Source organism: Falco peregrinus, chromosome 3 (assembly GCF_023634155.1).
Source record: "Falco peregrinus isolate bFalPer1 chromosome 3, bFalPer1.pri, whole genome shotgun sequence".
NCBI lineage: Eukaryota > Metazoa > Chordata > Aves > Falconiformes > Falconidae > Falco > Falco peregrinus.
The window spans coordinates 50,261,077-50,333,165 of record NC_073723.1 but is presented as its reverse complement, the minus strand read 5'-3'; positions in this window follow the sequence as shown (position 1 = coordinate 50,333,165).

Below are 72,089 nucleotides of genomic sequence, written 5' to 3'. Positions count from 1 at the left end.
AATGAGTCTTCTGTGCTTACCAGTTTCACAAATAGCCAACTGTTCCCATAACACATACACAACCCCATTCAAATGTATTCCTACCTTTGAGACAGATGATTTCCAGATTTTATTTGTTTCTGTGTACCATTTGAAGAGAAGTGTGTCTTAAGTACCTCTTTGTATGTAAGAGCAGCCTCGCTGTTTCCATCTGGCACTAAAAAAAGTTTGTTGCAAAGGCATCTAACACCGTGGAGAATATTCAACACTATTTAACAGTTTGCTCTGAAAATAAAACTACACAGTTCAGTGACTGCCCATAGAAATATCAGAATCAGGTTTCAAAAATTCTTAACTTCAGGAACTGATAGTACAGTTACCTGTGTACTACACCTAAATAGTAATACCTAAATACCTAAATAAAATGTAATACCTAAATATTAATTTAGGACGCAGCTAGGGCAGTTCTCTGCTAAGAAGCAAGGGTAAGCACTGCCCACTTGCTTCTAAAGTGTTGATAAGTTTTCAGAGCCCTGTATTTCTGACTTATGTATCTCTATTTGAAAGTTTTTGACCTTAAGAGAATACTGTGCCGTGTAGGCATTGTAAAATTTCAAGACAGTATTGTCTTTGAGAGCATATTGCTTCTCTGATGCAAACCATTGCAACTGAATTCAAAGTTACCAAGACTATTGACACCATGGAAGGCTTTCCACAAGCTCATAGTTATTTTCAGAAAACTTATTTTCAAACAAGGAAGGCTGTAAATGATAACATGAATGGGTTCTTATTAGAATGAGGGCAGATCAGTGAGCATGCACTGAGCCAGACAGTCAGACTGCAAACTGTTTAATAGTTGTAACTAAATGCATAACTGCAATTGAACTTTACCGACCTATCAGATGTTGTTGCCTGTTCACCAAACAAATTGCTATTGACTAATTGAATGTCTGTAGTGGTCAGACAGATGATTAAGTTTATAGAGATTTTGGCTGTTGTTTTGCTATGAGTCTCACTCAGCATGATTATGTAGGATTTCATTGTTATTTTATTAAATCTAAGGTATTTTCAGCCTTCAGAGGTCACTCAACTTATATGTTAAATTGAATGTAAGAAGTTACAAGGAAAATGTGTGCATATGAAACAAATGCTTTATGATGATTGTTTCAGGTTTTGATGCTTTAAATTTGCTGTTATTTTTGTACTAATTTTTCTAGGGTCCTGTTTCTCCATTCAGTTCATATTATCAAACATTACCTTCATATCCTCCCCTTCTGTTACGTTTTGCTGATTAACATTGTCTGTCAATGCATGGTTCTTCACAACTTTGATTTCTTAAATAGACATGTTAAAGAGAAAAATAGTACTTTGCCTTTACTAACCTAGGCTAAACTAAGTAGTATGTCTGCTATTTAATATAGAACAGAAGCCAATTTTTCTGCTAAATCAAAGGGGAAAGAAGATCAGTTTGCTGGAAATGGCTACAAAATGCTAGTTTTTCCCTAAAATAACCAATAATGACTGCTGCTGTGTTTTCCATTCACAGTGGGCAAACATGTACTTACAGGCCAGATTACTGCTATTTCAGATCCAGTGAAACAACAAAGAAAGAATAAATAAATTTGTAGGAAAATGCCTCCAAGTGTAATTGGACAGAGTGTCTTTGCTTCATTGTGTGAGTATTAACAGTGAAAATAAACCTGGTTTGTTGCCTTTTTTTTAACTGAGAAATAGCTTTGCCTTTTTTTTTTTTTTTTTTCTCAATGGTATCATTGCTCTGCTTTTTATTTGCTTGTCTTAGAGAGGGAAAAAGAGAAACAGAGGGACAGTGGGTAATTATCCTAAAAAAAAAAATCCTCTGAAGTACTTCTTCAGTCTTAGACATGAGAAGTGACTTATCTAAAAGGATGCTTCAATTTGATCCAAATTTTTAAAAGTATAAGCACAATAGTTTTGTTTTGTTGTGTGTCCTGAAATAGAATAAATATTGCATTTTAAAATTATTGCATAATTAATACCTGATGAAATAGGTCTTGGTACTTTAGTAGTACTGTTAGAAAGCATGGTCATAGCTCTGTGTTACTGGGAGACTGTGGAAGCTGAACTGAAATACTATTCTATTTATCTGAAAAGACAGTTCTCCAAAAGAACTAAACAAAGAAAAAAATCCTGCAGCATTGTCATTAAGGCAGAAGCATCATCCAGTTTCACAAATTAGTGCTTTTTGATAATTAATGTAAAAGGAAGATACCTATCTCAGTTCAAACACTAAAAATGAAGACATCACAAAATAAAATCTTCATTTTGCTTGTTTGTCTTTTCAAGTGAACATCAAGCAGATCTTTAAAACAGAGCACTCTAAGCTCATAAGCACGTATAACTCAACAGCACAGGCATTGGTATTGCTTTGGTGGGTGACGGCCTGACTGACAGCAGGGTACAAAGAAAGCACATTTGCACATGAACTATTTCCATGTAAAAAAAGATTTTATAAACCTTTTAAAACACTTTTAAAAATTTTTTTTCCTTTTTTTTCTTTTTTTTCTTTTTTTTCTTTTTTTTTTTTTTAATAAGTATCTCTCTGGTTTTGCAGCTGTGTAATAGAATAATAGTATATGAAGAAAGGTGAATTATCTAATAGTCCAGAAATTCACTACTACAAAACTGTTTGTGTAAGCATGAATTATAAGTGCCTGAGGATGATGTGGAATACATACTTCTTAATCTTTAAGTTGTTGGTTTAGATCCAGGCAGCATCAAAATGATGGGAAACTGCTAGATGTACATTGTGAGTTGTTCATGATTATCTCAAGCCATGTTTAGTTATTCAGGTATCCACTATGAATTTCTCATGAGCCTGATCACTTCAGCAATGGAAGATGAAAAAAAAAATAAATCTTTGGTGCATTAGCACTGAACAAACAACAATGTGACATAATGTTAATTTCAGTTTTTATATTAGTAACATGTAGCAAGGTCAGTAAACATTTATTTGTTAACGCTGGGGTTTTGTCTTGATAACCCACTGCTAATTAGAGGAGTTTTGTCAAAAAATCTTGATCTAGGTGTAAACTAAAACCTGGAAGCTGGTCTAGTTTTGATCTGCAGGTTCAAAAGACGAGGCTTCTGTTGCTGTAAAGCAATATATAAGTGCTGGACAAGATAATTAAGCATTCATCAGACTAAGTCACCACTCCATTCTAATAGCAACATAAATTAGCATGCTATAAGGGAAAACAGTCCTTTACCTTTAATAAAGTCAGTCTTCCATGTCAAGGAAATAAAAAAACTATACAGAAAGTAAACTATTAACTGATGGCAGGTAGTTGAAATTATTTTATTTCTTTCATTAGATTTAAATAATCATTACATGACATCTACACAAAGAATCTGGGCATCCCAACACTTAACTGAATTTCCAATGTAATGACACTCACAGTGAAATTACCAGAGATAAAAATAAGTTCTAAAAAAAAAAGTTTTTAAATGAAAGTTTAAAGGAGAGGTGCTTGACAGATAGCATATGACAGACACCTTCTCAAAAGTCAGAAGAAAACATGAATAAAGAAAAGGAAAGCAATAAGATGGGAAGGTTGTAGAGAACATTGGGACTATGACGGTCACGGAAGGAAATGAAAGCAGAGATATAAACCAGGATAAGACTATGTGAAATTTTTAAAGATGAGGATGTCCTAGAAACCAAAATGTATTACATTGAGAGAACAGCCGTCCATGATGAGATTTTTAGAATGAATAATGGAGCTACAAGAGAGGAAGAGAGGTCATGCGGGATTTTGAGTATGGAAGTTGACATACTTGGAAGTCAAAGAGAAAATTACATTAATCAAAGTATGATGTAGTTGTGTATTTTAGAAGATGTATAATTAGAGAGAAATAAATAATAAGTGAATAGTAAGAACAGAGGCATAGAAACTGTAACGGGCAGTGAAGACTAGATGCATTACTAGAGAAGGATTCCATGCATTTAGTACTTAAAATTGCAGTATTCCTCATGCAGTATATGAGAAGCCTATAGATTATATATGCAAATTTATTTTATGACACTTTAGAAAAACACCAGGTCAGCTCTATATTATGCTACAAACCCAGACTTTAAAATCTGGACCTGGATCCCAAGAAACACTGCAAACTGAGATTCCAACAAAAAGCCTCCCGAGTGGGAAGGTAACATATTAAGAAGAGATTTATTTAGATGTAAAACTCCAGTGAGCAGAAAAATTATAAGAGGAAAAATAATTAATTTGCGGAATTAATGAGGGAATAAGCTAGAAGAACCAGAGTTTATAATTTTTTTCAGTCATCTAACATTTATGTTACTTTTAAAATTCTAAATGTTTTCCAAGGAACTTTTATACATAATTACAAAAGCACATATGCATACCATACACCTACAGACAGATATTTTTTTTTCAGTAAAAGACTGTCTCAGGGCAGTGCCCTCTAAGATCTGTTTCCAGGACACCACCGAGGACTGTCCAAGTATCTGGGAATCTGTGAGGAAGGAAGAGACAGGCCAGAAGCTGATCAAATGTAGGAGTACAGTGAGCCCCAGGGCTTCCTTTCGTAGTTCATTCTTTGATTCTAGTCTTAACTCAAAGTAGGGAAAACTTTCTAGAAATGTTACTCTTATAAGTCATTCCATACAATTACGTCGAGGAGAGGAGTGACTCAGTCCTATCATGGATTTTAATCCAACCTCCAACTGGCACACAGATTTAAACCTTAAACCGCATTCAGCTGAAGTTTGTTAGAAGCAACGCGGCATAAGATATACACTAGTTCACCGTGTGGAAGAATATTCCATCAGAACTAATGAGCAAACTCTTGCCTGTTTCCCTTGGCTATTTTACTTAGAGGGTTCATCTATTTCAAAATATGCAGAACAACCCATGGGTAAAACTACACGTTACTGAACACTTGCTTTTTAATGTTCTGATTTCCTATTTTGCTCTGCACTGCACAGAATTCAAATTACTTCTGACCTCAAGTGCACCCTCAGAATTTATTAGTGTGGGAGAACTGAACTGTGGCCTTTGGAATGGGTCTTGGATCCTCAGTATAGAGCTGTGCAATGTTATATGATTCAAGATTAGCACTGTGATAGCTTTTATGATATTTCATCTGACTGTATTATGAGACTTCTCCATACAGTAATCCCCAGGGATCCTTTCATCATCTGAATTACACTGCCACAACATCTCTGAGCAGTTTTGGTTATCACGGTTGTTCTAATTATATTTTTTACCATGATTGATGCAGATTCATCAAATCATATTGCAAGTAGGTGTCACAAATTATGTTTTTGAAGGCATAGATCAGCATGATGTTAAAGATGATGTTAAGGAGTGTCCAGCTAATAGATTGCCCTATTTAAGTGTATTTGCAACAGCAAGCTTGTTTTATAAGTATCCTTGACTGAGGACATACGTGTTCTGGATTTGAAGATGCTGATGACTTCTCAGGCAGCTAAATTTACATAAGATCATAAAAATTTACATAAGATCATCAAATTTACATAAGATCATCATCATATGCAGACCATCTCCACCCATGGAGTCAAAGCTCCCATGAGACACAAAGTTTGTATGCAAGTTTGAATTCTGCTTATTACATTTTTCCTAGATTTGCTATTTAACAAAATTTGTATCACTTGTACTATACCCAGAAGAGAAGACTGATTCGGGTTCTGTTCGGGTCTCTGCAACTTCATCAGTCAAACAGATCAGAATAACTTCAGGTTCTACCCTTCCAAGCAGTTGTTAGTAAAGGAATACCCTGATGATTATCATATGATGACTGATTTCATTTCCCTGCTCACAGATGGAAACAGATAACATCTTTGAAATATTTTTCCTTGGTTCTTCAAGTAGAAAATACTGAGTTTTCTTACCAGCTTGTGCAAACCATATGCTTTAATATTTTCTATTTATTTGTTAGTTCTCAGGACTGCAGATACTCGAGGATCTTGAAAACTGATCAATTATTGGAAACAGTTTGTAATTGTCTTGCACTCACTGTACATTAAATGACCATTATACTTATTATGTTAATGACTGACCCATTTTTCCAGAACCATTGTGTGACAGTTAATAGAAGGCATTTATTTATATTGTAGCAGGAATATAATATTCTGACTACAGACCATAAACAGATTTCATTTAACAAGAAACAAATTTAAAGCTTCTTTGTTAGCTACAGCTGAAAGACGGAACTCCTCAGGTTCCATTTTTAACAACTTTGTTTCATAAAATTGTATTGCCCATTATTTGAAATAAAGATGTTTTGCTTCCTCTGAGAACAAGTTGTATTTTGTTTGCTTGGATTGTTTAGCTTTGCCCAATGCTGGACAATCTGATGACTGGGTAGTAACTATGAATTTTCTGTACAGAACAGTGACAGATCTGACAAAAATGTTAGCAAAAATAAGAAAAAAAATCTGTATCACTCAGTGGTGGTTTTGGTTTTGGTTTTGTCGTTGTTCCACCTCTCCCCCCAACCCCCCCCACCTGCCCCCACTCCCCCCACTTGGCTTGTCAAAACTGTTGTAAATAGAAAAAAAACACAACCAACCAAACACCAAAAGCACACCACATTTGGCTTGCTTTTACTGTCCTGTCTAAAATCCTAATTATAATTTCATTTTTAACTCTAATATTTAGAGGATATATTAAAGTATCTAGTTTTGCCACCCCAAGACAATGGTATCTGTTTTAAGTCACAGCAGCAAACTATGGAAATTATTTGAAACTATTTGGACCTCTCTCTAGCCATCATTTTATAGGATATCTATATAGCCTAATAACAGTAATAGGCTGTTAAGAAAATTAAATGTTCTTTTGAAAAGTGAAGACAATATAAAAGGAATTAAAATAGAATGAACAAAAAATATAAGAGCATGTTGTTTAACAGAGTAATTGCACCACTTTTGGTCTGATTTTATTTTTAATTTTTAATTACTTCTAGTTTCCAAGTGATAGAAGCAAGAGACGTAAACTTTTAGTCAAACAGAAAGCAATGCAGCTGTCATTGGCCCTGTTTCTGCAGAGTTACATACAGACTAACTTCAATAATTTGAGCAGCCCCATTGCTGATTTCAGTTGTGCCTGGGTATTTATAAATTTGAAGATATTTTTAATAGATATTTCCACTATTGATGGGAGTAAAGGGGTAAGGCAGGGGCAAGAGAACACTAGAGTTTCCCTATAGCTATATATATTTAAGAAAAATAATAAACAATCCACACATCTTAAATTTATGCCTCTGCCTTAACATTTTCTTTTTATTTTCACATCCATCCTTCAATAATTGTAATCTATCTTTAGGGGAAAGAGAAAAAAAATCATACATTGAAGTTCCTTCATTACAAATATAGTACAGCTTGAACCTAACACTGAGAATTTGCAGCAGTGTGTGTAGAAGTAACATAAAATAAGGTGATATACTTCGAACAGTATTTTATTTTTAAGAAGGCTGTATTTATTACCAAAGTTTCTCTAAATTGTATGAAATAACCTCCTGCCATGCATCTTAATTTTAAAGAGAAAATCTAGTCCTGAGGCACAATCTTGAGCAAGAAGGGATGTATGACATACTTTATCTGAAGCGTAGCTCCAGGAGGCTGTGACTAGTGGGCACATTTTTGAAACATAATCCCTTCCTTGCATCTTTTTTCTCACCAAGAGAGGGAACTCTTAGGGTTCTGTAAAATCATGCCACCTATCCAAATATCAGCAATACAATGGACAAATGGAAACAAACTAAGCAGTGAATGACTATTTATTCTTTTGTGCCTGATATCATACACTGGTCAGTCTGTGCAGAGGTCTCAGGGTTCTTCTATCTGTCCTCATCCTGATGAATAACCCAACTATCACTCCAGGAGAGCAGCTTGTACAGAACCTATTTTATAAATTTTGCCTGTATTTCATACTTCCGCATCTATGCAAATTATTTCTAGTTTAGGACTGTTTCTTATCCAAAAGAAAACTGCAATGATTCAGTATATGTAAGGGCTAATGAGAAAACAACTATGCATTCATTTGCAGAAAGACTGTATTACTTTCAGATATGGCAGTTTTAATTCAATTTAATGCCTTAGTGATTTTTTTTTCAACTGTGAAAGTAACATTCCTTCTAATTTAGCTTATATTCTTTCCACATTTCAAATTCCATACCATCAGCTATCTTTTAAAGACACACAGCATTTGATCCTGTGCAGTGGTAAGATTTCTAAACTGCTGTTCAAGTTGCTGAGAGTTAAAAATATTCTACAATTTACAAGATTGAGTCTGTAACATTTCTATATCTTTACCTTAATTCTACTCTTTTGAGTTAGGATGATTTCACCACTGGTAAGTGAAATGGATATTCTCATGGAACTATAAAGTTGAGTTGACTTGGCTGAGTTCATGATAAGAGAATCAGTATCACAAGGATATTAATTGTTTGAAAATCTTGACAATTACATGGCGAGCTGAAGCATTTAGAGCAGCGTCCACTTAAAAGTCAGTTTCTACATTCTTAAAATAATTCATGTTTCATCATTTACTTCCCTAAAGAGCAATTACTTGGATAGTCTTTGCCATTTCTGTGTTATTGTTGTTGCACTTGCTTGCTAGTTTTTGTTGCTTTTTATGCTGTGATTGTAAAACAAACAAACAAATGGCAAATCAACACTTAATATTATTGCAGTTAGAAAGAACAAGCTGGTAAGAAGGATCTTTCTAACAGGCAAGCTGATATAGTTGTAAAAGTGGACTATTTTCAGGCACACTAACTTTCAACAGGTCTGGCACAGACAGATCAAATAAGCAGCTATGTATAACTTGAGGACAATAACCTTTACTTTGGGAAAGGAAAGCCTCTGCACAACAGAGACAGGGGTTGGCATCTTCTTGACAACCAAGAGTGAGATGTCAGAGATGAAGACGTATTTTTGAGAAAAAAATTCTTTCTTTAGTAACTGTGTGGTCTAACTTCTAGGGATTGTCTGTAAGAATTTGTTGTATTACGCTGCAATTTCACTGGTGCAATAACTGTGTGTTAATTCACCTCTCTGAAATAAAAGAATATGCTTATGTAGTATCGATGAAATTTAGTAGGGTTAGCCTGACATACACAAATTCCCCCAGCCACTGCCATAGATGAACTCAAGCAACCAACTTACAAAAGACACAAGGAGCAATCAAAGAATATTTTTCATATAACAGCTATGTTATTTGTCTCAGCCTTCAAAAGTTGAATCTCTAAGGGTGATCTGCAAAGCAGCTTCAATAGATGATATGGAGAGTAAAATTTCATTAATTGTTAAAAAACTGTAGACTTTATGTATATGATGCTGAGACTGGACATATCAAAAGACCACAACAGTTCTCCTGTTTCTCACCACTGCTAAAAGTTTTCTTTCACAAATGTAAAGTGCTTGTGCATGCCCTTGCTGAACCTGTTACCTTTTTGATTGTTTGTATCCCATTATACCATGTTATCACTAACTAATTTTCTATCTCAAAGTGCATAATGGGTTAACATAATTCACAGTTTATTATCTGCATCCTGGTCTTGGATTGGCTTGATTATTTCTCTGCCTGTCAGAACCAGTGTGTGACTCATGAAAATTTGTCTGTTTTTCCAACCATATCAATAGCTCACCTAAAGAAACAATTTCTTAATACAAACCTTACCTTTAGCTATATTCTTAGATACATCCAAGAACACATTCTGTTCGCTTAAACATTTGCAACGAAAATGTTTGTGTGGTTCTGCAGTTCAAAATACCCTCTTGTAAAATTAATCATTTAGTTAATCCCTGAAAACATAGAACAAGAAAATTTGAGGGCTTTGCTTCATCATGAAGCAAAACTTCCAAGAGACCAAAAGTTTTGGCTTCTGTTTCCTGTTAGAGACATAAGGAAAAGCCACAAACATGGAGTCTGCATTAAAACAAAGAAGGCGGAAAATTTGAAACACTGTGAGGTGATGGCTTCTGATAAATTAACTGAATTTTCCTTAGAATTTTAATGTTTGTGATTCCTTATCTCTGATGGTCATAGCTTTGTAGTCAAAACCTAGAAAAAATTCTGTCTGTGAAGGGCATGCTTTGTTACAGATTTGAATGCAAGGATAGCAGTGTAAAACAATGGCTAAAATTAAATAAGATTAATTCCCCTATGTGGCAAACAATCATTTTAAGGGGAATTTTATATTTCTGCCCTACTGATGGTTATTGCATTTGCTAATACAGTTGCATCATGCTTTACTTCAATTTTAAGAACCATTTCCTTCATGCTGTAGTTAAAACTTAAGTTGCATTAACAGCGTATCTTTTACAATGTTGGGTGACTTACTAGTAGTGATGAATAAAACTTGGAAAATCTGGAAGAGTAAGACATTTCTAAATGTTTCTAGAGTTTCTGTCAGACTGCCTGAGTGAAAGAGCAGTAAAAGGCAATTTTTTAAAGGAATCTACATAGGTTAGAAAAAAATCTCCGTGCATATATTATATCCATACACTGAAAATAATGAGCTATAAATAAGCTAGTGTTACTTTGAGAACATCTCACAAGTCTTGTGACTAATTTAATGAAAAAATGTAGCTTGATAATCAGCTTCAGTCAAAAGAACATGAATGGTAGGAATTATTTCGTATGTGAATAAAAGGAAAATAGCACTATTTGTTGTATACACTTAGGTTATATCCAGTCTTGAATATTTGTGTTCTGTACCTTTACCTCAAACAGTAAAAAGTTATATAGAGGGTCATAAAGGCTGATCAAGGGAGTGAGGTAGTACCTGTACTAGGAGACACTGAATAGGCAATGACACTTCATCTCAGAAGATAAATAACCATCAGAAGGCATTATGCAGGTTGTGATGGGATGAAAGCAAATAGAGAACAAGCAATTTTTTCTAAACATACAAAACCACACCAAATAAAATGATCAACCAGCATGTTGGAAACACATAAAAGATAGTTTTTCAAGCAACAAGCAGTCAAGAGCTCAAGTCCTTGCCAAGATGTTTACAATCCAAAAGCATAAATAAGTTAATAAAATATTAGATAAATACATGGAAAAAATACCCCTAGAAAGTGCTATAAACACAGATCCTCCGGCTGAGGCAGTCCCTAAGCTGCAAATTGCCAGAATTTTTCATTGCTCTGTTATTAAAAGGACATTTTCCCTAAGCAATGCTGACCCCATTCAGAGGCAGGATTCTGGGAAAGATGGATCTTTAATCTGACCTAAGGCACCTATACATATGTACTTACCCTGTCCTGAAAAACTCTAGCTCAATTTGAAACCATGATTCCAGCAAGTACTTTGATGTGCTGCCAAGCTCTAAACACTTTGCTGAAGTATTACCTCCCACAGTAATATTTTACCTTTTCTGCTGCATAGTGTATTCTCTTTTTCCATCTCTATTTTTGATTTAGCCACAGTTTATTCTAAAGCAGAGGTTATAGCTCTATTAACACATCGGTCAGTTTAATATAAATGGCAAAACTGAACCATAACAGGTGAATAGGGTGTTGTTACTGGGTCCTTCTACTGAGTAGAGTATACCCTTCAGTTGAAACCTATCAGTAAGTGTCATCATATCAAATAAGAAAGCATGACATCTAGCAGCCATCCTCATTAAATGCAAAAAAAGACATCAACAATAAGTGGACAGCTTCTCTACTGCAGGATTTAATAAAGTGAGTAGCACTACCGGGGAAGGGAGGGGGGGAGCTGTCAGTAAATGTCTTTTCATATTTATAAAAAAGAACACCTCATGTTTTGCAGAAGGCGCCCGAGTTATGAATTAAATGCTCTCTCTTAGGAGACAGTATTCCACAAACTTGTGGCACAAGAGGACTGAAACTGATGTCCCAAAGTTCAGCTGGATCCTTTTAGTTAATGCACGAAGAAATCTGTCCTGTCTGCTGTCTGCTCCAGTGCTGTGCTGCCTTGGGGTCATGATTACCTTTGTTCACCACTAAGAGTCCCCGAGACGTGCTGAGAGACAGCATGCAGCTTTAGTCCTTTCCACTTCTTTTTCTTTTATCCTAAATCTCTACCCTTGATTTCAACAAAACAAACTCAGCATTTTTTCCTGATTATAGCCCAAGTAGCACTTTTTGATACTCAAGATATTTTAAATGCCAGGGCAAGTGGTACAAAAGAAATTGTTCTGCACAGGGCCAAAAGCTCACTGTAGAGGCCACAGACAGAAAAGTAAGGTCTTTTTACTAAACCTGTTACACAGTGGTAGTGAATGTAGTAAGCTTTTGCTGTTGGAGTGTTCAATATACTTAACTTCCAGATGAACTGAGTCAGAATGTGCTATTGGCCAGGTATTGTCTGGTTTTGTGTGAAAAAAAAACATTTTGGTACGTCTCTTTTTCTGATCTTAGAGGCTTTCTGTTCTGACAGAGGCTTATATTGTTCACTGGGTCTTGGGACAACTGGTTGTGCTCAGATCAATCACCAGGCTGTGTCATGCAAGTAAAAATAAATAATTGAAGAGCGAAAGGAAGCTAACTGGGGAGAACTGGAATGCAAATGCCTGTGTGTCACTTCTGAAACGGCACACAGGCTCTTTGGAGGTACAGGTACTTTTCACAGTTTGTCCAATATATGAATTATTTGAGCAGTTTAGCTTAAGATTTCACTGGACACCATTACTGTGGGGATATATCGACCTGGCTTGCAGTTAGGCTTCTATAAAATGGTTTTGCAACTATTATGCAGCCCATGGACAACCAAATGTGAACAGTATGATTAAAAACAGGAAAATCGGGCTTGGGCTGTACATATTTATTACTCCAATACATTCTTACAAAGTTGCCTAAACAGTTTTGGTAGCTAAAAAATGTATGGATTAAATACATTTAGTTCTGTCTTTGTAATTGAAATAGAAAATCAATTTATACTCTGTTAGTATGATCTTCATAAGAACTTTTCTCATTATTCCAATAGGCACTTATATAGGGCTTGACTTAAGTCTGAGTAGAATTAATCTGCTACAAACTGCTGGAGGAAAAGAACGTTCTGTAAATCAGGGTATACCTGACTTATCCTGAACAGGCAAAAGTTTAAAAGAAACTACTGGGTTAATGTGAAACTTTCTTTTGAAACAGGTGAAGATTAATTTTACATTTACATTTTACATGCGCGTACTGTCCAGGCAGTTTGCTGACATAAGACAAAGATCTAATACTTTGAATGTTACTATGAAATCAGTACCAACTGCTCATTTTGTTGGAATAGTTGAGAAACAGTATTCTCCCAGTTTATCAGGATAGTCTCATCCAAAAGTGAAACAGCCTGTCACTACAGCTGCATCATTTATGAAAATCAACGTTAACAAGGTAGCCTGTAATTACCATGTTGTTCAAGTCTGAGATTTTAAAAAATCATTACTTTACAGCTTTTTTTTTCCTTTCTATTTTCTTATAAAGCTGTAAACATCAGCATGCATCTATCTACCAGCTACATTCACTAAGTACAGCAGAAGATTATTTTCTGTGTGAAGCTGGGGCAAATTAATGCACAATGCTTTCATTCCACCTTGTTATACTGTTTTGACAACTATGCAACTTTTGTTTACATGAGTACTAGCCTCAAAAGTCTTTCTAATATATTTCATGTTGACACAGAATGGCAGCCTTTACAAATTGCAGTTTCAGTTGACTGGTTGCAAAATGATTGTCAATAAAATGGATCTATAAGTACTGAAATAAGACAGCTCAAGCAGCATGCAAAATAATATACTTACCCTGTTTTTAAAGACTTAAACTTTTTTTACTTATGAACATATACAAACACGTTGTGAAAGATCAGAAGGCTTTTTTGGGTTTTTTATAAATATTATATTTTTATGCAGGAAACTTTGCCACTTTGAGTAATATTTCCACTTAAAGAGAAATTGTTGTTCAGGTACTAAACTGAGAATAATACTAATGAAGAAGTAACTATGTCAGCAGCAATTTCTGCACAGTTACACCAATGGAACCTGAGAATAAATTTAGAGAGATACCTCTGTAAATGGTAGAGCATAAATTAAACTTTTTGAGCAATTTCTTTGACTTCATTCAAAATAGATAATATCAGAGCTTAAATTTGTATTTTTAATTTACTCTGAACTTAGACCTATATTCTAAGTGAGGGTATATTCTAACATGTCATTTCCTATTGTGAAGCTTTGTCTTTGATTCTTACTTTTAGCTTTAACTTCTGTTACCCTATCCTTCCATAACATTCACTATTTTTCTCCTTTCCTTGCCTGTACCTCTTATTCTCCTGAATTCAGTGAAACTATTATAAATAGAAAATGTAAGAGCATTTCTTCAGGAAAAACTGGTTAAACAGAGTGAACTACCCTGGCAAGTAGGTTTTTTTGCATTTACTGTGGTTAAGAGTCCTAGTATGAAAGGAAATAATATAAGAGGTCAGTGACTATGTCTTTGAAACATGCAGACTGACATTTCAAATTAGAGGTTGTGATCCGGTGCACTAAGAGAGCTGATCAACCATTGTAGAGTAACTGGCTGGGACCTTTATGGGCCACTGGGACCAAATAACATTTTCTTTGACATTGCAGAAGAAAGTATTGCCTCCTTGGCTGCTTTTCTCGTACTCTTTTGTCAGCTCAGCAAATAGCTCTTGCTCTAATTCTCTTTTGAGTGATAGTTGCATTAATGTAATTTGTGTAAAGTACCACCATGATTTTCCAAGACATTGAACCTTGTGATAACTCTGCATACCTAAGTACCAAACATCACCACTTCCAGTGGCTCACCAGTGCTTGTGCAATGTGGTTTTTAGTGTTAGCTGCAGTGTAACAAATTTTCAGGGACTAGAGACACCAAACCAGTCACCATTGTCCATGTCCCGTACACTTTGGTATAGAAGGAATCAGGGTAATTATAAGAAAAGGGTTATTTAAGAGTTTGTATCATGAGTCCAGCTTTATGCTGGGAACACAGCATTAACAGATGCTTTTCTTCATGTATGCTTTATTTCTGCAGGTACTGAGGCAGCTTGCCCAGGAGGCATATAGTAAATATCAGGCAAAAGAGTTGTGTAGCTCATGAGTATAGAAGAAATTAATATTATAGCCCAACGGCTGAAAACCTGGGACGTGGCCTGGCAAGAGAGCTGTTCATAATGTGACTGGCTGTTTGCTAGTCTTGGTTCATCTGTTCTTTCTCCATCCTCTTGTGAGCCCTGCAGCTCCCGCTGTCTTCAACAGTAGTTGGTTATGGACTACTTGATGACCACGCAGTTTTAAAGAGACTGTGTATCAGCGATGCCATAATCTGAGATCCATTAAAAACACATTGCAGCAGCGATATTTCTCTATAAGAGAGGAGAAATCAGATGGCCTCTTTCTTCACAGTGGTCTTCATGACTTCCAGTTATATGCAGACACACTATATATTTTTATTTATTATATCCCCATTGAAAAACAGAAGATCTGTGAGTAATTCAGAAAGTGAGCCTCTGGTATTGAGTTCCTGATCATTTCAGATAAATCATGGCATTTTCTATTTCCAGCAATGAAGATAAAGGCTGTTAGAAAGACAGCAAAAATTTCCAGCATCTTCCTTTTTGTCATTGTTTTCATTAAATAAAGCAAAAAGTCACTGTGATGCTCAAGGACTCTATTTGCTTCTGCTCAGGACTGAAATGTGTTACAAAGTCTGTTTTCGAGATCTTATTCAAACTGAGGAATGCCAGAAAACCCCCAGAAAATAAAAAATCCTGATGCACTCAATTCATGTTTCTTGTCAAATTTCTGCAGGTAAAATTAAGTTACTGTTCTCCTGATTCTTTATAGGCTTATAGCTAGGAAATGTGAGTGAAAATAGAAAATGGAATACAAGTGCCTTTGAATGTGTCTAAATAGATTTTAAAATTTATGCCTTTTTGTCATTTTTTAAGGATAGGAAGGCTTTCTGTGCACCACTTATTTCACATACATGTATTTAAAGATAGAATTTGTTTGAGATCAGTAATTCATTATTAAAAGACATTACCTTAAAATCTTGTCTTGCTAGTAAGCTTTAGGCATTTTCTCAGTGTAATCTTCTTTTTAACCCTTCTTATAGGCCTTTATAAAGAAGTGGTAAACTGTGATGGAGTTGATTTTCAGCCTAAGCTGAAAATGAGAGAGTACTATGCACAAGGTGCTTGTGATTTGGGTCATTGCTGCAATTACTTTATCAACATAATTAAGTCTCAACCAATTGCAGTCACTAAGCACTGTAGTAAACACTGCAGTAGAAATAATAAATGCTTCTTGCTAAATTCTGCTTCCACCATCAACTTCTCTAATAAAAAGATACCTTCCTGAGAGGCCTTGCTTTGAAAACTGTTTTACTCTTCTTGGGCCTCAAATACAGTAAAATTAAACCTTATCTATGGTCAGTCAAGCTTCTAGAGAGCTTCTAAGACAGTTATTGTTTGTGTTTACACTAGAAGTCAATAAAAAGGCAAGCATACTTAGAGCACAAAAATGAAAATAATCAACTTCTCTAGCCCACATTTTTTCAAGTGTTTGTTTCAGACTTCCACTTAAACAGCTCTCTTTTCAAGACTTCTCTCATACGCCTGCATTAAGCTGATCAGAAGGTTGAAATTCAACCTTCAAGAATGTCTCACAGCAGGAAGGATTTAGCACTTGATCTTTTCCTCTGTTCCATGCTGTGAGGAAAGTGTTTCATTTTACAAAGTAAAAAGGTATTTAAATGGTCAAAGTCTGTATTTAATCTCAGAGAGAGAGAGAAAAAAAAAACCCAACCAACCCACAACCAAAGAAAACCCCAAACAACTTTGAAATTTAGCCAGAAAAGAGAAGGAATTTATTTTTAATGATCCTTTCCCCCACTCTCTGTTTTTATAAAACTATTTTCAGTAAATGAAAAATCATATCATAGCAGATTGGACAAATGGTTAGAATGTCCTTGATGTATCTTTATGGAAGCATCACTTTTTCACTTTCAAAGTTACATTTTCAAAACTTGGTATGCATACATGTATACATTTGGATATATATCTAAATAAGTGAAAGCCATTGATAAATATCATTATAACCTTCACTATTTTTGTATTTTTAATTTTCTTTTCTCCTCTTCCCATCAAACATGAAACATGAAAGTTCTGTTTTGCTTTTTAGAGCAGAACTTTTGTGTGGTGCTATTACCATTATGCTTCTATAATGTGACTCACAACCTGAAAGCAAAATTGATATCCTTGTATATTAGTTGGCCAATATTATCACATATGCCAGTACTTAAATGATTAAGTTGAATGTGGTTGCAGATGAAATGCCTGCAAAATGAATAAATGTGGCAGGACAGCAGTCTTAACACTATAGATACAGTGTTCACAACTGGCATTGAAGTGTATGTCTGGGTTAATTTCTTTTTGACCTTTGACTTTCCTCTGCAGCTGAGTTTCTTCTACATCAGAACCAAAGACGTGTTGAAGAAAGTCAAAGGTGTATTCTGTGGCTGAAAACAAAAAATGTTTTCTGTTTTAGAAGAATATTAAGCTGCTTGGTCATAACCAATAACAGATTTTTTGCCTCTTGCAAGAAACAAAAGTTTTTTTATTCAATTGCACGCTTCAGAAAGGAACATGAGAAAAAGTGTGTGTGAAAGGAGACTCTCTGTTATGAAGAGCAAGGCAGAAATTAACAGAAAATTGATCTGCTTCTCCATAGTTCTGTTTTGCTGTACTGGATTAATTAGAAGAAGCCTCCTCCTTTTCTTCTCCCAAATTGTTATGTCAAGGGAATGTGATATTAATTTCAAATTCTCCTTTCCCCTCAGGTATCCAAATGGTCATATGGCAGGATTAATTCTCCCTGTTAATTTGATTGCTAATAAAAAACTACAGTTTTTATTTATTGCTCAGTTTAATAATTAATTTCTCCCATCTGTTATTTGACAGTACTTGACTGCACTGAGATGGGAATTGCAAATATTAAAGGCTGATGAATTTGTGCCAATTTATGTCAGAGTAATATTGGTCCTGTGCACAAGCACTATCCCATTTTTTCTGGAAATACCATTACCCTACGTAAACACTAGAAACTAGGGCACATGTTCTGGGCTCAAAAAATTATTGAAAGTAACGGTGAAAATCAACCCAAATGGAGTTCAGTGCAGAAATAACTTACCCTACTAATGTTTTCAAGAACTTAAAGAACAGGTTAAACACCTGCTTTAGCAGTTCATGCTCTAAATAAGCTTTTCCTTAGTGCTGATTGTAAAGACGCTCATCTCTACTGAAAGAAGAAAATGAGGTCAGTTGAACTGAGAACAACATACCTTCTCTACGGAAAATGTGCATCTATGGCTTTATGGGTAGGTACAGGTTATACATAAAGATACAGGTTTACCTCCATAGCCATAGAGATATGCAGACAGAGAGACATACATACTTATATATGCATATGCACACATACTAAAATCATATGTGCTTATTTCCACTATAGCACAAGGTCCTTATTTTTCACTTTGTACATCTGGCACAGCATGTAAATGATGAGAAAACTTTATTTCAGTTAATAATATATGTTCCTTCTGAATTTGATGTTACTTTCAAATTCAAAATTAAATTTAAATTTGCCAAAAGGCAAATTAATTAATATAATAAGCCAGCTTTTTCACTATTCACACAGTGTAAACATATGTAAAAGGTAACATCAACATTAAAAAATATATATGAAAATTAAACCCAAACTATTATTTTTATTTATGTTTACTCATAAGTAGAGAATTCATTAATCTTGGATGAATACAGCTCATAGTAAATAACCTCTGTACAAAGAATTTTGATTTTGAATAACTAATTTAAACAGGACTTAAAATCAAAGATCCAAAGAAAAGTATTTACCATTGACTGAGGTCTAGATCATCAGAAAAAGCAGCAATAACACAGATGTAGTATTTTTTATGGTTGTCTTTTGCATTTCAGAAAACTGAGAGCTTTTATATTCAATGCTCATGCTTTTTTTTCCAAATAGCAGCTTACCTCTTTCTTCCTCTACCAAAAAAAAAAAAAAGAAAAAAAGGGAGGATGGAGGAAGGAAGAACATAGTTAAATTTCTATACAAAAGAAAATGTAAGACTAAACAGGAATTGTACTGGGTACTCTGAATATATTGTTAGTACAGTAATGTTAAAGAATAGCTTCTGTTGTGGTTTAACCCCAGATAGTAATTAAGTGCCACACAGCCACTCACTCACTCACGAGGGATGGCGAGGAAAGTCAGAAAGGAATGTAAGACTTGAGGGTTGAGATAAGAACAATTTAATAATTGATATAAAATAAAAATGAAAGACCGATAATAATAATAAGTTGCAATGAAAAAGAGGGAGAGGAATGAAATCCAAAGGGAAGGGAAGAAAAAATCAAGTGATGCACAATACAAGTGCTCACCACCCGCTGACCTATGCCCAGCCAGTCCCCGAGCAGCTATCAGCAGCCCCAGCCAATACCCCCAGTTTATATACTGAGCATGACATCCCATGGTATGGAATACCTCTTTGGCAGTAGGAAAGGTAGAAGAAGCTGACATGGTATGTCAGATGTTAATCTTTGACAATGACTTGACAAAAAGTATTAAAATGTTTTACTGGAACACATTAAGGAAAAGAAAGATTTGTTTGGACAAGCAATTGCTTTTAAGGATCTGATAACATTACTTACATGGCATGGTTTTGAATACACAAACAGTCTGTGCATCAACCAGTCTTCCTGGCACCTCAGGGAACATTTCTTCATTGCATGCTATAAAAGCATAAAATGAGACAATAAATAATTGTACACAAAAAAGATCCATCCAATGGCAGGAGTGAATTAATTGGGATGTTGGGAAATACTTCTGAACTCATCTTTATTTAACTGTGGATATGATGAGTGATTTGTGTTGGAAAGTAGTAACAAGAGTATAGAACTGTATTGATAATTCAGGCTAAAACTGACATAATTGTGCACCTCACATAGCATTCAAATTAGACAGCAAATTAAAGTAATACTCATGAAAAATCAGATTATGAGTTTTAAAAGGTAAACTATGTTTCCACATATTTTGGTGTTTCCTACACTGATATTGCCTGTAGAATATAAGAAATGCATCCATGAGAAGGCAAAAATAAAATACTACAGATGGTTGATTATATTTAGTGATAGCATTTACAGTTGGAATATTACATAGCATTTTTCTTTTGCATCCTTTCAGAAATTAAAGTGGGAAACACACAAAAACACATCAGAGTTTACTTGACACTCAAAGTTCTATACAGGCTTCCTTTAAAGCAGTTGTATAAATTATTTTGGTGGTCAAGTATTTGTCAATGGCTCCATGTTTTTCAGCTCTTCCCTGTTCTCCCCTTCAGAGGAGGGTTTGCATATCCCAAATGTATTGCTGCAAACCCCAGCCAGCCTGTGTCCTGTACTGTTCCTTTACTTTTTGTTTGTTTGTTTTTTTAAATTAAAATTTAATGTTCTCCATGAGAATTAAATAGTTTCAAAGGAAAGTATCCCCTGCCTATAATATTCTAGTTCCCACAAGTCTAGAGACCCTTCTAGTTTACCTTGATAACCGATTAATTTAAACTACAAAGCTGGAAGTTGTAACTAGTACTGTTACATATGCAATGCTCAAAGATAAACAGGAGCTTTCTGTTCAGTATTGGAAACAAATGAGTTCTAGGATAAAAAGAAACAAATATTTAAATAAGGTGAGTTATTAATTAGAAAAACATGATACAAAATCTGTACTTATATGTGTGTATGTATAGTACACAGTTACATATCATTACAGTGAAAGTGTATCAATTATTTCACATTATCTAGCTTAGGTTTTACATATTTTTTGATTAATTTTCACATTTACAAATGGACATATAAGGTGTAAGCCCAAAAGGAAGTCTGGTCTGTGTTGTTAGGTTTGGATATATTTGAAAATGAGAGAGGAGAGGGAGAGGGACAGGGAGAGCATTTCAGAAGATGCTACATTGGTCCTTGCCCATTAACAGCATCATTAGTACCTCTGACTAAATTTCTTTTAATAATTTATTATTGCAAGGCTGCTGTACAATAGGCTTTGCTGACCCCAGCCCACAATTTTTTATGTTTATTTTCTGAGTTTTCAATGGTATAATATGCCTAGAAAACCTGAGGTGAAATCCAGTAAAAACAGGCAACTGCTTGTTATGCTAAAGTACATTAATAAACAAGGTCATGAAATCACAGGAATACAACAGGATTTCTGTGAATCTACATTGGTCACCAAGATTTTATTAGGAATTTCTATAAATGTATGCATCTGTATGGACCTTTCTGCCTACAGAAGCTGTAAGCCTTCCTCTTTTTCATTAAAATATGCATTTTTAGCTGATTTCAGTGCTGCTGGGGAAGAGGTTTATATGAACCAAGCAGTCTCTCATGTGTAACCTTTTCCCTACACAGCTCTCAGGGGAGCTGCTTACATGACATTTCATAATGTGACAGGAGTCAATTGTTCTTTTTCAAAAATTATAATCAGGGTGACTTTTAATCTCCTCTCCTCACATACAGTTATCCATTTACATTATTTCCATTTGCTATTATGGTCCATTCTCCATTCTATGGCAATATGGTGATGTATCTCAGTAATGTTGCAAGAGCAGTAGTAAAGAGATTGCACTGTAGTTCAGTTTGGGCTTCCTGCTGCTTGTCTTGCATTCTTTACACATACAAAGCTCCTGCTAAAGTTGGGAGAAGTTTGAATGCCTGAAAAATGGAAATCAGACCTTTTGTCTCTGTGCAGGGAGTGGAGCTTGACCACTGAGTAACAGCTCCAGTATGCTGGATGCCATTTCCTCATTAGTAGTTTGTGACTGTAGTTTTAAGTTTACAGTGTATGGGTTGCCCTTCTCCTGATTGAATTGTATACACTGAGACACAATGGGAAGTTTAGGAATGAACAAAGAAGGCAAACAATAATTTCATATGCTCCACATTTTTTCATAATGAAGGTACAGGGGATTATATGGAGATTACTCCTAGGAAAAGTCTCCTAATACCTGAAGTAGACAGTAACACTGGGCATCAAGCTGCTCAGCCTCCTATGGAATCAGGTATTTGAAGTAAAAAAAAAGTATAAATAAAATCCAGATCTTCAATGATTTTATCATATTTATATTAATAACTAACAGTAATAAAAAAATCATGCTTTTGCACTTTCTCAGTTTGTGCATTGCAATGAAACATTTGCATATTTAAAAATTCTCTGAGGTCTGGCAATGACTTTCTTTAAATACCTAATTTTCTAATATTTTAAAAGGTAACATAATTTTCAGTATTTGTGTAAAACAAAAAATAAAAATGAGAAATGTAAAACTGTAACTGGATCATGTAATTTTAGTGCCTTTATATATATATATATATATATATAAAAACAAAAACAAAACAACAACACAGTATCAAATTACCAATTTAAACTCTTAACTACTAGGTAATACCAATCATGAAGTGAAGGGACATAGGTAGGAAAGAATAAAAAGAAAATAAAAAGTGGAAAGAGTGATTCAATTCACATAGTCAACTCCTGCAGTGGAAGGCGCTCCTCAAAACAGAGCCATAAGGGTCTGTCTTCTGGACTAGTTTTACCTCTCCATCTTGCAAAATCCTTCTTTTTCACTACATCTGTTCTCATAAGCAAGACACTGTTAAAGTTTCTGGGGATGGGTGAGAGGATTTTATGATTAGATCTACAACCTGTTTCCACACAGACAGTGCCTCCCTAGCTTTCTGCTCTTTAGAGTGGCTGCTTTTAGAAAGAATTAGTCAACAGTATTTGTGTTTGGAGCACCCCTCCTATGAGGAGAGAGTGTGACTGTTCAGAGGAGGCTCAGAGAGGGCCTCGACAATGTATATACATACCTGAAGATACCTAGGTGCAAATAAGATGAAACCAGGCTCTTCTCAGTCGTACCCGGTGACAGGATTACCAGAGGCAATGGGCATAAACTGAAAGACAGGAGTTTCCTTCTGAGCACCAGGAAACACTGCTTTACTTTCAGGATGAGCAATGGCACAGGTTGCTCAGAGAGGTTATAGGGCCTCCTTCCTTGGAGATAGTCAAAAGCTATCTAGACATGGCTCCTGTGTAACCGGCTCCAGGTGGCCCTGCTTGAACATGGGGGATTGGATCAGGTGACCTCCAGAGGTCCCTTCCAGTGTCAGCCATTCTGTGACTGATTCTGTGATTCAGCAAATTGAATCCATTTGATCTGATCATCTCAACTAGCACAGGAGTACAGCTTTCATACATTCTGGGACAAGAAGCCCCTAGAATTTACACCTTTCTTGAAGATATTCACAGGAGAAAATACTGAGTTCTTTCTAAGGTTTGGTATGACATTATTGGATCACATTATTCAACCTTGAGTCCTTTTGCCAATTTTTAATTGGTCAATAAAGATTCCAGTGCCCCACAAATCAATATAGTAACTCTAGAGAATAGCCTTGAGAACAATACATAACATTAAACCAAGTCCCATAATTGTGCTTCCAAGATAAAAAAATGCAGCAACAACTTAGAAAAGTATGGACACTGTAATGAATAATCAGGTGGAAAAAATTTAGATGTCACTTTTTTGGAACTGTAGATACAAATATTAAAGTGCAATAAGCTATCCTGATTAAAATAATTCTAAATTCTGCAGAACTGTATGTTTGTTATATTATACTTGTAAGATTTTTAACCAGTATTATAATTCGACAGATGTTAGTATTTTAAAAAGGAAGACACATTGGTCTATGAAAAATATGTTTTTAAAGAAGAATATGAAGATCTAAGTGCCTCATAACTTTCTCCAATACCTAAATCCAAAGTTCAGGTGCTCAAATCTATTTTAAACTACTGCATAAATTTTCTCTTAATTCTTATAGTGTATTATTGCAGTCATTAGGCTGTTGCATTTCCTTGGGGGCCGTTGAGGGGGTGAAGAAAACGTAGTAATACATTGTAATGTAATACAACTGCACCAAAACCAAGACTGTAAGAGCTGTACTATACTGAGGAAAAGAGACTCAAATTATTTTTGTGGTCTGTACATTTCAGAATTGAGAATACTACTGAAAATATTTTAGAGATTCAGTAAACTCTATTATCAGAATCATGAATGACAACAGCAAATACAACAATGGCTAAGGAAATGTGACCTAATGACAAGTGATGAAAGAACATCCAGATGAAATATTTGTAATGCATTTGTAAGACAAAAGAAAAGAAAACAAAATGAAAACAATGTCATCCTTCTGTTACAGGAGGGCAGACAGATTCCTGTCAGTCAAGACAAGTATCAGAATACAGCAAGAAAAGCTGTACTGTATATAAAACATACATATTAATAGAGTAGAAAGCTCTCATATGGATTATGCAAGAAGTAGTGATGGTAAAGTATTAAGAGTTCAAGTTTTAAGGAAAGTTTAGAAAGAACACAGCATACTTGCTGCCCATAAATATAGCTGGAGGGAAAGGACACGCTTTTCCTGAAGTGGGAAGAAGTACTTAAGTAAAAAACTGAAGTAGGATAAGTATAAACTGGCCACAGACAAAAAATTTCTGGAGATCAGGAATATTAACTATTTTTAAAATATTTTTTAAAAAACTAATCATATGAATTGATATTCATAATAGCAAAAGTAAGTTGGTTCACAAATTGCTCATAAAGTCATATTCCTCCACAATTTGTTGGCTAATAAAACCAGGATGCAACTGAAGAAATTAGCATGGTGCACTCAGGTTATACTTGCTTCATTTTATTAACGAAGGTATTATCATAGCAGCAATTTAGTTATGGACTTAATTGTCTCAGACATCTCCGAAATGTCACAACATATTTGAAAAGAAGTCTAAAGCACTAAAAAGGTCACTTATTAATGGAGTAGGCTGCCTGGAGAGGCTGGAAACAGGCTTCAAGAAGGGTGTTTTCAGAAGGCAACGTTGAGTTAGTCCAGGTGCAGATAACTAAGATGCTAAGTATATCTAGAGCACAACTATGCTCTTAACTAACAGGTGTCTAAATTTCGAAGGAGCATGGTGTTTCGTCTTAAAATCCAGAATGCAAAACTTGGATCCTTTACTATCTAAATAGACCCCACATTGCTATCAGTTAATTGAACTACTACACAAGCGCAGACAGTAAAAGGAATGAATGATTATTGCTCTAGTCCAAGTCAATAAGGCTTTATGTTTAAGGGAAAGTTAAACAGAGTGCAGAAATAATATGTTGTAACATTTATATGTTAAGATATAGAAAAATTCAACTGGAATAATGTTATTTTTCTTTGTCAATATGTCTGGAGATTTTGAATTTTTTTAAAGAAGCAATTTATTAGATTTACTCCCCTAAAAATAATCAAGTAGCTCCAAAAATATTGTCAAAAATTGAGCAAAACTTTAAGAAAATAGATGTCTAATTAACTGGCTAACATTATTTTTTTCTATTGGAATTTTCATAAATAATGTGTCTATGATAGCAGAAAGACTTGGACTAATGATTTCTATTGAGTAATATATTAATTATTGAACTATATGATGGCCTGACTGTTTTCAAGACTTTGTTTTGGTTTACTTATTATTACACTGGTATAAATTTTAATTCAGTGATGTTGTGTGTAGTGTGATAAGCTAAAATTACATTGTTCTTCGTGGAAAAGAGGTTTGCATATGTCACTAATTGTCCTACTTGTTAACACCCAATGAATCTGTCCACTGCCTCATTCACCAGCAACACATAGCCTCTTTTCAAATTGCATTTGAAAGTTATGGAAAAAAAATTTAAAAAGCTGTGTTTCACTCCTTAAAGCCTCCTTGATTCTCAGCTGCATATATTTAAACCATTTCTTTAATTTCAAAATTGTCTACAAAAAATAAGGTGGAAACTTGCTCATCTTTTTCAACAGCAAAAAGAATGGAAAGGACATGTCTTAACTCTTTCAGGAAATGAAGACAGTAAAAATACACCCTTACTTATGTGTGTAAATGTTATTGTCATGGTGTTATGTTCTCAGTTACACACATATTTTTCACTGTTTATGAGAAACTTTTAATATGTGATTTATAATGCAGAAATAAAATAATCTTAATACCTTAAGGATTTTAGACCCTCAGATTTGCAAATCTGTTAGACTGTAGCAGAATCTCATTAGGTAATCCATAACCATACAAAAGGTTACAAAACCTACAGAACACTGAACATAGTAACCGTTCAGAATTTGATCATATTATTCAATGTAAAAGTGACTTGAAAGTGACTGAAAAAAATCAAGAGAGAAATTAAGAAAAGATTCTTAAAGTGAATCCTACAGTAACCATTTTGATCAAGGACTGTGTGTCGACCTAGTGAACAGTGAATACTGAATACTGCTGGCCAAACAGTTGTGGGGCCTCCTGTTCTGAGACTCTTCTAGTAAAGGGAGTGATCTACAGAATTAATGATCAAGGAAGAAAATACAGACTTTGAGAAAGAATTAAATATCTTCAGAGCATATTTTAAGTCTCACATAGTAACTGTCTATTGCAATTGACTAGCAATTGCAATAATTTTTTTTTTTAAACACTAAAAGCCAATATGCTAAACTAATAGTTTCCTGAAGACATTCTGTTTTGTCGCACTGCATTACTCACTTCCCCACTCAATGTTCAGCTTCTCCTACCGAGTCACTAATTGCTCAAGGTGTAGACAGTCTTATACAGAAATAAATTGGTTTGACTTCTTTTTCCATTGGTTTTATTTCTCTTCTTTGCTGTTATAAGGTGGCAAATGAAAAGATCTTTTAAAAACCTAAAAAGTTCATCTCCAATGTGCAGTTATTAGTCATATTTCATACTTATGCTTCATAGTAAATTAAATTGTTTATTTTCAAGAGATTATATTATTGGATAGAACAGTTTGAAGATTTGTTTGTGAACAATTCGTAAGCAATAATACTACACAAACAATATTTAGAAACAATTCATAAAGTTGTGACAACTAAGCAATATTCTGTGTACTCTAACCTAACTTTCTCATCTAAAAATTAATTAAATAAACAAACTGTCAGTTATATTTTGGTAACCCAACGTTATAAGGACACCTGCCCCTAGCTGCTTATTAACACTGAACTTCCCACGGTCAAGAAGACAGTGTTATGTAAGCTTACATATAACATTAAGCATTTTAAGTATTCTCACCTGTTTCTTTGGATTTCTTTCATTCTGTGTTTAAATAGTATTTTTTCCCAGAGAGATCTGGAAAAAGAAAAGTATTTATTCAAATTCCTGTTTGCATAGACACGACGCATTGGAGGAAAGGTCACAGGATTTCAAATTCTAACATTTACAGTAAAGTTTAATTACAAAATAGGTCAATTCGAACTTTAGTTGACCAGAAAGTCTTTTTTTTTTTTCCCCCAAGTATAAAACACTACCAGCCAAGTATAAAACACTAAAGGATTCAGAAAATCCTTTAAATAAGGATAAAGAAATATTTAAGTTCCTTTAAAATCTATAGGTATTATTCCCTAATGTCTTGTGTAAGGTAGTCTCAAGAACTTAAATACTGGTTTTAAAAACAGGGATGTCTTTTAAATAATGAGTAGATTTTTCCCAGCCCATCTTTTGTTCAAACTGGTGGTATAATAAAAAAGACTAGGAAATAAAACCAAAAACCTTTGGCTGTTATAAACCAGAAATTATTCTGTACTCCTCTGAAAATGTATAAAACTAATAGACATTAGTAAAAACCCAAGATGTGATTGCAGAAAATTCCAACATACAACTGGGGGTGACTAGTACTACTTTCTGAAGTCTTTCAGTTCATAGAACTATAGAATCATAGAACAACCCAGTTGGAAGTGACCTCAAAAATTATCTGTTCCAGCCTTTCATGGTAAAAGGGACTCTAGATAAGATTATCTAGTGCCCTGCCCAGTCACGTCTTGAAAAACTGCAGTGCTGAGGAGGTTGTTTCAGTGAATGATTGTTCTTACTGTAAAAAATGTCTTTCTTATGTTGAGATGAAACGTCTCCTGGTGCAATTTGTACTGATTGCTCCTTGTCTTCTCCATGTGACTGGTTCTGAGTGAGCCTCCTTCCTCTTTATAGCTGCACTTTGAGTACTGGGGTACTGCAGTGAGATTCACTCTGAACTTCCTCTTCTCCAGGGAGGAGACCTACCTCCTCCAGTCTTTCCTCGTAGGTCTGGTTCTCCATCCCTTTGATCACTTTTGTGGCCTCCTTTGGGCCCTCTCCAGTCTGTCTGAGTCTTTCTTGAATTGTGGGGAATAGAAACGGACACAGCACTCCAGGTGCAGCTTAGCAAGCACTGAGTAGAGTGGAATGATCGCATTTCTATCTCTGCTAGTGATACCCCTGCAGATGCAGGCCAGGATCCAATTTGTCTTTGTTGCTGCAATGGCAAATTGCTGACTCACGTTCAGTTTGTTGTCCACCAGGACACTCCCAGGTCTCTGGCAGCAAGGCTGTTCTCCAGCTACACAGATCTTTGCCTGTACTGGGGTTTTTTTTTGGTTTATTCCAACCCACATGCAGGACTTGCATTTGTCTTTGTTCAATTTCATACTGTTCTTACTAGCCCACTCTTCCAGCCTGTCCTGTCTCTCTGTAAGGTGGCTCTCCCTTCTGACCTGTCTACCTCACTACCCAGTTTAGTGTCATCAGCAAACTTGGTGAGGGTTCTTTCATTCTCATCATCCAGAACAGCATGGGGCCCAGTACCAATCCCTGGGGGACCTCACTTGTGACAGGCTGCCAGTATGATTAAAAGCCATTGATCATCCTCTGAGTGCAGCCTGCTAGCCAATTTCCTTCCCATCTCACAGACTACAAGTCCAGTCTTCATCTTGCCAGTTTGTTTAGGACACATGTCTGGGAAAGTGCCAAACACTTTGCTGAAGTCCAGGCAAACAAGATCCACTGCTCTCCTCTTGTCAACAGAAATGTTATTGGGTTGCAGAACATGGTCAGATTAGTCTGTCGTGATTTACCTTTGATAAATCTGTGTTGTCTTTTTCCAGTCACCTGCTTCAACTGAATCATAAAATATCCTGAGCTGGAAGGGATCCATGAGGATTGTTGAGTCCAACTTCTGACTCCATACAGACCAGCCTAAAAGTTAAAATGATTATCTAAGAGTGTTGTCCAAACACTTCTTGAACATCAGCAGGCTTGGGGCCATGATGACTTCCCTGGGGAGATTGTTCCAGGGCTTGATCACCCTTTCAGTGAAGAGCTTTTTCCTAATTTCCAACCTGACTTTAAGCCATTCCCTTATGTTCTATCAATGGACATATTGAAGTTGGCTCTTCTGAAATCCAGAGTCTTTGTCCTACTACTGGTCTTCAGTGTGCACAGCAGATTCTTAAGCTCCACAATGTCATGATCACAGTGTCCAAGGCTACCAGTGGTAGTTACATGGTCAAGTAAGTCTTTTCAGACTGTGAGGAGTAAATCTAGCAATATGGTGTTCTTAGTCAGTGTGTTAAGTGCCTGTAGCAGAAAGCAGTCCTTAACACATTCCAGGAACCTGATGGACAACATGTACACCACTGTGTTTCATTCTCAGCAAACTTCCAGGTAACTGAAGGCACCCCTGAGGACCAGGTTCTGTTGGCCAGAGACAAAGCAAGGTTTAATCAGCCTTGTGATCCCTATTGGGGGTCAGTAACAGATACCTAACAAAAGATCACCCTTGGTGATGACCCTTCTAATCCTGACCAAAAGGCATTCAATAGAGGTTTTGTCGTCCCCCTAGTTTACCTCCATAGAGTCAAATTTCTCTTTTACATAACAACACCTCCTCCATTGTCATGTGAGTTGTCCCACCAAGTTTCCATGGTTTCTATATCATAACAGATGTTGGCACAGAGCTCTAATTCTTTCTGTTTGCTGCACAAACTACATGTGTTCGTATACATGCACCTGAGGTAGCTGGACTTCGGGTTCTTATCTCTGCAGAAAGTTGGGGAGCAATCCTCATTATTCTGGTAGGCACACACATCCACCCTGTTCCTTGTCCACAGCTTTGGACACTACCCCCGAGTTTGTTTAAAGCACAGTTCACTAAGTCAGCCAGCTCTTGAACAGGCCTGACTATGAAAGTTATCCAACGATTTTGAAAGTTATTCACATACAACATGAGAATTACTGCTGTGGTGATATATATATTGACCTCTGTAAAATTGTCACTTCAGTGCTTTAAAATCCAAAACTGTACTGTTGGTACTCCCAAACCACCGCATTCTTATTAAAATTTCTCCCTAGAATTTTGTGATCATAATTTACATGGGCAAGGCTGTAAATGAAAATGCCAAACAATTTATCAGCTATGTCCTATCTCAAATATGTAACTTCTCACCTTTTTTTTTTTTTTTTTTTTTTTTAAGTAAAGCTTCTAGAATACAGTGTTGGTAACTGTATCAATACTTATGGGCTTATGCCATACTATTATGGTTCTATTCTTTTAACCTATGTATATTACATTTAAAGTAGCAACAACTCTTTTGCTAAATCATACTAGCATCACTCATTTTACTCAGTGTTCCTTAAAGTAACATGTTCTGACTGGATGCACACACAAATAGATTATTCATGTCAAACTGAAAGACCTTCACTTTACAGTTGCCATACTAATTCAGCCTTAAAAGATAAAATAAAATAATAATAATAAAAAACCAACACACTGTTCAATATAAAACAAAAGGCCAGATTCTCACATAAATCAAAATGCTATAAATCAAGAGCAGTTTAAACAAAGTCAGGAGACTAGCATTACTGTAAAGCTGGCACAAATGAAAGCAGGTTCAAGCTTTTCAATAAATATTTCAATTTTAAATACATTTAAAAGGAAAACTCTGTGAGACAAAGTCATGAATGTAAATTGGTTTGTGGCCTTCACTTTAAAACTTTAAGATGGCATAGTTGCCTTAAATGTATCAGCACACAAAGTGACTACTATCACATACTTGGAGCATTGCAAGGAGTCTTGAGCTGCTTTTCAATACCCTAGGGACCAGCACCATTTCAGCTAACCCTCTGCTTAATGTGTTTTCATTATCTGTGCTAGCCTTTGAAAAATAATGATACACAATAAATTTACTTCTCAGGAAAGCATGACTGGGCTCAAAATACTGAGGTAAATAAGAAATCTTTTGTAAACCTCTGGGAATTCATGGATTTAAGATTTTATTCAAAGCTGTAACAGCTAAAAATTTGCTGCTTCAATAATAAAAAAATATATTTGCAATCATATGACTCCACAGCTTAAGACAAACAGAAAACCTGTGGTCTCTGATAACTACCACAGGAGTACGTGACTAATTTTTTCTTGCTGCACCGATCCTACTGCAGCAACAGACCCCAGCTGGGCAAAGAGTTACAACTGTCTTCAGGTTGTACCCCGTTAATGATGTGCTAGCAAAGCAAGGTAACCCAGGTAAGTAGAGAAGGGCAATGGTAAGAAGTGGATTGCACTTAGGTTAAATATGAAAAAAAAAAAAAAAAAAAAAAAAAAGTTTTCTCCCAAGAGACGTTTTTAGTCTCCATATTTGACATCAGTGATAGATTTAAGCCATGTTTAGAACTAACTGCCCCAGTTCTTCCACCATTTCATTGTGCACTGAACTACAGTACACTATGCAAACAGAGAAAAATGAAAAATATGTATTTGTCTCCTCTGAGATTAATTTAAAGATGTCTTTCCTAGATCTAATAGTTAAACAATAAGCATAGAACCATAACAGTTATTGAACCCCAAATTATTGTTCTAACACTGCACCAATGCAATGAAGTTAGATTTCTGGTGTGTTTCCCAGCTATAGGTGTCAGTACATACCCCAGTTGCCTGCTGATTCCATCCTGGGCTGGGAGCCAGACATGCACCATCCTTTCTCCTTTCCTGCCTTGGGGAAATGTTGAGTACTGAGGCCAAGTGGGAGACAAAGGATTCCTCTATATTAGTGATTAAGAGCACAGTAAGGGCTGTTTATAACAGTGGGTTTGGATTCATGGTGTATGCACTGAAGTACAGTACTCTTACAAGAAAACCAAGTTTGAAGTCACAAACTAGGTTCCATTGTGAGCACCCCACTTTAAAGGGGAGTCAAGGTGCTTCTTCCCAGGGGAAAATACATCTCCTCGGCAGTCCTCCAGTAGCTCAGCTCTACAGGTGCAGTGCTGTTTGTGATGGCAGGATGAAATTATATTTCATATTACCTGTGAGGTACAGACACAGGGTAGAAATCTAGGTAGGACACTTGGAACAAATTTTGTTTCCAGTAAACCAGTAATGAAGTCATATAGTGCCAGAACCATAACAGATTTCACCAAATCAAGTCATGGTCCTTCCTTCTCCTGCTGCACAGGTTGCTGTTGTAGATGCACCCATAACATACTTAAGCTGGGCCCCAGTCTTGGAGGTAGATCACAGGGCATTTCAGCAAATGCACGTGTTAAACAAGTTACCATTTAGTTTTGAGTAAGGGAGAAATTACGTGCTCATGTAAAAATTCAATCATCTAGTCTGTTCCCCTGTCTCTCAGACTAATACTTGTCGAAGAAACTTCCATCTAATTTCTCTAAACTAGCTGTCACTTAATTTCTAATTACGTGCTTTTTAGCAATACAAATGATTCTTCTTTTGTCAGTAAAATAATTACAATGAGTAAGACATTGCTAACAAACCTCTGCTACTGGTTACAATTTGAATTTAGGTCATTTTTTACTTAATAAATACGAATTTGTGACTGCCCACTTTTTCTAGAGGTACCTTGACAAATGAGTTCTCTGTAATGCCTTAGTTTACATCCAGCCGTTCATTTCATATTGACTGATAATTAGGAAAATAAAAGGCCTAAAGCTAGGGCTTTTGCCTGGTTACATTTAGTATAAATTACTAAGTGTAAATTTAGTAAGTGAAAATTTATTCTGGAAATGTATGTCTGCTCCTCATTATGCCTTAACTAACATGTTTCAACTCAACATCCTTATAGCTAGTATTAATTACTAAGTGGGTAAGCATTTGTATAACAATAAAATTACCAAAATATTAAGGTGGAGGCACATGTATGAAGGAGACACACTGAGTAGAATCCTACCAAACAATTTCCAATATAAAGATACAAAGCAGGTACAGCAGATAATATAATCAGCCTTCTGCAGGCTTCTGATATTGAATAAGAAGTCTGAAGTAATTGCAACAAATAAAAGCCCTTATACATGAAGAGATCTGCAAAATTCTTAACTCTACTGAGATTCATAAATTTATCATTTGTTTTGGCAGAAATGGTAGTACTATTGAGAGTATTCCTGGGCATATGGAGTTATATATCTTCCAACGTGAAGCAGCAAGACTGAAAGACTTTTAACTTCTCTGAACAGCAGATACTTGGAAAAATGTTGAAGTATGAAGGCTGAAATCTTATTTGCATCACCCTTTTCTATAATGTATCAGAAATGTTTTGATCTGTTTGAAAACCTAGTGAAATCTGAGTTAATCTTTGGCACTACAAAAAAAATAAAGTACAATTGGCTAAAAAGTAAAACTGCATAGTACTTCACAGATTGTGCATGTTTAAATTTAAAAAGAGTTATTTTTTTAATATTTGCCAGAGCCACACTCCACAAGCTATGGTAAGAAAAACAAGTGTCTTCTAGAACTGTACTTGAAATGCAACATATTTCTTCACACAGACACATCATTATTATCAGTTTCTTTTCAATGCCAGAAATTGTAATATAACCAGAACATTGTTTATATACTGCTTTTATTCTTTGTTAAGCAAAGCAAAAATAAGATATTTCACCAAATCCTGGTTCTTTAGTGAACTGAATCAAAATTTAGGGGGAAAAGTAAATTTTATGGGAACAATACCTCAACACCTAAATCTGATAACATCTGTAAAATGCCAAGCAAAAAGGAAAACAGTGGTTTAGCTCTTTTGGAATTCTGAGATGGCACCCAGATTAGGGGGAGCTGTTGAGATTTTTATGATCATGAGTTCTAAGCTACGCTTTTGGCTTCAGGTAATTTTACTCAGAAAATAGTATCACCCATATTCTGCACTTCATACCAAGAGCACATTTGCCATGTTCATCTCCTGTATATCCAGGAGTGAATTTACAGCGTTGCAGATTAATGGCAATGCGAACTGAAATACTGGGGCTGGTTTCTGCTCAAGCGTGTTTATCTCCATAAGGGTTTATTTTTGAAAATGTAACACTAAGTTGGCTTTTTGCACAGAGAAAGCGCTGGTCTGACAAGGCTCGCTAGAGGAGCATTAACAATCTGCTGTGTTTAAGGTGGCTTCAAGTGGAGACACATAGCAGGATATACTTTACAAATTCTACTAGTAATCTACTACAATATCTACTAGCACTATCTTAGATGGCCTAGTACTTCTTTGTCCAGAATAACAGGGCTTCACTGTATTTTGTAATAGATGCAGCGTAATTCCTGTTTTTTTTGGTCTTTACCCAGTTTGTTTCCTCTATATTGCCTGCAATATTACAGCCATCTGATCACCATCAGTACAAATTGGCATAATGTGTTGTCAGACCATATCCTAGAGAGCTGTTAATTGTTGTTATAAAAAAACCTCTGTCTGCCAGCTCTTTTCTCTGTTGTGTAATCTATACATTTTAAGACTTCTCAGTCTCCATTCTACAGAGAAGACTTCTTGGGACTTAACTGTCACTTCTAGATATTTAAGGATGCATGAAATAGTTTTGTTTGAAGAGTTCATTGTGAAAATAAAGTCTCTTTCATGATAGACACAATCAAGCTGTTCTGAAATGAAGGTTCCTCCATGTATACAGTAAGCTGTAACATGGAATCCTATTCTTTCTGTACCAAGAGTAAAACTTTACATAATGTCATAGCACAGGATGTTCCTTAGAAGGTATCCTTTGTGGTAAGTACACCTGACTCACACATGAAACATCCATTTTCTTAGGGGAAAAGAACAATATTTCATATTATCAGTCCTTTCTGTTTGAGAAGTCATTCATTTGTTACTCCTTCAGCTTCACCCCTAGTCCAAAAGCCCTAGGTCTATGCTCTGACAACATAAAATTAATAGTAAATTTAATTCTATAAAGTTCACAGACAACATATAAGACAAACAATTCTGTTAACTTTTTTATCTGAGTGTTTTAAAGGAATGAGTGAGCTGCTGCACATACCTTTTTAAGTCAGATGAGGGCTGGAACTCACTGAGGATTTTTTTAGGTTAGGGGAAGTGCAGTTTCTTTTCAGCTTTTTACAAACCAAGAACACTTGTATAGTTCTCAAAGAAATTCTTTATTTAAAGACCATAAATTATTCTTATACCTGAAAATGAACTGTTTGGAAAAAAAAGAGAAAAAAAGAAAAGTATGGTATCTGTAGATTTGAGCCCCTTGGCTCCTTATGTTCCTTTTGTGTCTCCTGTCATGCAAGGAAACTGCTCAGAATGATGTAGAATTTTAAAATTTAAACATGTAGTAATTTTTCTATAATAGAAAGTACAAAGATGAGGATTAAAAGATCATCATTCAGGTGGAGGAAGAAGAAGTCTGCTGTTGCACGATCGTTTTTAAATTTTTTAAGGTTTTCATTCTGTCTAGAGATTGCTGTCACTCTCCCTTTACACATCGTTTATTCAAAAGCTTCCATTAAGTTTAATTAATTTCTAAGCCAATAATACATCTAAAAGAAAAATGAATTATTTTTGTGTCTGGATCTATAAGTCGTAACATCTAGCCTTTTGGAAATAAACAATGCCTCAGTCACCCTATGTAAGAACTCTGCTCAGACTTCATTGATCTGTGTTTTATAGCAGGTCAAGTTAAATGCTTATAGTTCTCTCTTATGACCTTCTAAAAAAGCAAGGAATCATCTTGTGCTTTAGTCTGTGTCACTGCTGGGATCCTTTCATAGGAAAACTGTGAAAAGTGGTTTCTGTGAACACAGAGGAAGTTCAGAGTAGCTCATCTGTCCCTATGCTTGTGCTGCTGGGCATGAGATATGTGACAGAAGAATAAACCAGCATTGATCAGAATGGGGCACAAAATCCTGCTTTTGCATTTTGACTCCCCCCAAGTACTGAAATATAATCTCTTTTCCCATTATACTTTAATCCCCGCTGCAAGCCTGAACAAGTTAAACTAATTTCAGAGTGACTGGTCAGATTCATAAGATATTTCTTAAATCTTTTTGGTGGAACACATATTCTATGTTGAGTACAGGATACTGTCAGAATTCCAAATTAACCCTCAATAATTAAGATATGTCTGTTACTTATAATATTCACTGATTTTTGAACAAGGAAAAAAACAACCAATAAAAAATTAACTGATTGTTTGCATCTTTAATTATCACAGCACTTTTGGACTAGCAGGTGTTTCCAGCAGGAAAGAAAGAAAGAAACAAACGATCTGGAAAGTATAATGGTTCATGAATGCTGTTACTTTTATTAGACATTTGTAAAAGAAAAAAGATTTTCAGGAAGATCAAATGGTTGAGTATTTAATTTCTGTTTGTGCTTCTTAAAGTCTTTCCTTGTGGTTGGTAAGTGAGCTTTACTGAACAAAACCAAAAATGTCGTTGTTAGTCTATAATCATGTCATTTAAACAGAAATGTCATTTTTTCTCCAACATAATAAAATTATTGTAGTTCAAAAATAAAAGATAACAATTATATCTCTGTCTCCCCTTCTTCTTTTTTTAAAGGGTAGAAACAGCCTCCAAGCTGTTAGCAGTTTTAGTCTTTGCTTTTACAATTTTTCTAGTTTATAAACTGTTCTTGCCGCAGGTTTTGAATGAGGCTACCTTATTTTCTTGTGTCCAAGTGTAAACAATTTGTTCCAAACTGAATGTTAGAAGTTGCTCCCATCTCCAAATCCTAAGCAAACCTGGAGAAAATTATTAAATGTAGCATGTACTTCCTGAAGAACAGGATCAACTTGATCTAGGCCAGACAAAAAGAAACTAATCCTACAGACAAACATACAGTTCCAAAAGGGCAGGAAGGAGAATTTCAGCATCACAGTCAAAACCTGTGATTCTTAAAACCACTTCTTAGCTGTCACATAATCTTGGCAAGAATGAAAAGCACACATGCTAGCAGTTAACAATGCACATTTCCCAGAAGTGTAAAGTGTCTAATTTTGGGAAAAATCAATTCAGTTCTGACAAGCCTGAGCAGAGCCACAACAAAGCCTAGCTAAGACCTGTGGTTAGGTTCCTACTTTCATGTCTTCTAGGTCCCAGGCATGGTGAATGTTCTTACTGCTAAGTGAAGTCACATTGGCAGGACCACATGCAAAGCAGTGGCTGCTCGTGTTGCTTTTCAATGACACCTTTTCATATGACATGATGGAGACTGAATTCAGAGTATGAATTTTGCTTCAGAGGCCTCCTTTGTCCAAGTGATTTTGAAGTCATAGACCCCATTTTGGATAGTGTGTTAACATGGCAAGGGTTTTGTAGTGGGGTGCTGCAGGGATAGCTTCTGTGAGAAGCAACCGGAGCTGCCCTGAGCCAGACAAAGCCAGTTTCAGCTGGCTCCAAAACAGACCCACCAGTGTCTCAAGCTGGTTGTGCCTCTGTAATAACATATTTAAGGGTGAAAGGCTGTGGATCAGCTGTGTGAGAGAAGAGTGAGAAAAATGTGAGAGCAACAGCCCTGCAGCCCCCCAGGCCAGCGCAGAGGGAGGCAGGAGGTGCCCCAGGCCCCAGAGCAGAGGTTCCCCGGCAGCCCGTGGTGAAGCCCCTGGCGAGGCAGGCTGTGCCCCTCAGCCCGTGGAGGGCCGTGGTGGAGCAGATTCCCCACCTGCAGCCAGCAGAGGATCCAGAGCAGGCGGGTGTGCTCTGAGAGAAGCTGCAGCCTGCTCAGTGTCAGTGCAGGCTCTGGCTCCTGGTCAGAACTGCGGCCGATGGAGAAAAGCTCATGCAGGAACAGGTTTTCTGGCAAGGCCTGTGGACCACAAGGGATCCACATTGGAGAAACGAGGCATAGGTCTTTCCCGAAGAGCTGCACTCTGTGGAAAGCACCTGTGCTGGAGGAGTTCATGGTACTGTATGCCTTGGGAAGGAACCATGTTTTTTGCTTTTGGGTCTGTGTAATAATAGTTCTTAGATAATAATCTGATCATCTATTTTTCTTCTTAAAATGCAAACTAGTATGCTAACAATTTCTATGTGACTGAGGTTAATGTTCTTTAAGAAAATAAAAATAAGTTTATTATTGTTAAGCTACTAACATTATCCAATAATTCCAAAATCCATTTTTTTGGCAAAAATCAAACCAAAATTAGAAGACAATGGCAGCTAGATGTGTAAAATTCCAGAATAAGGTCTTCAGATAAATGGATGCATTTAGCCATAGTATGCCTAAAATAATAAAGTTATAACATTATGATTTCTTGGTTCTATAGACCTTCCTTTTAAAAAGCTGTTTGATAGCCTTCCTTACACTCTGATTATGGCTACTTCACTGCTTGCTGCTGCACACACAATGGGCTCAACATTTTCTCTTCTAGGTTTTGCCATCACAGTTTTAACTAGACACCAAAGGGACAGAGAACTTCTCTGTCCAGCCAAAACTTTGACCCTGAGAGGACACAATCAATTTTTTAGGGTACTTATCTGTTAGAACAGAATTTTTTCCCCTCATTCAAAATCCATTGAAAGGAGATTTTCCAATTTGTTTCAGCAAGATTTGCACCAGTTTTTAAATCAAGGCATTATAAATGCCATTGGGAAAAGAAAAAAATGAAACAAAACCCATTTTTACCTTCATTATAGACTAAAAAAATTCAAACAGTTGTTATGTCAGAAAAATTTCAACAGGTTCTCTTATTCATTGTATCCTGCTTTCAGCTGGGCTAGAGTTAATATTTTTCTTAGTAGCCAGTACAGTGCTGTGTTTTGAATTTAGTATGAGAATAACGTTGACAGCACACTGATGTTTTGGTGGCTGCTAAGTAATGTGTACTTGAAATCTAGGACTTTTCAGTTTCCCATGCTCTGCTGGTGAGCAGGTGCACAAGAAGATGGGAGGGAGAAGAGCCAGGACAGCTGACCCAGTGTAGCCAAAGCAATACCATGCCATAGAAAGCCATGTTCAGCATATAAATCGGGGGGAGTTGTCTGTGGCCTGCTGATCATTGCTCAGGGACTGGCTGGGCATCAGTCAGCGGGTGGTGAGCAGTTGTATTGTGCATTACTTCTTTTTTTGGTTTTGTTTTTTGGTTTCTTTTTTTTTTTTTCCCTTTGGGTTTTATTCCTCTATCCTCTCTCTTTTTCATTACAATTGTTGATGTTCTTATTATTATTGTATTTTGTTTCATTTCAATTATAAATTGTTCTTAACCCACAATTTTTCCTGACTCTCCTCCCCATCCCTCTGTGGGGATGGGACAGGGAAAGAGTAAGCAGCTCTGTGGTACTTAGTTGTCAGCTAGGAGTAAACCATGACAAACTGCTTTTTTCAAGTTTCATCTTTCAAACAATCACTACCTACAAAAGTGTTTAAAGAAGATAACTTCTGTGCTTTTAGAGAAATAAGAAGAAATTTAATATGCAACAAAAATAATTTACAAACCAGTCATCTCCCCTTTTTGAATTCAGCTCCACTTGACTGGTTCAGCTCGATCAAACTGGAAGATTTTCTTGCTTTCTCTGGCATGTATTAGCTTAAATTTTTAAAGTTATCAGTCTCTTAAAAGGAAGCTATTACAATGGAAATAAATGCCACCCAGGGTAAGTATCAAAACCACACATAAATATAAATTAAACCATAGGTAGAGTCTTGATCATCGATTTGCAAGACTGTTCTCCATGTTTAAAAATCTGTGTACTGGAACAAGTATTTAAAGTCTCAAATCTCTCACACACAATACCAGGAAAAGTCAACATGATTAGCTATACTGTTAAGTGGTGGGTTTTTTTAGTATTCTTTTCGTAGCAGTTCTGAAAAGCTCTTCATTGCTTGATTTTACTTTACCTATAGTAGTGATGCTGACATCATTTTAACTGTAACATAAAAGACTATGACTCAAAAAGGAGAAGAGACAGGGCCAAACAAACTCCTTATCTGTCTTGTGATAATGCAAATGTCCTTGAGCAAACTTGAAATCTTTCTTTAGAATAACTTTACTAGAGTATTCAGTGAGCTTTCTTTTACCTAAAGGATTTAATCCTATGTCAGCAGAACTATTAGAAAGCATTTTGGTGCCAGTATAAAGATTTCTATCTAATTCTACTTTTAGTGACCTTTTAAGAGATTAATGTGATACAGGATTTAAGAAAAACTATGGCATGAAGTTGAAAATGTTAGCTTTGCTCTCCGACTAGATGAAGTCTAATGAAACTGTAACAATCAATAAACTTTACATGCACATTTCCTCAGCAACAGTATAGTCTTGCTATTGTCATACAGCGTAAGTCTATATGTGACCTCTCTGTGAGGTGTTTAAGCTATGTACAGTGGTTATCATGACAGCATTATCATAAGCACATCGTCAGCACTTATTTTATATTGTCAGCTGGCAACTTTAATTAGTTGGTTTTGAACTACAAAGGTTGACTAAATGTGTTCAAAATATTAAGAACATTTAATTTCTGAAATTTAAATTATGCCTTATAAATGGCTACTCTCTTACAATGGAACTGAAAAGAAGTCTAATGACTAAAACTGCCAACAGATTGTTCATCTGCTTCATAAAAGCCACTGGCTATATAGCCTGCCTTCAGCAAAAGGTATAAATCTGAACATTTCATCTTATTTTGAAAATATAAAACTTCTGCAGGAACAGTATAATAATGGAGCAGTGGAGAAATTAAGTGTCCCATCTTATACAATAGATATCTATTCATGAACCTTTCCTAACTACTTGATTTTTTGTTCTACTCACTGATGTTAGCATCCTCTGTAATCTTCGTGGGTTTTGTCATCCGAAGAATTTGACTTGGGCAAGATTTCATTCCCAGAGGCATTGATATAACTCTATTTGGGCCAAACCCTCAGCCACTTCCTATTTTCCTCTCTGTGTATTTTGAACAATGTTTTTCTGAACTATGCAGGGAATATAACATTTAAGTGAATATAATAAACTTGAATGATTATGAACAGTTTATTATCCAAGAACAGAATGAAATTAGCAGTATAAACTGTTGGACAATACCTTTTTCTGTACACAGGTAAGTGGTTAATATTCTGAGCCCAATAGTACTGTTACTTTAGTCCTCTCACATGCATACAAAAATAAAATTAATTCTTCCTTTATTCAATTGGCATTCTTTATCTAAAAATTGCCAGAACAGGATACCCAAAGTTACAGTTTTCCTACTGGTTGCTCTTATTTTCATCAACACTTATATCCTGAAGATTTATTCAGAAAGTTGCTTAGCAGGTTGAATAAGAACTTGTGTGATAAGAAGGCTTTCCTACATCTTATAGTATGTATTATATATAACATATCTATAATATAATTTATAATATATAACATTTTTGTAGGGATTTATGCATGTTTTACTTAGGTAGCATTAGCAGCTATTGGTGAAAATATGAAGACCAGATTTTCCATCCTTGTATTTTATTTTGAAGGCAAAGAATGAGGATGGAGATCAAACATTTATCTAAAGACTGCTACATTAAGGGATGTTCGCCTTTATTTTCTTTGTGCAGTTTATAAAAGAGTGGAACTTGCACTAAGTTTGAGAAGAATATTAGCACTGGCTCTCTCATGCTTTCACTTTCATAATATGCCCAACACACATAGGCACCATAAAGACACTATATTATGGTATTTAATAGTACAGAGGAAGAGCTTATGGATACAAAATGGAGTTATGTATATGTACATATGTAGTTCAAATACCCTATATTTGTCCCGTTTGCAAGGAACCTAGTTACTTTTCCAACAGATTTTTGTGGTGAAATAACTGCTGTTGAATAAATAGACATGAATTTCAAAACCAGAACGTTTTTAGTTTAGTTTTCAAAGAAGAAAACACTGTTTCTGATGGGAGAACATATCTCTACCAGATGGAAAACTTTCTCTTTGGAAGCAGATCATGTGATGCTGATCTTCTGGGAAAATTTCAGGATGAAAAACTTCATCTCATTAAGTGAAAACTTGATGCATGAAATTTTCTTCGGGTTAGAATCAGGTAGAAAAAAAATCTCATATTTTTGTGACAGAGTAATCTCATACATTGATGCTTACTTGAATCCTTAGAAAGCCTGAAACGATAACTGAAGTAGGGTTTCTTGGGACCATGCACAAATTATGATGGTTTGTGTGTTATTTTCCCCAGGATTGGCATGCCAGCCCTTAGCTAGTCTTTTGTGCTTCCCTCGGTGGCAGGTTCAAGACTGCCCTTGTAGCAGACATGGGAAAAAGTAATTTCTTGCCTGGCTATAATCTGTTATTGTTCTCATTGTCAAAGGCTGTCTAAGCACTTGAACAACTATCACTACATGAACTATGCACAGGGTATATTTTCAAGATGCTAAAGATCAGTACACATGTATATGCACACATATGCATATATTTTCAGACAAAGAGAGACTACAAAGTCTCCACATGACCTAAGGAATATGCCTGTTATGCCTTTATATTAACTGAAACTAAGCACAAACTCAAATTCTGTAGAAAGGAAAAGTTTCCAAGAAAGACAACAACATATACTTCATCACAGTTTTCCATTCTATGAAGTTTTCTGTAAATAAAGTAATTTTGGATCTCAGATGTGGGGAGCCTGGCTGAAATAAGACCTTATGAAGTTTCGTCTTCCCCCATCTTAACAGGTCATCTCAGATCGTTATGCTTCATATACCATTGCGTTCTTGGTGAAATTAAGACAAACTCTAAGAAGGATTGTGTTTTCAGATATTTGCTATAAAATGGCTGCAAAATAAGATCTCATCTTTGAAATGGTCTTGAAAGAGACAAAGGAGTATGTATTACCAGCAAGTGTTTGAAGAGGCTGAAGCAACAGGATATATTTTGGGGGAATGTGTTTATAAAAACAAAGGTCACTATAACCTTTATGTCATGTTGCCCCAGTTTTTTTGCTTTCTATGTCATCTTTTCTTTGTATATTTATTTATTTATGAATAGGAGATTGTCTATTTTGCAATAAAAATCATGCAAAAACAATTACTACAAATTTATTTCTAGCATTTCTGTTCCCTTTATCTGTAAAAAAATGGCTTCTTTTCACTCCGGCTTTAGGATACTTATTGAGAGTACTTCTATTAACACTCTCTCCATACCTGTCTGAGTGCCAAGAAGACTTATCCATGCACTTAAAGTGGCAGCTGTGCAACACTGGGAGCTGATGCAGCCCATCAGTCTGTCAGAATATGGCATTTGGCAACCAGTATTTACAGGTGTATTCACAGAAGTAACTTCTGCTCTCTGTTATTCTAAAAAGAATCAAGGGCTTACCTGAAGGCACAGAAAATTATTCAATTATCAAGGAACTTGACACAGCAAGGACATAAAAACTGAGATAGTGAAGATTTTTTCCCTCTCAATCACAAACCAAGCAACTGGCTTATGACTTGGTCCCTGTGATAAACTGCCTCTGGCTATGCTGGTATTTCTGTTACTTCCTCTCAAGGCTCTCTGTGACACTGCTGTATAATAACCACTGCAAACAGATATTAACCTTCCCCATATCTTTAAAACCGGCAGACCAAAACCTTCTGTCTGAAACTCCTACTGATTGTAATCAAAGTCAAGGCTTTTTTTGGAGTCTTGCTCTTGAACGGTGACTGCAGCTTTGGGCATGCTCTTTTTATGAGGCAAGATGTTAGATTCCAATCAGAAAAGGCTAGTTAAAATTATTATTATTTAAGACTGTGCAACTAAATGAACAAATGCAAGTTAACTTTTAATTCTTTCCTTAATATGCTTTAGACAGTGTCTGATCAAAATTATACATCACCAAATGTATACTCTGTCACATAAATAATCAATAATATACAATGTTAGTTAAAATTAGACAGGTGCATATTTAAAAAATCAATGCTAATTATTAATTTTCTTTCTGAGTATATTATGAATAGGACCAGTAATGCAGGTGGACAGGCACCTAATACTTCAATATGAAGTAATTACTGAAGAACATTAAGTGGGTATCTTCCTAATTCAGTGCACTTGTCAGTAAAAATACCCATTTATGACATTTAATTTAATTCAGTTGTCAGCAGCAATATGTCAAATCACTGATATATGTGAGACACCTTCATGTTTAGGTAATTTTTCTGATTGGTCCAACATTTTTTGCTAATGAATACACAGACAAATCAAACTGCAATAGGAGATGAATGTGCATATGCCTTCTGCTAACTCTTCCAGTGCACTTTAGGCTTCAGTTATTTTTCACATCTCAGAATCACCTCATTTTATAGGAAAACATGGAAGTTTAATCAATTTGTACATGAATCAAGGAAACTTCAGAATTTGGCACGTAATGATACCTCAACAAAGACAGATCACGTAAGTACAGCTGACCCTGCTGTTTTACGATCAGATCATCACTACTGGATTAACCAAAACCTCCTAACTAGATTTAGATAACGAGTAAAAGATGCAGTTCTTCTGAAATCAAAAAGCTTTTCAGATCTCTGAAAATATTTACAATTATTTGTTGTAACCTAACTGCTGTATGCTCTGATTATACAGCCCACATCACATATTTAATCCTTATCAAGATCTGCTTATGACTGTTTAATGGGTAAAACTTATTTTCCATTCTATCATTTATATGATTGAATACTATATGAAAAAATATAATTACATCGGTTTGCTTATTATTTTCCTATTCATATCATACAAGCAAAAATATGTCTCCTTAGCTTGGAATGTAAAGGATTGTAGGGACTTGGCACTGCAGAAGTAAGAATACTATGTCTCCATTTCAGTGCTTAAAAAATTAGGTGCATAAAAGGAATTATTTTTTTTGTTAAGAGAATTCATCCATAGCTAAAATGTGGTGGTGGCATTTTTTTGAAAATTTGGACATGGGTGAATTTGATAAAAGCAATAAATTGTTTACCAGTGTACTCAGGTTTCAGAATTGTCATACTGAAAACTACATTTAAAACCTTGTCATTTGTGCAGATAATAGTCCAATTACTTCTGCTATCATGACAGGTGTAAAAGCAACAGATAATCCTGATCTCTAGTAACTTAGCAGTAGTATGTGACTTGTTCAGATTTAAGAGAGGTTTCTCTAAGATATTTTACTGACCTGGTGCATATCACAATTGTAGCAGTCCATTGGGATAACAAATGTGTTTTGTGTTGTAAACCAAAGTAGAAAATCCAGGAGGCAAGTTCATTTCATTATCCTTATGATGTTAATAATGCGAGGTTGGTTTTCTCCATATTTCAGTTTTCTACATTATAAATTTCTCACAGTTGACCATTAACACAACCTATCAATATAAAAAACCTGTATTTTGATGACATCTAGGACATAGAAGAATTGTAAATATATACTTCTTAAAAGGTTTCTTATAACCTGTACATTCTGTATGTCATGCTTGGGAAAAAAAAGAACACTGAAAAAAAGCCTAACTAAAAAATCTATCAGCCTATGTCAAAAATTATCAGTGATATACTTTCCTTTAGGCAAAGATATATATATGGTTTTTTATATATACATATATATATACACAAGATATATATACAATATATGATAAACATGTTGTATATATATAAGGTATGTATAAAATATATAACTGAAGGTTTTGTCAATTACTAGGCATAATTTATTGCTCCATGACATTATAACTGGTTTGTTTCCAGTTATGCCACAGGTCTTCCCTAGTTTTTGATCTTCACATCTTCAATCATAGTGATCATAAGAAACATTTTTAGCTGGAAAACCCCAGGGTAATAGCATTTGCTGACATTAATATCTTTGGATCTCAATCATAGTAATAAAACTTACTTTAGCCTTTCTAATTTCCATTAAAGCCAATGATTTATCCATGTGAAATGAAATATCAGTTAATAAAGTTTACAAAATAAACTGATGGAGAAGGTTGCTTTACTTTGTCACATGCCTTTTTACCATGTCATGTTGTGACTGTAGGAGGAAAAACCACGGGCTGCTTTCCCAAAGTGATATCTGGCACAATACCCTTTCATTTTAAAAGTAAAAATCAGGCTTCATACTTAATGTAAATGCTCAGTCTAACATGACTATTGGACATACCTATCACTGGGAGAATTATATCTATCTTCACCACACCCTGTGTTAGAAAATGGGAAAAGTAGTATTCAGGATTATGGATTTGTTTTATTTAATAAAGAAGAAATTAATGTTAGTATTTCTTTACAGAATGCAAAATAGCAAAAAAGCTTTAATGCTGTTTCTAAACTTTTGGAGAGCGGCTCAGGGAGAGCTCAGTTCTCGCACAGCAAATTCAAGTGCCAGAAGCTGTTTTGGCAGCTGACCTTCTCCATGTTTAGCAGGAAACAAATGTACAAACCTTGCAGCTGCTTAGCGCTTGTCAATTTGCCATTTTGCCTCCTTTGTAGGAGATCCGAAACCTTCCAAATCCTTTTCTGTCTGTGCTACCACCTCATCCTGTGGCCTGAACACTTCCCTGCATGGCAGCTTTGCCCAGGAAGAAGCACAGCAACGTGTGCAGGGGTAGGTGCCTGAGCTAATCGCCCATCTGGCAGGCACCTGCATGTGGACATAAAGTGGCTCGTGCAGAACAGGTCTGCTTGTCTCTGCATTCTCACAGATCTCTATGTTCCCTGTAGATGTCTCTTGAAATTTGAAGGTACTGGCTTCAGATGGAATTATTACTAGGAAATGGGGTGAGCATCTGCTGTTTTATAAATGTAGAAGCTTGGACTACAGAGAGCATAGGTTTTTGCAAACCATTATAAATAACTGAATGAAAATATCAATATAGGCAGAAAGGAATGAGGTCACACCACTGTTCCTTCAGGTGTCTATCATCAGGACACTCATTAGCCAAAAGCATTTTATGTCCATCCCAGAAACACATGATAATGTAATATTCCAAGAGAAATTAGACTTTCCCAGCACAAGAATACTGGCATTTGAGAGCAAAGCAAAAATTGTGTCATCAGTTGAAGCCAACTGCAGCTATCTGGCACTAAAATAAAATATTCTACCCGTGTAACTTAACCCACTGGCTGTCTCAGCTAACAAATCAGATAAAAAATGGGGGCCATGGCCTCAGAGTAAGGCAGCAGAGCTCCACTGACTAAGCCAATTTAGACCATCTGAGGCTAGCGTTCTGTGAAGCTGAAATTGTTCACTTGATTAATGGACCAACTGTCTAGCTCTTATCTAACCTGGACTGGAACCAGAGTCTCTTTTGTTATCAAATGCCAGCGTGAAGTCCACAACCATGAGCATCTGTAATTTAACATGTAATGAGCTGAGAGACAGTACCATAATTTTTGCTACCTTGATATATGACTTAACTGTGCAGTTCAATGCAAGGATTCTTTTCTGAGTTTTGAGTAATATAGAATCGCTAGCCTAAGGAGGAGGAAGTGAAAGGACTGTGTAATCTGTTAACAGTATCTGTGTTTGGGCTGCTGAAAGCAAATAGAGGAGCAAAACACTGTTGTTATTTCAATACTAAGTCAACACTCTGGTTGAATGGGGAAATCAGGGAGATAAATAGGCGTATACTTCTAAATTAATTTAGATAAAAAGAGATAAAAATGGTGTATACTTCTAAATTAATGCAACTAAGAATTCTACTATAATGTAAAAAGGGATTTACTTAAACTGAGATAATTGTTTATAATAACAGCTTCCTAGATTGCTAGTTTATATTTAATAGTACGAGTTTTTACCCCCATACTTCCTCTTGGTGTTGAATACTGGTATTAGTTGTGAATTCCACTTATGAATAGCAGCATCATAAAAGGGGTCTATTTCTAAGCAACAACATCTTTCCCAAGCATTGTGTGACACCATTTGCATGACTTAATTATATTCTAGGCACTCATGGAATTTGTCATGAACTTCAGACCATTTTACTGTACACAAATTCAAACCAAATTGTACCCAAGAATGCAAGTGAGGATTATATTGCTTTTCAGCATTTGTATTATTTTGATAACCCAGAATTTGTTCCAGTTCCCAGTTTCTATGAAGTATAAGCTGCTTCTGTCCTCAGTTACCCACCTGGTATCATTCTTTCATCCACTTGTCTTACTGGTAGCTAAAGTATACTTTAAAAGATGGTTTCTATGGGCAAAATTACTTTGTCAGATGTGTATTACCTGCATTTACTGATACTGAATGATCCAACACTTCCAGAAGCACAGGTAGCCTCAGGAACACTTCAGTGCTGCATCAGGGCAGATCAGTGCATGTTGATCAGCTTAATGGATGTCTCGTTCTATGACTGAGAAAGATTTTGAGTCTATTATGAAAATTATTTTAACATAAGGTGCCTCATTTGAGTCTCTTTATTAGAATATTTTGAATTAATTTCAGGGTAGTAACACAGATCAAAAATATGAAAAAGATATGATGATCAACTGCGCATTTGATTAGATGATTATATAACTCAGCTTGCAAAGTGAATGTAATATCAACTACCTCCTACTACCATTCTCTCTTCTCCATTTCAGCTTTCCTAAAGCCAGAAAAAATATCAACTATTGCTTTCATATAGAAAAAAAAATCTCACTAAACAGTGGCAGTTTGTCTGAAGCCTGTTACAAATGTGCACATCAGAGGTAACTAGCTTGAGAATTTCAGGAGTCTTAGTAAAATACAGATGCTATCAGTTGTCAGAATTTTTTCTAAGTTGGAATTGTTCCTGCCTTTTCAGTTTGGTTTATTTCTAGGACTAACATCTGATCAAATCAAGCAATGCAATGGGGTGATCTTTGAAGGGAAGAAAGTGAGCAGGATACTGTTAGGTGTTGCCGGTCTGTCTGTCTAATGGAGGTGGTGAGGCCACAGCTTCATATCCCCAGGTCCAACCAGCAGCAAGGCTGAGCATGTATACCCAATACAGACAACAGGCATATGTCTATGGCAGCTGCATAGATCAAGACAGGCAGAAAGCACAGCATTCATGCAAACACAGCACTAAAGGCCTCATCCTGCTTCCTTGTCTGACTGATCAGACTGAAGGTCCACTGCTGGGAAATATATATACACACATGTTCAGTGTGGATGCCTCCAGCTGTTGGGCACAGACACTGCTCCAGGCTGCCCAGAAGCTGCCCCTAGATCCCAGTCTCCCTGGTTGTTGGCACCTGGGCATATGAGTCCCTGAGGCCACAGCCCGCTCCAGCTTCTGGTACAGACCATCTCTCAAATACGCACATGGGTCTCTCAGTTGAGAACTGGACACCACAGTCTTACTGGCAGATGGCCTGGATGACCGGGTCTCTCCAGCAGCCAGGTCCTTAAGCTGCCTCATTCCCAGAGACCCATCCATAAATACCCATAGCTCCCAGACCACTTCACCTATTTGCTGGCTAGTCCAGTTTAGTACTCCCTGTGATCACACCCTGACATGCAAACATTTGCCACCCTCATTTACTGGCACCACAAAAGCCATGGGTCCCTGCTGACTGTGGTCTGACATTTGTCACATAGACACACACACACACTGAACAGAGCCCCAGGAAAAGAGTTAGAAAAGGAGATTAATGAGCAGACACAAGAGACAGCTGATTCAGGGCAGAGCATGGGTAGGCATGCATACTGACCTGTTCACAGGTGACCTGTCACTCATGTCACCATAGCCGTTTGTTTTCCCACACTTCTTCCTCCCCAAGATGATTTGATCCCTCCCTTTACCCACTTTTGGGTCCTCCCTTAAACATCCCATAACAGGACTTACGCCTTTCCCCTGCACCCCATGATAAATCTGGTACCCCTATAAGCAGCCACACTTGTCAATCTGAAAAGTTCCCTGGAGAGGCCCTGTGGTGGTAGGGATGTGGGGAGAGCTGATGGTTCTCTTGGGATAGCCCTGGGAGCAGCTGGCCCGGGGTATTTAGGTGGGTTCCCCCACCTTCTCACACCCCAGCTTTCTTTCTAAGGCTTAATGCTCCTATCAAGGCAGAATATAATCTCACAATGTTTTAAGTAATGGCCTAAAATTTACCAAGATTTCAGAAGTTTAAGTACACTTAATAGAATTGCTTGCATTTTCTAACTATGTAGTCTAGCACAAGATACAAAAAAGTGTGTCTCCACGTTAGCAATCCATGTCCATGGCTCTCTTATACCAGCATACAGGAACAATATATCTCTTTAATTTATTGTGCCTTCTCTTCCATGTTAGTCAAGTTAAGTTAAAGCTGTTTTAGGAAAAAAAAAACCAAACAAAAACCTACAAAACTATTCACTTGTTAGCTTTAAATTTGCAGCATTGCTTCTTTCTTGTTCTCCTTCTGATAAACATTTATAAAATATGTATAAATTATTTCTCACAAAGCATGTATTTATTTATGGTTTTGAGATATAAGAAATAGGTAGTCTGGATTCTCTTTGTTTTCCCATAGGTACTGAGTATTTAGCTTTACTCAAGCTGTTTTCCGAATCAGTCATCAAGCGGTTACATTCCAAAAAAGAAAGTGTACCTTCTCAGATAACAATGCAATTTCAGCAGCTGGGGCAGATAAAGAAGGATAAATCTCAGCAAAATCATATACTCAATAAAATCGTAACAGTTGAAAACTCTGTTCTAACTCAATAATCAAAATCTTCCTCATGAGGATTTCTTAAAATAAAACTTTTCATGCTAGTTTCAGTGAAGAAAGATTTCGTTTTGCTTTCACTCAATACAATTGTATTGTACCATCCAGATATCCCAAAGTAAGAAACTATACCACATTGTCAAAGAACTCTAGCAATATTTAAGGTGTTCAGAGTCCAATATACCGTAATCTGCTCTTAGCAACTAGGATGATGACAGACCTGAAATATTATTCTTTTTCTTCATCCACATCTACTGGGAATCTCTGATGGATGAAAGGATGAGTTTTATGACATCAAAATAATGAAAAAAGATCACTCTGACAAGTAGTTTAATACTATTTCTGTCTGTAACCACATCACATTAAATTCTGTATTGTAGTATTCTAGTATTCTTATTGGATCCACAAATAGTGACATGGTACTATACAGCCCTGTTAAACATTGACTCCAAAGGAGACGCTCAACAACCTTACCTCTCAAATCATGCACCTGCCTGGACATGTCCCTTGCATGGATCTGCAGCAGAGGAAAGACCCCTGGCAATTGTGAACAAAAGTCTTAATCCAAGAATTCAGTCTAGAGGGAAATGCAGTGACTAGTTTGGGAAATGGTGTAAATCCTCTCGGCGCAGTTATCCCAATAATTTCACTCATACTCTTTACTAAATATTGACTGCTTCTCAGACTTCTAATTTAGGTCACTTAACTAATAACTTGGAAATATGAATGTGAATATACATTGCAATCTTATTGTTTAATATAGTAACTAAATTTAAAAAAGCCTTTTCTATTGCTCAAATATTTAATATAGAGAACTGAAGAGACACACTGGATTACTCAAACCTCTTACTTTTACAAATTAACGGTATTTTTTTCAGTTTTTTATCAAAACAATGACCTACTATAGTGTTAACATTAATGATTAAAACTAGACTTGTTAAACAAGAACAAAAAAAGTTATGTTTAATATATTATTCTTTCATCTTTGTTTATTTGGTGATCTCAGTTAATCTCATTTAATCTGAATAAATCCTAACCTATTAGAAAAGTGGCTGAATTCTAATTGCAAATATGGGGACATTCATTCTTTTAGGATGGCAAACATGCTCATAGTCTTACACTTTTATTAGTAAAGAAAGGGGTCCTTCTGATTAAAATTGTAAAGTCAATTCTTTTGAAATCTTAAAAGAAGGGAAACCCAGGCAATTCAAGGGGGTTTGCATCTAAGATTACTACCAACTCTTTATTTTGGAAAGCTGCAGAGGGAATTACTCCCTTCTCATCCAAACTCCAACTACACATTTTTATGCACACACCCAAAACCTGAATGTTTTTCATCCAGACATTCTCAAGACCCAGATTAAAACCCATCAGGCAATAAGTAGAGACCAACCATACAGTATTTGAGAGGAATCCATGAGATTTCCTGAACAACACAATGGCTCATGAATTTCAAAGTTGATAAGTGTGAAATGATACTCATAGGGAAAACAGAGTCCTGACTTTATGTACAGAATGCTGGGTTCTGATCAGACCATCGCAATACAGACTGATATCTTGGATTATCCCACAGATTTTGGTGGAGACATCAGACCAGTAGCAGTCCCAAAAGAGCTTATAGAGGAATGGAGAACAGAAGAGACAGTGTTATGCTGCTGTATAAATATGCAACTAGTTTGTGCAGTTTTGATTCTCTTATCTCAAAAAACTTTTTGGATTTCTAGACCTGAATGGGAAATGACTGAGAAGCCCAGGCTGGAAGAGAGACAACTGAGGGTGTATACAATACAGTCCAATTAAATTTTAAAGGTGGAAATGGGAAAAAATTCTTCTGTGACTCTCAGTTCCTAGTTCTTAACAGGTTATCAAATGGAAATATTAGATGATAGGTTGAAAACAAATTAAGTCGATTCCTTACAGACACTAGAGCTGGGCTGTAGAGATCCTTGCAGTAAGAGAGTGTGAATCAACCAAATTAAAGCAGGTTATATGATATAAAAATATCACTGGTGGTTTAGGAATTTTCTGGGCCATAAGTTGTTGAAGAGTGGGGAATATTCTGAAAACAAATATCACTATAGCCTGCCCCTGAGTTCTTGCCTAAGCATATGATTAAGGTAAATTCCCAGAAAAGATACAAGGTGATAAATGTATCTTTATTCTCATCCCCAGACATTGCTTTTATGTTCCATTGAAATCAATGCATTATGAGTTGATAGTACCAGGCTCTTCATTGACATGCAGAGCAGAAGAATGAGAAATAGTTGCCATGCATTAATACAGGGGAAAGTTCTGACTGGATATAATGAAAAAAAAATGTCACCAAAAGGATAAGTAAGTTCTGGAGCAGGATGCCCAGAGAGGCTGGAAAATCTCCATCCTTAAGGATTTTCAAGAATCAGAGGGACAGTGCTGTAAATAGCACAGTGTCAATTCAGTATAGACTCTACCTGGAGCAAGGGGGGTGGACTAGAAACCTCCTGATGTCCCATTCAACCTCAATTAATCTGTGATTCTGTGAAATGTTGAGACACCCATTTGAAACTTTTTTTTTTTTTTTTCCCTGAGCTCAGAAGGTATCTTTATATTTCAGTTTAGTTTTAGGATGCAATGCAAAAGGTGGAACTGGGGTATGTGCCAAAATGGGTGATCCTGTCCAACGAAGGATCCAGCAGAGCAGTCCTCCAAGAGAAGAGATGCAACCACAGACAATAAGGTGTGCAGGAGATTTGTTACAGCTGGTAGGAGAAACAGCTATGAGATTTGCATCTAATCTGACAGAAGCAAACTGAGCTGCCTCCAAAACTGTAAGTGCCAAAGCAACTAAATTAAATACAGATTAAATGAAAAAGTTGTTATTCATATTTGAAGTGCAGCACAACTGAGAACAGGATCAGACCTACAGTTTCCTACGCATGTCTTCTGTGTTGCCAGTTTTCAAATGGATGATCTTGGTCAGCACATCAAAATTAAAACACACATGCATAGTCACTTTAAATTGTCAAGGCTAAACAACCCTGCCATTTTGTACAACATTATTTTTCAGTGTGCACCATCTGTTCAGTTGAAATGTAGCTTACAAAAATTATTTCCATGTAATAAGAAATAAACCTGTTTTCTCAAACTTTATTATCCAGTTGAAAATCATTACAATGATACAATGGTACAGCTAACCAGGTTTCATGAATGAAATTGGATTTTCAAGTCACACAGCAATAGAAACATTTCATCATTCTTTCCCTTGTGACACTTCATAAGATTGAGGGGTGTGTTCCTTTAATTTATGTCTAGTTATAAGCTTGTAAAGATCTTTTTGGTTGAAGGTCAGGAGCAAGTTTCATCACATGACAGCTATCTTATATTATTTATCTCCAAAGTTTGCTTCATGAAGAAAATAAATAAAAACTTGGTAAACCCTTCAGAGTAATTTAAATTTCCATATTGTACAGTAAAAAAATATTGCTTTACAATAATTAATATTTCTATATTTCCCATCCTTTTCTATTTTATAACTGAATAACCCTTTTATATGTCACAGGAATTGAGTTACTGAGAGTGTGTGGCAACATGAATAATGATTAATAACACGCAAAATTTTCTGTCCTACTGAATTCTGTTTGATGAAAAAGCAGGTTTCCATATCACTTTTCAGCCCTGCTCACATTGGTCTTCATGTGAGTTTAACAGAATTATGCAATTATCAAGAAATACAAACCTGCAGGTTCACTTTCACGGAATAGTTTCAGATACAGTGCTTATGTTATCCAGTCCACATGTATACAGCAATCTCCAATACGCCCAAGCAAACATCCACAACACTTCCTACCCTGTCTCCCTCGCAACATTTCCTCTACTCTGCCCTTGCTAAAGCCATTGTTACTTCCTTTCTTTCTCACTCTGTTGGATTCTACCTAAGAAAAGATGTAGCAACAGTGATGAGATTTGGGTCATTAAGTAAGACATAGTTATTAGCGCACTTAATAAATTGGATTTTCAGTTAAGAGATTTCTATTCAATAGAAATAGGAGCTTAAAAAGAGGACTTTCATTACTTTTTCTGCCATGAACTCCTGAAAATACTTATTTCTTCTCAATTAGTCTTTGTAATGTAAGTTGTTTGCCAGCCCTAGTAAGACCCTAATCAAAGCATAGTATGTTATGACTATATCCGGATCTGAAGTCTGAAGACATTAATCTGGAAGCTTAAGAGTTTATTGTTATCTCATTTTTGTCATTTAAAATATAATTTTTAGATGTTTTTTCCTACTGAATTTTGTTCAAAGATCAGTTGGAGATTTTGAAAACGCTCCGTTCAGGGTAGCCCAAGTAATACACCCATCATTAAAGAGTGTATTACCTGTTCTTATATGATTCTGTAAGCCTTGGTTCCAGACCTAACATTCGCAATTTTCTACAAGGTAAGTATTAAAAAAATCTCAAATTAAATAAATACCTCATTCATGCAATCAAACATAGATTTTGAAGGTATTTTATGTGAACTGTTGTGAGATAGGTTGACAAGACACTACTACCTCCTGAAAAAGCAGATAAACCGAAAAGTCACAACTGATAAACACAGATTCTATCAAATTATGTATGATTATGAGAATTTATTTATATCTGTGTTACGAGGGAATTAACTTCATGGTCAACTCAGAAAATACTACTCATGGTTCAAGGATGTTAGCCTGAGATCAGATAAGATTATGCACAGAGTGACTTTGAGGACAGCTAACAGAAAGCATCTAATCCCGAAGAACATGATCAACTATGTTAATTAAATTACACACATTTTAAATGTTTCCCTTAAAAGTATGGTCCTCACTAGATTTTTTTTTAGATGCTATGGGTTTTTTTTGTTTGGTTTGGTTTTTTGTTTTTTTTTTTCCTTTCAACTGAGATTTTTTGAGAAAATGAACTATCCAAACTGTTTACCTCCAATCTTTTAAAATGGATAAATACTCTTTATAGTGTGACAATGAAGATACTCATCTGGATTAATGATTGTCTGTATGTTCCTGTTGAATTAATGAGAAAAGATTGGATAGGTGTCTTGTCTTCTGCCAGACTTTGCAAAGAGGACTGAAAAATATTTCATTATTTCTACTACTACTATTATAATAACAATAACAATAATAACAATAACAACAACAATAACAATAATAGTAATTAATAATAATAATAATGACAACCTCACATTTTCATAAAAATATTTCTGTTCAACAAACCCTTGTTTTCCGAGAGTTTACTGGAAATTATATCACCAAAATAATTCCTAATCATGTCTACTTACAAATTTTAATTTAAAATATATTCTGCCCAAGGATAAAGAAAGTCATACTCCAAAAGAAGTTATCTTGAAATAGTAGAAATGCCTTGTAATTACTGTTTTTCCAAAGTCTATTTTTAAAATTACTGTAGCAATTGAAATGGCTCGTCTATGATATCAGTAGCAAATTGTGTATGATTGGTACCTACTACAGAGTGATTTAGAAGTAAGATTCCCCGTGAGCTTAGCAACTATGATAGTTACTTTAATATATGAAATGTTTACACTGCCCTAGCTGAATATATAGTGCTGATCTGCTGGATTGCAGAGTATTATTTGGCAAAAATACCTCAATTTACTGTTGAAAGGAGGGTCAGTGTCATAAGGAAGAGATGACTGAGACCTGCTCAGAGGTGGACAAATAACTGTGTATTTTTATTGTGCAATTCACAGTACTACCCAGGGTATTGAGCACGGTATTTTTTTCCACAGTATGGTTTTCTGGCCTACTTTCCCTGTACAACTTCATGCCCTTTGAAGAAAAGTTCTGCTTTCTGCCATCCTAGGCTTCATTGCTACCTAAGGGCTGCTTTTCAATAAAAGGCCCCAGAAGCTGGCTGTTAAGTTGTGTTCAAAGCAAGCATGCCTTTCAGATGTCCTTGAAATACTTTTGTAAACAACTGCATTTATTCTTTCCCAGTACCCTTTGGTATAAAGTGTTTGACATCAGCATACTGCTCAAGCAAAATCCCCCATTCTTCTGGCTGAGCCTTCAGGGATGTGCATTCCAGATGCTGCAGCACTTGTTACTGGTACTTTGGAATCCCATCTGACTCAGATTAGATTTAATTGTGATCTTCATTGGAATATTTCCACCTGATTAATATAATTTTCAGACAAGACAAAGTTTTCACATTTGTACAGTGGCATGGTAAGTCTAAAGAGGTTTTAATTTTTCTATTTGATGGAAAGCTTGATAGCATGTTGACTTTATATTTCTTTCATAAACCAAACAAGGGGAATTCTAGTCTTCAATAAGTTATGTCACCAAGTTTGCTGTTAGAATTATTTAATTTTTTTCAAGGTGGATTAGGGTATGAATAAATAGAACTCAAGTTTTATGACTGGATTTGGAAGAGGTAATACACTCTCCCCTAGGGACTAGTGCATAACTACCCTGTTTATTAGTCAAAGCTGGTTGCAAACTAGAAAATCACTCTACTGAACAACTAGATGTCTCTTGTTTTGAGAGGGCCCAATACATAATCTTAGGCGTCAACAATCTTGGAAAGTCAATTGGGTGTCCATGTAAAAATAAATAAATACATAAATGAATAAATGAATTAATAAATAAATAAATAGATCCCTAATGTAACGTGTTCAGCTGCGAACAACACCAGACAATCTCATCTTTCAAAATCAGAGAAGGGATGCCCATAGTGATATAACTGTTTTGCCCTTGAACATCCTGATAATCATTTCATGTTTGAAATCCTGCGTGAGAAATCTTAACCTCAAGTATCAGAAAAGCTGTGCAAGCACAGGCACTTTACAGATTTCAGCAGGTATGATATGTGAGCCCAGGTGACTTTTCATCTCTCACCGGTATTATTGCATCATTTAGTTCCTATACGATCAGACACACTGTCAAGGAACAATGGTCTGAGTGTGAGACCAAACATTGCAATTCTGTCTGTTCATCACAACCCATATAAATACATAAACTACTTAATGCTGGGCTCAAGGCAAGAACATATTGTGCTTATGACCCAGAATTATTCAGCATTGGGCCTACTAACGTAAATCTTTCATCTGATGTAATTTAGGTCTATGGCAACACTTTCGGTGCAGAAACATAGCCACTATCTTTGAATCACCAGGCCAAGTCTACAATCCTGTTCAAGGAAAATAGAGAAGTTTCATGGCTGCATTCCTGTCAAATGTTTTTGGTTGGCTTTTTTTTTTCACTTTTCATTTTTAGGTGAGGTTGATGGTTTGTATATTGAGACAGAACACACAGGACAGCCAGATTTGGTTCTTCTTCGAGAGTGTTGGCCAGGAATTTCAGCAACTGACAACAGTTACAGTTTCATACACAGTTCTTTGTAGTTTTCTGAACTCTAATCTCTATATAAATACTTGCATGTGATTCAGGTGTAGTTTTAAGGACATTTTTTTTAAAAAAATAATGTGGTGGGAACCAAACCAGGATTTTAATATCCTGGGATGTTTAATACAGTCCTGTAGCTACACAATGATGTAATGAGTAAGATGGCAGTGATAAAGTCTTATATCATATAAAATTCCCTTCTTATTAGGTTCTGAGTAATCACCAATTAATGCAACTTCCATTTACATTTTGAAACCTGGGGTGGAAGAGGATTATCCTAAGTCCACTCATCCTTAACTTTTCAGATTGCTAGCATAAATAATAAAAACATGGATCTCTTAGAATGGGAATCATTTTACTTCTGTTTGAACCTGTACAAAAGCCTAGCAGGACAGTGATTATCCATACTCTCCAGTAATATATATTTTTATATATAATAATATCCAGTAATATATATTTTTATAAATACTTATGTATAAGAAATAATCAGTAAATGACTAGTGAAAACAGGGCTGGCAGGGTGGATAGTATAGAGGGGGGAAAAGAAAAGGCAATTTCCTGCTGCTTTCCATACTTGAAGGATATGATGAGAATCAGAACTGTGCAGGATTTTTTTAAACCACTTTAAGGCTGCTTTGTGTGATTTTCCAAGCTATTTTTCTGAAGAGCTTGAGTCATATATGTATAAAATCTGAGTTGAATGGGTGCAAAGTTTTCCCTTCATGCACGTTCTAGGATATATTAGTACACCGGTGATGCTTGTATTACATTTTATGAAATTTCTAACCTTTAAAGGGTAACAGAAGAGATTTATGTGATACAACAACAGGGTATTTTAGTCCATAGTTCTTCATGTCCTGATGCTCTCACAAAAAAATAGGGTAAAGTTTAAAGTTTAGTATTAGTCCTCTAAAACTTCCTTTTGCCAGATAAAAGAAACAAGAGCGGCAGATAAATTCAGTACCTAAGTGACTTTTGGCTCCAGAATGAGCTGTATATTGACTTAAAGTGGTCTGTTTACCCACAATTTGAAAATATTCAGGAGCTAAAGAATGCAAGTGTAAACAGATTCAAAGGGCTTTTTCACTAAGAGATTTTATGGTCAAAAAATAGAGTAAACACAAGGTCATTTTAGATGAAGGAGTCAAAGGAAGCAGATGTGACCTTAATGAAAGTTTTTAGTAAAAAGCAAGACATGCTGAGCTCATGTTGACAAATTGGCTGGTTCCAAACCCAGGCCTAATCAAAATAGTAATCATTCTACACAGTTTTAATTAAACATTGCAATGTTCTATTAAACTCTAGATAACAATGTAATTATGTGAGTGGACAAAAATAGGTATGAAGAACTCTAAGCAAGTTATCTAACAAGCTGATTTAAATCATTACTTGCTAGTAAGGAAAAATGTTGGCAAAGCTTACGGCATAACTACCAAAATTAAAAATTAAACCTACTGTGAAGTAAAAAAAGGCCATGTTTTCATAGCTGCGATGCAATCTGTTCTGAGTTCACAGTTCACAACAGGTATTTCCAATCATAATGAATTTCTTCTATAGCGAAATGTCTGCAAGTATATTATATGCATAGGGAGAACTGAGCAGCAGCTAAACTTTAAGTATTGCATAGTCTGGAAGTACCTTCAGCTTAATATTCAACAAGAAAGAAATAATTAGGATGTTTTCTTCTTGAGGGGATGAAAAATAATCCTCCTAAATGCAGTCAGGTACAGAAACAAATTATCTTTGAAACCTTTAGAAATTACTAGAACATACAAACAAATAATTATATAGCAAAGGCTTATAATAGGTCTTAAAGTGCTTAAACCAGTCATTCCTTCACTACCAAAGGGGCTAGTCTTACTGGTGAAACAGCAGTACCTTAAAAAATTAAGCTCCAAGTTTTGCTTGAAATTTAGGAGAGGGAAAGTAGGAATTTTCAATGAAAGTAAGTAAGGTGGGAATCAGCAGCTGTGACATGTGGAGCACTGTCAGGTTTTTCAAATGCGATTCAGCTTTAAACTGAAGGTAATTCACTGAATTATGTGGCTTGCAATTAATCCTACAACATTTTTAACAATCCAGGAGAAGAAACTGATCTGGCTTTTTGAGTTCAAAATCAGATTACCATAATAACAATTAGCAAATAATTAAAAGTATTAATCTAGCTTCCAGCCAAGCAGAACCATCCCACACACATAACTGTTATGGAAGTGTCAATGGGTGACACTATTATTTATTGTTATCTTCCGCATTCTTTCAAAACCACAAATGGCAAATCTAGGAAGACATGCAAACATATAGGAAATGACATGGCTGATGAAAGTGAGGCTCTTTGCAGATAAAATTTGTACACAATAAAGGACTTTGATCTCTCCTTGATCTCCAGTGAAAGTCAGGTTCTGAAGCAAAGTAGTTCCACAAAAGATGGGATGAAATTCCTAAGAAAAGATTTACTTCACCAATGTTATCTTCTCTTTCTACATATAAGGCAACAAAGCATGAAGTCAAAAGAGTCTGCACCAGGGAACTGCCAATAGGCTCAGAGCCTCACTTTAGCTAGTCTGGATATAATGGCACAGGTTCACTTTTGTTCTTTCATACCACGCACTGAGGTAGAGCTTCATTTGTAGAACACAGGTTGCTAATGTGGAATCAAAGGGCAGAGAGGAGTCACAGCACTTCAAAGTGTAAGAATGTCTTAAAATAACAGTGGAAAGCATAAGATGCTATCCTCATGGGTAATTGAATCAGAATTGAGGAGACTAACACAAAACAAATTAGATTTGCTGCTAATCTGTATTACTGATTACTGATTTTGTTTTGTTCCCATGAAAAGCAAACCTGTAGGACCGTAGATATCTCCTGTCACTCCGCAGAGCTACTCTTAGTTATCCTCATTCAGCTCCTGAATTCCTATGGACAGTGCTAATACTAATTTCACCATGAAGAAACCCTGCTATCATGGAGATCATGCTACATTTCATTATGTTTACTTTTCACTTCTAATTTTTTATTTAAACATTAAGCATTGTTGCTCTAACTAAGGTAGAAAAATGCCTAAATATATGTCTACTTTTCTTTGTTTCCTTTCTAAATTTGGAGTAAGACTAATTCCAGTCAATGAAGAATTGACTGTTGTTTGGGGGGTTTTTTGGGTTTTTTTTTGTTTTTTTTTTTTTTTTAATTAAAGCATTAGAATCTACACTCTTAGAGTGAAAAACATTTGCTGTCTTTCCCTTTACTGATAACTGCAGAGATGCAGCCCTTCACATTTTGCAGCTTCCTCTGTTCTGACCTTCATTCATTCAAAACTAGTGAAATGTTTTTCTGATGTATGTAGGTTTGAAACATTGAATCTGTCATGTAGTAACCTTTTCTGGAAGAAGTGCAGTGGCAGTGTGCCCTTGTTTTGAAATCAAACATCTCATCTTCTCAATACTTTAGTTTCCCGCTGCAAGAATACCATGTTCCTATGTCAATGAAGAATGACCACATAATATTCAAAATCCAATATTGTTTTTATTATCCTATATGCTTGATAGTGACCAATATTTGGTGGCACAGTGAGAACAGCTAGTAGATCAGAAGTAGGTCTGAATAACATTATTTCTTCTTTCTGCCTTGACAGAACAGTCAATAGGACAGTTGATACGGTCTGCAATTTCTGCTCATATTTTACCAGATATGGAAAGATATTAGCAGATAATAACAGGTATAAATGGCTGTCAGACCAAAAGTAAATATTTTTCTATTAAATTGACAAGCATGCAAACAACATCTGTTATCTAATACATGTAAATAGATGAACTACTATCGGGAGAACTGCAATTTTGGTGTTTTGTGATTTCCTTTCTTTAAAGAATGATTGAGAAACCACACATCCAAATTTACAGTACTTATGTTTGCAAATGAGTACTAGCTGTGAACCCCAGGATCTGTGTTCTAAGCTTTGGTCTTGGGCTGCATCAATTTTTTGATCTCTATCATGCAGGTCAAAAGAGATGATCTGCAGATAGCTCCTTTCTAGTACCTCGCATATATATGATGCACTACATATACTGTATGTAAATATATACAACCAAAATTTTACTGATTTGTATGCCATATTAAATCAGTCACAAAAACCTTATCTGCAACACATTTAGAAGGTTAACAAGATACAAACACCATAAAGTGCTTGATTTCAAGGTGTTCAGTAGCATGAAAGATACCTTTGCAAATGGTCTATCCCATCAGCTAACCTACATCTATTGACTTAAAGCTGGATTAGAAAAAGAATTAATTCTGCAGACATATCTGAAAGTGGTAACAGCTGTTACTTGCTGATCTCACTCTGTTCAAATAGCCTTTTACATGAATTTGTGTTCGTACTTCTTCCATTGAAACAGTGTAAAAGCACGAACTTTAATCACAGTATGGCAAAGCGTGAGCCCATTTAAAGTATGACACTAAAAAAGAAATACGTATAACTATATAACGCAACATAAAAACTGAATTAAAAGACTGCATGTATCACAATGCATATAAAATTTGAAATGCAATGATCAGGATATAAATAGTCACAACAATTCCTGAGAAACAGGGGAAAAAAAAATAATAGAAGATTTAATAAAAGAAAAAGTGATACCTAAGTTTCCTTCAGTCACTATTTACCAATGGAAAAAAATGTGCAAAAAAGTTTAAGAGATATGGCATATAATTTTGCAAAGGTTATGGAAGTATCATAGAAAAGATATAAAATGAAGGGTTTATTCACTGATCCAGAAATAATGTACAGCAGTGATCAACTTTTGTTTGCTCTGGTTGTAGGAGAAAATATCAAGTACTGGCACTATTATGGTTACATATGATCCTGTTGTACAAGACCCTCTATTGCCTTTTTATTAACATATGAACAATGGTTTAGTTATATAAAAATAATTGTGTTTGGTTTAGTTGCATAAGCTGCTGGAAAGAGAAATTGGCAAGAAGGAAGAGATGCCCTCTATCTGCACTGCTGATTATTCTTAAAATAATTTTACCCTATTACTTTTTTGTGTGTAAGCAATTTCTAAAGGGAGGTTCCTGAACTTTTTTTTACTTCATGTAAAGTTTGTGTCACACTGCATCAGTTTCTCCTCCTCAGAAAAGCTCAGCTGTTAAGACTTTTCAGGAAAAGGGTGAAATATAGTTAATTCTACTAGTTTTAATATCAGTTTTATACTTGTGTCATTCTTATTTCACAATGGGATTAGAGTAGGGACCCTGCAGTATTTATTTGGTGAAGTCAGATATGATCCTGTTTATTGAACCTCTTTTTCTGAGTGGCTGTGGAAACTTGAAAGCTCAGCAAATTCACAGATTCACTGAGCTTAAGGACAGAAAGGATCAAAGGTTAGGTTAAGCCTGCATAACACTAGCCATTACAGTTCATCAAGTTAACTTTCGGACTCCTAATTATATTTTATCACAAGTTGATTGATTAACTGACTCCAGAAATCATCAATCGCAACTACTGAAATCTGCATATTGCACTTAAACAATCACTGTGATGGTGCCAGAACTGAGACCTCAGAGCAGCAAGTGTCTTGCTTATGGGGGCTTTGCAAGACGGGGTACTTGGTCTCAACAAAAAGCCACCACCAGCCTATCAACAGCTATTTCTCTATCGATAAACACTAACAGGGTGCTGGGGGCTACACTCTTAAAATACACAGCCTTTATCTATGTGGAGTTTCAACCTACAGTGAGAAAAAAAAAACAGGTTCAGACAACAAGGGTACTGCATGATAGGCAAGACTTCATATGTATTTCAACAATGTTCCATCCTGTTCAGTAATCAGCGTTTCAGGTGTCAGGAATAATTTCAAAGAAAATTACCTCATGTTCATGAAGTTAGGTTTTCTCCACTGCCATAGAGATTTCCATTTCAGTTAAAAGAGAAAGCCAAGGTAACATTCACTGAGGCAGATACAAGAAGATGTTAATTTGGGTGTATTACTGTTGGAACAATTTTTAAATTGCACTAAAGTTTTAAGGAGGACTTTGTCAACAGCACATATGTGGGAAGCCTACTGACTAGGTTGTCCTTAAAAAACTGTTCAAAATGCAAGTCCAGCTAAGGATTCCAATCCCAGGACTTATATGCATCAGCATATGCTAACTTTTTATTTCTTACAATTTACTATATGTAAGAGATGAGTTAGTCTTAATTATGGAAAAATAACCTCATTACTGACTTTATTGGTTTTTTAAGGATGATGACTGACTGATCTTATCTTAATATATTCTTCCAGCCCTTTTCAAAAGGAAAGTTTAGGCTCAACTTTTACCCATAAAATGCATCTTCACTACTGCTCTTTGAAGTCTACCTGTGTGGTCTGACAGAATGTATATATTTTTCTCTCTTTTAGAAGTGGTAAATACTATGACTTAGTGTCAAATAATTTCAAAATGAAGCCAACATCCTGAAAGAAATACTCACATAAAGCTGCTTCTCTTCATCCAGACAGAATAATGAAAACAGTCATTCTACTCAAGTGATGTAAAGACAACATTCAGGAAGAAGGAATTTTAAAATTCAGGTCATAATTGGATTTCTCTAAATCAAATAATATGCTGATTTGCTTACATGGATGATTAAGTGCAAGTGCACAAAATTAACTAATCAGTTGACAACAAGATTTTAACCATTGCAAAAAAATAATAATACATTGTAAGATAAGAAGTACAAAACATTGCTAATGTTGAATGTTCCTGAAATAAGTGATTCACATATGGGAACAGAACCATTTCCATATCAGTCCAGTGAACCTCTCCAAAAAGTATCCTCAATTGATACAAGGTTAGCCCACTGAACCTGTGCTGGCAAAGTGCTAACTAATTTCTCTTATTTAATCTTAAGCAAGTCATGCCCAGTTTTTCTAGTTAGGAAAACTACATATTGAGAAGAGGGGGCTAACTCTTATAGCTTGCTAGTAGCTCGGATTTACTCTGTGTGCAACAGAGTAATTCTGAGTACTCATATCATTAACAGTATTTCCATATACCTCACAGGTAATGCTGTGAAAAACAGTATCTCACAGCCAAAATTTCCTGCCTTAGAACAAGACCTCTGGCCTGTGACTCAGTTCTAAGGGCTCCTCTGGGAAGTCTAATCTAATACAAACCATGAGATAGTTAAAATTATACTGGTACCCACAGGCTGCACACCTTAAGAATAGTTCTTCAACTGTTTTTCACTCCCTGTAACTGAAGTACTAGTTGATTGGTATACAGACTGTTTAATAAATTTTATAAATTAAATTATAATAAGAAGATAAGACTTTTTAACATCCACAACCAAGTAACATGAAAAAGGAAATAATTCTCTTTCCACTTCAGTTATAAATTATTTAATGCATTCTCTCATGTTCAGCATTTTTAACAAGAGGAGGTGGTTGTTAAAAGCAGGTAGGTGTGTGTGGGGAAGGAGGGTGTAAAAAAAAAAAATTGGTCAGCAGTTATCTTTTTTACCTTTCATTTATTTACAAGGAAATTATTTCAGGCATGAAGAGTTAAGGTTTAAATGTGTGGTACATCTAGTATTCTGCTGCTTTCCTATTAAGTTTGATTCCAGAGTATTTCCCCAACAGACCCACTATTATACTGTTCTGTATTTGCATGTTTTACTTCCTTTAGGTATACCATCATTTAAAGTTAGTAAAAGTCCCTAAAATCAAACACACTTGTACTAACACAGATCTTGCCCCACCAATCCTGCCTCCTGGAAATAGGAAAGGACTATCTCAACAATGAGAAGGCAGTGTGAGATGCAAAAAAGCTGAACAAATGACCTAAGAAATTCTCTGTTCTGTTTGCTGTGGGGTTATATCCCACAGAAACAGTAGATCTCACTGACTGTACAAAATGTTTCTGTTAATGTATGCTTTTTCTTTCTGGACTAATGCATGTAGCATAGATCCAAAGTGGTTTTGTTCTTATAAATTAGAACTAATAAGTGGGTCTTAGCATGTTCACCTTCACAAAAACCACTGATGTTTATAAACTGGAATAAGTTCAGTATCCTAGGAATGCATCAAATTGGACAAATTAAATCTGTATTTTTTCAAGTGATGTTTAAACCTTGGCAAGCCAGATCAGTATAGTAAAATACAAAGGCTGGTGTATATGCATACACACACATACACACAGACTTTCTATAAATCCCCTTTGCTACAGTTTAAAACAGCAACAACCTCCTACAGAAACAGAGTTCAGCTATATATATTCTACTTGCACATATGCAATCAGAAGTATGCAAAGCTCCTCCACACACCTATTTTGGAAAAGAGCAGACTTGCGTTTACCACCAAGCTGCTTCAACAGATGTTTTATTTACTTTATGGTAGGCCCTATGTAGCCAGTATTAACTGTCACTCAGAGATTATGTTATTCTGAAATGAATTCACATCTTATGTTCTTTTAATGCACACATACAGTCTTATGCCACTTATTCCTAATTTTGTGTAATAGCCTCAGACCTGCCAATCCCAGTTGTAGGAGCTGGTACTTTGGGATACATCTTTTGTAATTTTTACTTCCAGAAAGGAAGCAGGGTATAATCAGCTGGAATCTGAGCTTTCATATTCTTTGTGAAGTTCACTGTGCTCCTCAGTTCTGAACACATATTTATCTTCACTTCATTATTCATTTCAAGAGAAAAGGCAAATGCTATGGTCTTAATTCAATCTGCTGCGGTTAGCTTGTTCTGCCAAACTGTATTACATACCCACATATTTGGAGCTATCTATTGAGATTTCTGTTTCACTCTGGAGGAATGACAGTCAATCCCAAAGACATGCATATGGTTCCTTCCTTCTCTGGCCTCAGCTCTATTTCACATAGATGAAAATCCCACAAAGAGGATTCTGTAAGAAGGAAAAGATAGAAGAACCTGCTCAACTTAAGATCTCTGAGCTTATTCTAGAATTATATTTAGTGTTCAAAGTGATCAAGCCTTTTAATCTTTTTGCTTTAAATTTATTTTAAAGCAAATAAATCAGCCAAACACCAGCACTTTCTTTCTCCAAACTTGCTTACACTTCCTTGAGTTTCATGTCCCATCTGTTTTCCTGAACTACCTGTCTTTATTCCATTCAGAACAAAGGAAATATGATTAAGGAAGTGGTAAAATTGTTTCCAAGAGAGGCAGAATAAGAGCAGCTCTGTGTTACAGAAGGCTGATGCAGAGAATTCCTGAGCTACAAAATAAACTCGAGCCTCACTAGGATGATTTTTCTCTATTTCTCCTTAGCAGTGATGCCAGGATACTTTGGAAAGTAACACTTTTTTTTTTTTTTACATGCATACTCACAGAAGACATTCATCATGGAAATAAAAAGCAATAACAAAATAAGTTGAGTTTTGAACTCAGAGCTAGATGGTTTACAGTACTTTCTGTGTCCCGAGCTCCTCCTTCAAGATCAGGATTAATTTTGTCTTATTATAGAACCTTTTAGACAACAAAAGACAGTTGTCTTTGTGTTTAGATCCAACTGAACCACTAGGGCTTCTTTTGTGGTCTTCAATAGGAATGGAGCTTGACCTCAGCAAGGCTTTTGACATGGTGTCCCATAACACCCTCATAGGTGAACTCAGGCAGTGTGGGTTAGATGGGTGGACAGTGAGGTGGGTTGAGAACTGGCTGATGGCAGAGCTCAGAGGGCTGTGATCAGCAGCACAGAGTCTTGCTGGAGGCCTGTAGCTGGCGGTGTGTCCCAGTCCTGTTCAACTTATTCATCAGTGACCTGGATGAAGGGACAGAATTTACCCTCAGCAAATTTGCTGATGACCTGAACCAGCCAAAGAGGTATTCCACACCATGGGACATCATGCTTGGTATATAAACTTGGGGTATTAGCTGGGACCTGGCTGTGTCCCTTCCCAGTTTGTTGTGCCCCTCCTGCCTTTATACTGGCAGGGCCCTAGAAACCGAAAAGTCCTTGACTTAGTATAAACATCATCCAGCAACAACTAAAAACATCAGTGCATTGTCAACATTGTTCTCACATCAGAGCCAAAGCACAGCTCTGTATCAGCTACTAAGAAGCAGCCAAAACCAGGGCGTGATCACTGCTCGGGGACCGGCTGGGCATTGGTCAGCGGGTGGTGAGCAGTTGTACTGTGCATCACTTGTTTTCCTTTCTCCCTTTTCCTTTGGATTTTTCCCTTTCTCCTACATTTCCATTATAACTGTCATTGTTTTTATTATTATTAGTAGTAGTATTAGTATTATTTATTATTATTATTATTAGTTATTATCATCAAAATCAGTATTATAATCATTATTATCATTATTGTTATTGTTGTTGTTATTTTTCTTTCCTTTTCATTCTGTTTAAATTATTAAATTTTTCTTTTCTCAACCCTTGAGTTTTACATTCCTTTCTGATTCTCCTCCCTATCTCTCTGGGTGGAGGGGGAGTGAGTGAGCGGCTGTGTGGTGCTTGGTTGCCAGCTGGGGCTAAACCACAACAACAGGCTGCCCAGGGAGGTGGTGGAGTCACCATCTCTGGAGGCGTATAAAAAATTTTAGATGCGGTGCTCAGGGAGATGGTTTAGTGATGGACTTGGCAGTCCTGGGTTAACAGTTGGATTTGATGGTCTTAAAGGTCTTTTCCAACCGAAATGATTCTCTGATTCTATGACTAACAAATGCATATCCCTACTACATCAACCTTGATTAAGTAACATTACATGAGGAGATTATATTAACTAGTTTAGCAATGAAAACTAATGAAGATGAAGGATTGTAAGTATCTTCATTGTAGGTGATTCTTTTTTCTTATTCTCAAAATTCTCTTCAGTTGTTTCACAGTTAAACTGCACAAAAGAACATTAAAATGTTCACAAATTGTTACTTTCCTTCTAAGTATATTTGTTTGTTTGTTTATCTCAATTACCTGCTAAAAATCCACAGAACAGTTATGGTGAAAGTGACTTTAACTCAGTAAGAATAATTGAGTTGACGAGTAGATGCCTAAATTTTAGAAAGGTAAAAGTCCTCACATGAGAAAGAAAAGCTGAAAGCACAGCCAAATTTGTGCTAGATTCTTCTGCTGTTAATATTTACCCATATTTTGACCACTATATATCTCATTTCAAAATCAAGCATGCAAATTTGGTTAGTTGGATGTTGACATGCAGGAAATAATACTTTCATATCTTAGTAATAATGTACATCTAAATCCTGTGCTTTGGTGCAGTACATGATAATAATTACAACAACATTAATAATAATAGTAACAACAACAACAACAATTAAAAAAAAAAAAAAAAAAACCACCAAAACCGAAAACACAAACAGGAAACTGTATTAGAATCATAAAATCATAAAATGGCTTGGGTTGGAAGGGACCTTAAAGATCATCTGGCTCCAACACCCTGCCATGGGTAGGGACACCTTCCACCAGACCAGGTCGCTCAAAGCCCCATCCAGCCTGGCCTTGAACACTTCCAGGCACGGGGCATCCACAGCTGCTCTGGGAAACCTGGCCCAGTGTCTCACCCCCCTCACAGTAAAGAATTTCTTCCTGATATTTAATGTAAATCTACCCTCTTTCAGCTTAAAGCCATTCCCCCTTGTCCTGTCGCTACAGGCCTTTGTAAAAAGTCCCTCCAGCTTCCTTGCAGGCCCCCTTTAGGTACTAGAAGACTGCTATAAGGTGTCCCCAGACCCTTTCCTGGGTCTGTCTTCATAGGAGAGGTGCTCCAGCCCTCTGATCATCTTCCTGGCCCTCCTTTGGACTAGCTCCAACAGCTCCACATCCTTCTTATGTTGGGGGCCCCAGAGCCGAATGCAGTACTCCAGGTGAGGTTTCACCAGAGCAGAGTAGAGGGGGAGAATCACCTCCCTTGACCTGCTGGTCACGCTTCTTTTGAAGCAGCCCAGGATATGGTTGGCTTTCTGGGCTGCAAGCAGACACTACCAGCTCATGTTGAGCTTTTCACCCAGCAACACCCTGAAGTCTTTCTCCTCAGGGCTGGTCTCAATCCATTCTTCACCTCATTTGTGGTTGAGATACTACAATAAAACACATATTTTTCAAAAGCTTCTTTTTTTGCTAGAAATTTATATAATACGTATTCTCACTTTCCTAAAAAACTTTTACTATGTTTAATTCCTGGTTCATGTTCAAAACAGTCCAGTTTGACTTCATATAATTCAGGTCACAATGTATTTATCCTGATATTCTTTGGGATGAGCAAAAAGAAATGATGGCTGTATCGTTTTCTTTTTAACACTTCCCAATACAGTAGTTGCACTTTAAAGCACAGACCTTTGTGCCAAGATATATGCTGCATTAAAATATGACAATCCTGTAAGGGCTCACAGGCCATTCTCCCTTTCTTGGAAGTTGATATATTCTCCTTGTATATTTGAAATATGAGATTACCATAAAAAGAGACTGAGAACTACTGCTTTAAACCTCCAGTGTTTGAGACAATTTGAATCATGCTATAAATTAAACTCGTTATTAACATTTCTAGTCCATCCCTCCTGCTGTATGTGTAAGGGTTGTGGTGCAAACAAGGTGTTTTATTCATTGAATCTTGATATATATCTTTTCTATTTTACTGATTCCTCAAGTACCTTTTCTGAAATGTCTCAGCTAATCACAGATCCTAATTATGACTTTAAGATAGGCAATTTATGAGACAGCCATTTAAAATGAATGTCATTTAATAGAACACTTACTCTCTCATTAGCAGAGATAAATATGCATGATCCTAAAGTGTTTTGTATTCAGGACATATACTCAAAACTTGTCCCTAAAGGCTGCCCTTAATAGAGGCTCTTTTTGGATCTGCAGTGTAACAGATAAAAGCAAGATAATAAGTTGATTTTTACACCTTTTTTTCTTCTCATTCTGTACAATACCTGTCCAAAAAGTTCTAGTTCTTTATTTATTTTTTTTCAGATTTCAGTAATACCAGTGCAAGTCTGTTAAAGAAAAACTGAATAAAATCAGGTCCTTAGGATCAATTTGTTTAGTTTACCATTAGGACTTTCTATAATGTTCACTAGCACAGGAAGCAGTATGGATTTCTTACAAGAAATTTAGTGTCCACTTTTGAGGTCTTGTGGTTTCTATAATATGATCCTGATCATCATTTATTCTGAGTGAAAATGTTAGTTATTAGCTATCCTGGATAATAAAGAACTAGGTAGGGTATCATAGTGAAGTAACCATACAGTCCCATGTAAAGGCCTGGGGAAAAGGACTTAGGAATAGTTTTTCCATCTAGCCCCTTAATGCCTTCTCGTTACAGAAATGAAGCACAGATTGAAAGAGGCCAGCTCTCCTGGCTGGCTTGTCATTTCATAGATCCAGAGCTCGGACTCCCTCTACTCCCTGCCAGTCCACACTTCTGTACAGCAGGATGTGTAAAAGACCTCATGACTGTTTTCCCCACTTACACTTGTACATAGTGACCTGCACTACACATGGAAATAGGCATCACAGAGGTGCCAACACAGGAAACTCTACAGGTTCAAGGTTATCAAAGATGTAAGAAAAAGTACCGTGGTGCAAAGCTTAAGTTCTCTTCTGGTAGCATTTAATACCCCCTTCCCTTTTTTTTTTCTTTCAGAGCTTTCTTCTTTGATGTCTATCTCAGAGACGTGATACCTATTTTATCTGTGATTTTGCATTTAGATTTAATGGCAAACTGCATGCTGCTGGGTACTGTTAATTTTGAAGAGCGTCAAGAAATAATCAAAGTATCCTATGGGTAAACATTGCTGAGATTTAAACAATAGAGTAAGTCACTGAAAAGCTCATTTTCAGTTTGTAAATACCCTTCAGTTTTTAGTTTGTATCTACACTTCGGACTTCTGCCTGCATTGAAGATAAGATGAGGCTTGGGGTTTTTTTACAGGCAAGGAACTGATCCTCCTTTCAGGTTTTTA